The sequence below is a fragment of the Triticum aestivum genome, chromosome 4A (assembly GCF_018294505.1).
Source record: "Triticum aestivum cultivar Chinese Spring chromosome 4A, IWGSC CS RefSeq v2.1, whole genome shotgun sequence".
Taxonomy (NCBI): domain Eukaryota; kingdom Viridiplantae; phylum Streptophyta; class Magnoliopsida; order Poales; family Poaceae; genus Triticum; species Triticum aestivum.
Window position 1 is genome coordinate 550687107 of NC_057803.1, and position 72089 is coordinate 550759195.

Genomic DNA, 72089 nt, shown 5'->3' on the forward strand with positions numbered 1-72089 from the left:
CTAGTAGGAGGCCACGCACGAGTCCCTCACACCTACACAAACAAATAAAATCCTCGCAACCAATGCAATAAAGGGGTTGTCAATCCCTTCACGGTCACTATCGGTGTCAAAACCGGCGGATCTCGGGTAGGGGGTCCCGAACTGTGCGTCTAAGGCGGATGGTAACAGGAGGCAGGGAACACGATGTTTTACCCAGGTTCGGGCCCTCTTGATGGAGGTAAAACCCTACGTCTTGCTTGATTAATATTGATGATATAGGTAGTGCAAGAGTAGATCTACCACCAGATCAGAGAGGCTAAACCCTAGAAGCTAGCCTATGGTATGATTGTCTATTGTCCTACGAACTAAAACCCTCCGGTTTATATAGACACCGGAAAGGGCTAGGGTTACACAAGGTCGGTTACAAAGGAGGAGATATACATATCCGTATTGCCTAGCTTGCCTTCCACGCCAAGTAGAGTCCCATCCGGACACGAGACGAAGTCTTCCATCTAGTATCTTCATAGTCTAACAGTCCGGCCGAAAGATATAGTCCGGCTGTCCGGAGACCCCCAATCCAGTACTCCCTCAGTAGCCCCTGAACCAGGCTTTCAATGACGATGAGTCCGGCGCGCAGTATTGTTTTCGGCATTGCAAGGCGGGTTCCTCCTCCGAATACACCACGGAAGAATTTGAATACAAGGATAGTGTCCGACCCTGCAAAATAAGTTCCACATACCACCGCAGAGAGAATAATATTTTTGCAAATCTAATTTGTTGACTTGTTTTGGCAACACGACATTATGTCATGGCCCGGTGATTATTCGAACCGTTTCCTTAACGCGAGGCAGTTTTTTGACACGTCTCGTCAAAGCAGAGATCGTGTCCCCTTATCACGGGATTCTCATCAATACGGTCGTGGGTAGCCCAACCGTGTCTAGGACTCCTAGATTATAGGCAAGTCCCAAACGGCTACGGAGAGGACGCTTGATATTCACCCTCTTTATAAAGGGACAAGGCTTTTACTTTTTTCCCTCTCGTGCTCAATTGAATCCTTCCCCCGCCTCGAGTTCTAACACCCAAAGCCCAGGTCAGGTGCTCCGGACCTTCAATCATGTCCGGATCTAGCCTTCAAGGCCGGTGGATGCCCTCCTCCGCTACGGAAGAAGACATCAAGAAGTTGAGGGAGGCTAGATACCTGACCGCCGAGGTTTTGCATCGGCTGCCTGCCCGAGGGCAGGTCGTCCCTACTCCTGAACCCAACGAAGATGTCGTGTTCATCTCCCACTTCCTCCGAGGTCTAGGCCTCACTCTGGATCCCTTCATTAGGGGGTTGATGTTTTATTACGGGCTAGATTTCCACGATCTAGCCCCAGACTCCTTTCTCCATATCTCGGCATTTATTGTTGTATGTGAGGCCTTCCTCTGCATTACCCCTCACTTCGGCCTGTGGCTCAAGACCTTTGATGTGAAGCCAAAGATGGTCGAGGGGAAGCATGTAGCGTGCGGAGGCGCATTAATAAGCAAGATCGCTGGAGCTCCATGGCCAAAGGGTTCCATTCCAGAGGTGTCCGGATTATGGCAACGGGAGTGGTTTTACATCATAGCTCCCAGAAGTGCCAAGTGGGCGGCTGCCCCTGCTTTCCGCTCAGGCCCTCCACCACAACTGATGTCATGGATTAGCAGAGGGCTGAGCTGGGGTTCAGCCAAGGACGTGCCTGTACTGCAGAGCCGCATTCGAGATCTCTTCGAAGGAGATTTTAGTTTGATTATGGTAATGCAAGTCATGTTGGTTCGACGAATCCAGCCATGCAAACGCTGGCCCCTCCGCATGTGGGAGTTCAACCAAGAAGGACCGCGCGCTATTCAGAATTTCCTCGGCCTGACGCACGAGGAGATGTATAAATCATTCTTTGGACCCCAGATAGAGTGTCCGGACACTACCGAGGACGTGGGCCTGAGCAGCAACGGCACCGCCGACCAAGTTATCCTCTAGCCGAACACACCATCTTTCATTATCATGACGTCATTCTGAGAAATAGCTCTGTGACCAGGACTGGATAACAAAGGCGAAGATGATCCAGTGTTCGGCCCCCCTTCCGGAAGGCTTGGAGAATCCGGTGCTGGAAAAGATGCTCGAGCTAGCACCTTGCCCGGAGCCCTCACAGGAAGATAAAGGGGGAATAAAGGGGGCGAAAGCGGGCCTCCACTGCTACCCATTCCGACCGAGGGAACGAGCACCTCCGTGAGGGAGGATAACCTAGGGGAGGAATCTGGTATTCTCTCACCCCGGGGAAGGAAGAGGACTACCCCTGAAGATCCGGAAACCACGGTTTCCAAACGGGAGAAGAAGTCTCCACCAGAGGGCCTTGGAGGGTGCTCTTGCTGCACAAAGTCTGCGCGGGGATCTGCCCTCTAACGAGCTGTAAGTAATCAAAAAGTACTTTAATAGTGAAGATATACTACTTCACTTCTTAGGAAAATAACCGAAGCATTTATCTTGCAGTTCAGATCTTAGCCCTTCTCAGCAGAGCTCGTCTTCGGGGGATCTTCTTCCGGAGATGATGGAGAGCGAAACGCCTCCCCCGGACTCCCCCGCTCAAGAAGAGGGCGACCTTGAAGTGTCGTCACAGAGGGCCTCTCCGGATCCGGTGAGGCCAGAAGATAATCCTATAGTCACCCAAAGTCCTCAGCGTCCGGCTCTTGAAGAGAGCAAACAAAAGAGTCCGGCACCATCTGGTATGCGGTCGGACGTACTGAGGGAGCTGTTGGAGCGAGCGGCCATCTTAGAAGAACACCGTACGTTAATGGGTACGGTGATGGAAAGAATTTCATCCGCCGAAAGCGGATTGCATGAAGCCTTTATGAGTCTATTGACAGGCTTTGAGGTACGTGATACTTTTTGATAGTACCGCACATTTTTAGGTGTGCCCTGTGTAGATAGTAGCCCCTGAGACTCTGGTTGTCGTAGAGAACGGCGGCGAATAGAGGATCGTAGTCCCAGGTAGTAACCAAACCGCCTTTATGTGCAGGTGGTGGAAGCTCCGGTAGCTATCCGGACTAATGAGTTTGTCGAACTAAAGTGGCAACTGGATGCGGCAAATGCCGACATCGAGCTCGTTAACAAGCGGCTTGACGAGGCACAGGGTAAGTAATGCTTTTTGGTGAATGTCACATAGTAAGAGCAGCATGATGCCAGTATCTTTAATATATTGTGACTGCAGATGGAGCTGCCACCGTGGAGACCCTTCGGCCGGAACTTGCCCGAGCCAAAGAACATTCAAAGAATAGTAATGCGGCTACTTTGAAGGCGGCCGAAGAGTTGAGAGCCAAGAAGGCCGCGCATTGCGAGAGCAAAGAGAAAATGGACAAGATGGCTGTAAAGTTAAAAGACACTGCCAACCATTGCCAGTTCCTTGAAGAAGAAAACCGAGTGAAGGCGATGGACCTTGAAAAGGCCACAATGACGACCAAAGACACCCGCTCTGCTATGAGAGTGAAGAAGGAGGAGCTGCGTGAAGCCGGGGATATTGCGGCTGGGAAGCCCTTCATGTTGCGGAGGAAGTTCGGAGATCCATGGTATGCCCCTCTGGATCGGCTATGGAGTTCGGCAGACGCATATATGGACTTGGCGGCGAGCGTTGTCGATGCGGCCAAATACTTCCAAGATCAAACAGATCGTGAAGTGGAAAAGTTGTTCTGGTCGCAATTTAACGTTCCAGAGCATCCGCTTCCATTGACTGATCAGCTAGCCGAATGGGCCGAACTCGCCATGAGGCCTGTCGTGGATCAGCTGTGGCCAGAAAAGCCGAAGCCGAACAGCTATTTCAGCTTAGTGCAGCAGTTCCTTGGTGCGGTGTCGCGCATCAATGCGATGAAGAGGTCAGCGTCCATAGAAGGCTCGCGGATGGCCCTTGCCCGTGTTAAAGCATACTGGGCGGAGATGGATGCTACCACTGTTGCGGCGCAGGGTTCGGCCATAGGCCAAGTGGCTGCCGAGCACTATTTCGAAGAGGTTCTCGAGGGTGCTCATTTGATAGAGGTCCAGTGCTCAAAGAATATTATGTTTGAGTGACATGTATTCCCATTGTAAACACAATGTTTTTATGAAATTTATTAAGGCTGTGTTTATACTTTTGCCTGAAAGTAATATGATGCCTCCTGTGCGGCCGTTTATGTATACATGTGTATAACCTGAAAGATTGCAGTCGTCGGCTTCAGCCCCCACGCATATAATGCGGAGGTGTTCGCAGAAGACGCGTGTTCACACTTAACCCAATGTCTTGGCCCTATTAAGGAGGTGATAGCGCAGCAAACGAGGCAACCAGACTATAATGCTTTAACACTTTCACTTAGCCATAGGAGTTTGATGGTGGGGCTACTATATAGCCCCTGGTGGCTCCGCACTCTCTCGGATTTGGGGCGCGTACATGCCTGGCCGGGAAACGACCCTTCGTTAAGGCGGAGGAATTCTAACATTCCGATAGGTCATCGAGTGGTTGACCAGTCTCACGCTATATCATGACAATCAGTTTTCGGCTTTCTCTATTGAGGTGCTCGTCCGGATGACCCGAGGCACAATCGCAGTAGTTCTCCTAGTGCTACCTTAGCCAATAGAGCAGAACGTAAGGTACCAAAACATAGGAGCCGGGAAAACCCAACATTTGACCAAAGACATGATTCGGAGCTGATGCATATAAGGCCAAACTCGCGACACCGAACACTCCCTAAGGTATTCGGTCTTTATGGTATAAACCGGGCCTAAATAGTGCCCTTTGTAAGAAGCCCCTGGTGTCCAGGTACGTGCATTATTCTGACGTGGTCACATGCCAAGACGCCAGCATCCTTCTCAATTGAACTGAGAATCCGAGGGATGTGTATCAACAAGAGACAGTAAAAAAGGTTGACGCAGGGTCTTAATCTAAAAAGAATCCTTGGGACGGGTCCCTGCTGCACGTCTGTGCCTGTGTCTTTGTTGTGCCGTATCCGGATAGGTGTAGCACGGTGGTCATCTATAAAAGAGAGGAACTTAGGTGAAAAGTTGTCGTGCAAAAAGGTAGGTTTTAAAGAAACCATGTAAATTTCAAGATGAGTAAAAATTGCCACTTGTCTGCGCGCGTTGAGCCCCTTGTGTTTGTGATAGGGGTGTGGCCATCAAACCTGTACGAATTTCATATAGCTGCGCCGGACTCGTCTAACTGTGTCCGTGGTCTTGACGACCTATCAAATACTTTAGTTGGTGAGGCCGTTTTAGTGTGCGGCTGCCGAGGCAGCCGCACCCTCCTCGGCGCGCAGGGATCGCTCAATATTTCCATTTACTGTAATGATGCCAGGTGGACCGGACATCTTAAGCGTGAGGGAAGCATAATGTGATATTGCATTAAAGCGAGCGAAGGCTTCACGTCCAAGTAGTGCTTGATGGCCACTTTGGAACGGAGCAATGTGGAAGGTTAAATTTTCGCTACGGAAGTTATCGGGGAAGCCGAATATAACTTCTGGTAGCAGAGAGCCCGTGCAATGAGCCCCTGGGCCTGGCGTTAGTCCTTTAACGGTAGTATTGCTGAGGCAAATTTTCATTGGGTCTATCCCCATTTTGCGGATTGTGTCCTGATATATGAGGTTTAGACTGCTGCCACCGTCCATCAGGACTCGTTTGAAGTGGTATCCGTCAATTATTGGGTCTAATACAAAGGCAGACCATCCTGCACGCCGGATACTTGCTGAGTAATCCCGATGGTCAAAAGTGATCGGTTGAGACGACCAGTGGCGGGACTCCGCGGTGATAGGCCCTTGGGCATATTTATCTGGGAGTGTCGCTTTGTTTCTCCCCTTGATCACGTGTAACACATTTACTGTTTTAACTTCTGGTGGAAATTTCTTTTGTTCCCCAGTGTCTTGCTTGAGAGGCTCATCCTCGTCTTCGCTTGGTGTATCCTCCCCCTTGTGTGCGGCGTTGAGCTTGCCGGACTGCTTGAAGACCCAACATTCTCTGTGGGTATGATTAGCGGGTTTACCAGGGGTGCTATGGATCTGACATATTTGGTCCAGAATTTTGTTGAGGCTGGACAGTTCATCTCTGGCGCCTTTAGAGGGCGGCTTTTGCTGACCTGGCCGAGAGCTTCTGAATCCGGCGTTTACCGCCGTGCTCTTCGGGCTGTCTTCTTTATTCCGACGCCTATTATTTTTGCTGCGTCATGATTTCCCGTTTTCATCTCTAACTTCGGATGTACTTGGGTCACTGGTGCTGCATCTGGCTAGCCAGCTGTCCTCACTCGCGCAAAAGCGGGTCATGAGGCTTGTTAATGCTGCCATTGTTCTCGGCTTTTCTTGGCCGAGGTGTCTGGCAAGCCATTCGTCGCGGACGCTATGCTTAAAAGCTGCCAAGGCTTCGGCGTCCGGACAGTCAACTATTTGGTTCTTTTTAGTAAGGAACATGTTCCAAAGCTTTCGGGCTGACTCTCCGGGCTGTTGAGTTATATGACTCAAATCGTCCGCATCCGGAGGTCGGACATAAGTCCCTTGAAAATTTGCCCGAAAAGCGTCTTCGAGCTCTTCCCAGATTCCAATGGAGTTTTCGGGGAGGCTTTTAAGCAAGTGCCGAGTTGGCCCTTTGAGCTTGAGGGGTAAGTACTTGATGGCGTGGAGATCATCTCCTCAAGCCATATGGATATGGAGGATATAGTCCTCAATCCAGACCCCAGGGTCTATTGTTCTGTCGTATGCCTCTATGTTTACGGGTTTGAATCCCTCTGGAAATTCATGGTCCAGCACCTCATCGGTGAAACATAGGGGGTGTGCGGCACCCCTGTATCTGGGTGTACCGCGTTGTTCGGATGTTTGTTGTGTTGCATCGTATGTTGGAGCGTGCTTGCGTGGTCCATAGATGGATCTGGTTGCGCCGTCCTTTTGATGCGAGCCCTCGTGTGGATCGCGTATTGGCTTATGTGTGGCGTTGTTTGCCGCTCTATGTTGGCCGTGAGGACGTCTATCCGGCCAGGTGGCCGTTTTGATTTTTGGTTGCGGGGGATCTAAGGCCTCCTCATCGAATTCAGGTAGCAACTTCCGCTTCGGGTAGCTCTTGGTGGGGCGATTACCGCCGTACTTCGCTGCTGCGTTAAGTACTTTGCTCCATCTGATTCCGAGTGTGTCTTGTGCAGCCTTGAGTCTTTGCTTCTGCTTTTTTGGACTCCTCGCGGTGGCAACAAGCCTTTGACGGGCATTCTGTTGCTCCGGGTGTCTGTCCGGTGTGAGGTCGTCTGGACCATTATCTTTGACAGAGTCAGGTTGTTCGGTTTGATTCTCCATGTTGCCGTGGTCCGGCGATGGTTCACCCCGCTCTAACGCTGGGTCTATATGATTGTTGTTTCTGTCGAGGTGGGATTTGGAGCGGCGCTTACGCCGCCGCTTTGACTGCTTCTCGAGGGGACAACCCTTCGTTGCGTCCTTCCATTCCTCGTCATCGTTTTCTTTTGGTGTGTTCACCATGTATACGTCATATGATGAAGTGGGCGTCCAGTGCCCTGTGGGCAGTGGTTCCTGTTCGTCTCCTGCATCGTCGCCCATACCGTTGATGTCTTCGGAGTCGAGGTCAAGCATGTCGGTTAAGTCATCGACAGTGGCTACTAAGTGGGTGGTGGGTGGGCGGTGAATTTCCTCATCATCCGCATCCCAATCCTGCCGGACATAGTTCGGCCAGGATCCTCCTGACAAGGAGAGGGACCTTAATGTGTTCAGTATGTCGCCAAGGGGCGAGTGCTGAAAAATATCCACGGAGGTAAACTCCATGATCGGCGCCCAATCGGATTCAATAGGATCGGGCGCAGGCGGTTCGGAGTCCGTGGCCAAAGAAAGATCCGGTAGTTTAACAATACGGCTCTCGTGCAAGGTAAGGTCGATGTTTGGCTCGATCGCCACTGAGGTTAAGGCCTCCGTGGCGGGGTCCATCCACCCATCCATGGGCAGCGCAATTGGCTCCGAATTGAGGGTCGGAGCGGCTGCCGGTGCGATCTCCTGAACAATGTCTGATGGTAGAGCTAAATCGTATTCATCGTGACCGCGTGACGCACAAGGCAGAGGCTCGAATCCGTCGAAGATCAAGTCTCCGCGGACATCGGCCGTGTAGTTTAAGCTTCCAAACCTAACCTGGCGGCCAGGGGCGTAGCTTTCAATCTGCTCCAGATGGCCAAGCGAATTGGCCCGCAGTGCAAAGCCGCCGAACTCAAAGATCTGTCCGGGGAGGAAAGTCTCACCCTGGACTGCATCGCTATCGATGATAGTAGGAGCCATCAAGCCTAACGGCGATGACACAGAGGAACTCTCAATGAAAGCACCAATGTCGGTGTCAAAACTGGCGGATCTCGGGTAGGGGGTCCCGAACTATGCGTCTAAGGCGGATGGTAACAGGAGGCAGGGAACACGATGCTTTACCCAGGTTCGGGCCCTCTTGATGGAGGTAAAACCCTACGTCCTGCTTGATTAATATTTCTGATATAGGTAGTACAAGAGTAGATCTACCACGAGATCAGAGAGGCTAAACCCTAGAAGCTAGCCGATGGTATGATTGTCTGTTGTCCTACGGACTAAAACCCTCCAGTTTATATAGACACCGGAAAGGGCTAGGGTTACACAAGGTCGGTTACAAAGGAGGAGATATACATATCCGTATTGCCTAGCTTGCCTTCCACGCCAAGTAGAGTCCCATCCGGACACGAGACGAAGTCTTCAATCTTGTATCTTCATAGTCTAACAGTCCGGCCGAAAGATATAGTCCAGCTTTCCGGAGACCCCCCAATCCAGGACTCCCTCGGTCACTTACGAAAGTGAAATCTGATAGATATGATAATATAATATTTTGGTATTTTTATGATAAAGATGCAAAGTAAATAAAGTGAAATAAAAACGGTGCAAGAAATAGCTTGTTGACGGGAGATTAATATGATGGAAAATAGACCCGGGGGCCATAGGTTTCACTAGTGACTTCTCTCGAGAGCATAAGTATTACGGTGGATAAACAAATTACTGTTGAGCAATTGACAGAATTGAGCATAGTTATGAGAATATCTAGGTACGATCATGTATATACGCATCACATCCGAGACAAGTAGACCGACTCCTTCCTGCATCTACTACTATTATTCCACACACATCGACCGCTACCCAGCATGCATCTAGAGTATTAAGTTCAATAGAACAGAGTAACGCTTTAAGCAAGATGACATGATGTAGAGGGATAAACTCATGCAATATGATATAAACCCCATCTTGTTATCCTCGATGGCAACAATACAATACGTGCCTTGCTGCCCCTACTGTCACTGGGAAAGGACCCCGCAAGATTGAACCCAAAGCTAAGCACTTCTCCCATTGCAAGAAAGATCAATCTAGTAGGCCAAACCAAACTGATAATTCAAAGAGACTTGCAAAGATAACCAATCATACATAAAATAATTTAGAGAAGATTCAAATATTGTTCATAGATAAACTTGATCATAAACCCACAATTCATCGGTCTCAACAAACACACTGCAAAAGAAGATTACATCGAATAGATCTCCACGAGAAGTGTGGAGAACTTTGTATTGAGATCCAAAAAGAGAGAAGAAGCCATCCAGCTAATAACTATGGACCCGAAGGTCTGAGGTAAACTACTCACACATCATCGGAGAGGCTATGGTGTTGATGTAGAAGCCCTCTATGATCAATGCCCCCTCCGGCGGAGCTCGGGAAAAGGCCCCAAGATGGGATCTCACAGGTACAGAAGGTTGCGGCGGTGGAATTAGGTTTTTCGCTCCGTATCTGGTAGTTTGGGGGTACGTAGGTATATATAGGAGGAAGAAGTACGTCGGTGGAGCAACGTGGGCCCCACGAGGGTGGAGGGCGTGCCTGGGGGGTAGGCGCACCCCCCTACCTCGTGCCTTCATGGTTGCTTTCTTGACGTAGGGTCCAAGTCCTCTGGATCACATTCGTTCCAAAAATCACGTTCCCGAAGGTTTCATTCCGTTTGGACTCCGTTTGATATTCTTTTTCTGTGGAACTCTGAAATAGGCAAAAAACAACAATTCTGGGTTGGGCCTCCGGTTAATAGGTTAATCCCAAAAATAATATAAAAGTGTATAATAAAGCCCAGTAATGTCCAAAACAGAATATAATATAGCATGGAACAATAAAAAATTATAGATACGTTGGAGATGTATCAATTACTCAGACTCATCATGGAGTTATGATTGCTCCTCATTACCAACATTATACTTCCTTTATCTCGATATGTGGGATACCCAAAGAATATGAAGGGATGAAGTACTATTGGATATAAAGGAAGTATAATGTTGGTTATGAGGAGCAATCGTAACTCCATGATGAGTCTGAGTAATTGATACGTCTCCAACGTATCTATAATTTTTTATTGTTCCATGCTATATTATATTCTATTTTGGACATTATTGGGCTTTATTATACACTTTAATATTATTTTTGGGACTAACCTACTAACCGGAGGCCCAGCCCAGAATTGCTGTTTTTTTGCCTATTTCGGAGTTTCGCAGAAAAAGAATATCAAACGGAGTCCAAACAGAATGAAACCTTCGGGAACGTGATTTTCGGAAGAACGTGATCCAGAGGACTTGGACCCTACGTCAAGACATCAACCAGGAAGGCATGAGGTAGGGTGCGCACCTAGCCCCCCCCCCAGGCGCGCCCTCCACCCTCCTGGGGCCCATATTGCTCCACCAACGTACTTCTTCCTCCTATATATACCTATGTACCCCCAAACTACCAGATACAGAGCAAAAGCCCTAATTCCACTGCCGCAACCTTCTATACCCGTGAGATCCCATCTTGGGTACTTTTCCGGAGCTCCGCCGGAGGGGGCATCGATCATGGAGGGCTTCTACATCAACACCATAGCCTCTCCGATGATGTGTGAGTAGTTTACCTCCGACCTTCGGGTCCATAGTTATTAGCTAGATGGGTTCTTCTCTCTTTTTGGATCTCAATACAATGTTCTCCCCCTCTCTTGTGGAGATCTATTCGATGTAATCTTCTTTTGCGGTGTGTTTGTTGAGACCGATGAATTGTGGGTTTATGATCAAGTTTATCTATGAACAATATTTGAATCTTCTCTGAATTCTTTTATGTATGATTCGTTATCTTTGCAAGTCTCTTCGAATTATCAGTTTGGTTTGGCCTACTAGATTGATCTTTCTTGCAATGGGAGAAGTGCTTAGCTTTGGGTTCAATCTTGCGGTGTCCTTTCCAAGTGACCGTAGGGGCAGCAAGGCACGTATTGTATTGTTTCCATCGAGGATAACAAGATGGGGTTTATATCATATTGTGTGAGTTTATCCCTCTACAGCATGTCATCTTGCTTAAAGCGTTACTCTGTTCTTTTGACATTAACACTCTAGATGCATGCTGGATAGTGGTCGATGTGTGGAGTAATGGTAGTAGATGCAGGCAGGAGTCGGTCTACTTGTCTCGGACGTGATGCCTATATACATGATCATACCTAGATATTCTCATAACTATGCTCAATTCTGTCAATTGCTCAACAGTAATTTGTTTACCCACCGTAATACTTATGCCCTTGAGAGAAGCCACTAGTGAAACCTATGGCCCCCGGGTATATTTTCTATCATATTAATCTTCCATCAACAAGCTATTTCTTGCACCGTTTTTATTTTGATTTACTTTGCATCTTTATCATAAAACACCAAAAATATTATCTTATCATATCTATCAGATCTCACTTTCATAAGTGACCCTGAAGGGATTGGCAACCCCTTTATTGCATTGGTTGCGAGGATTTTATTTGTTTGTGTAGGTGCGAGGGACTCGTGCATGGCCTCCTACTGGATTGATACCTTCGTTCTCAAAAACTGAGGGAAATACTTACGCTACTTTGCTGCATCACCCTTTCCTCTTCAAGGGAAAACCAACGCAGTGCTCAAGAGGTAGCAAGAAGGATTTTTGGCTCCGTTGCCGGGGAGTCTACGCAAAAGTAAACATACCAAGTACCCATCACAAACCCTTATCTCACACATTACATTATTTTCCATTTGCCTCTCGTTTTCCTCTCCCCCACTTCACCATTGCCGTTTTATTCGCCCTTCTTCTGTTTGTCTTTCCATTTGCTTTGATGTCTTACTTGGATCGTTTCCTCGTTTGGTTGGATTAGTTGCTTAGTTATTTCTAAACAGAGAATCTAAGATCTATGGATCCTCATCCGCTTGCTAATCTTTTTAAGAGATCCAATTATGATGAACCAATTGCTAGTGAGTTTTGTGCACTAGATTATCTTTATGAAGTTTTGCTTGAAATTCGTGAATCTAAAAATTGTGATGAAGTACTTTATGGAGTGATTCACGATGGATCTTTGAATAGAAAGCATGATTGCAATGATGATAGTATAAATTCTATTAATGTTAATTGTGCTTATAATATGCAAAACCCTAAACTTGGGGATGCTAGTTTTGCTATGTCTACTACTTGTTGCAATGATCATGATTGGGGTGATTCTTCTTTTGATCTTGAAATTTTATTTAAGCCCCATGATGAATATGAGATTGATAATAGTGTTTGCAATATTATTGAAAGTGGGTTTGGAATAGTGTCAAATTTAGATCCCACATATTTGGAGAATGTTCAGTATTATGAAAATTGTGATAAAAGTGGGTTTGGAGAGGTCATGACTTTAGTTAATGTTAATCCCACTATTTTGGAAGAGTGTCAACTTTGCATGCATGTGGATCGTGTTGAAAATATTTTATGTGATAGCTATTTTGTTGAATTTGCTTATAATCCCACATGTAATTATTAAGAGAGAGGAAAATATGGTGGTAGAAATTTTCATGTTACTAAATTACCTCTCATTATGTTGAGATTGCTATTGTTTCTTTCTGCGTCCTTGCATATGCTAGTTTTTGTTGCCTTGATAATTTGTTTACCTATAAGATGCATATGCATAGGAAGTATGTTATACTTATATGCGTTTGTCACGTGTTTTATGATGCTCTCTTTGTGCTTCAATTCTTGTCTTTCATGTGAGCATCGTTGAAATCTTATGCCTGGCTATAAGGCTTTAAAGAAAAGCGCCTGTTGGGAGACAACCCAATATTTTTCCTTGATGCTATTCAATAAATAATATATCTAGCCTCTGTTTTTTTTTGTTTTCTGTGTTTAATTAGTGTTTGTGCCAAGTAGAACCGTTGGGAAGACTTGGGGAAAGTCTTTTTGTTCTTGCTGTAAAAAACAGAAACTTTAGCGCTCACAAGAACTGCTGCCATTTTTATTTGGAAAGTGATATTTAGTTAATTATTTTTGCAGATGATTAATAGATAAATTCCTCACGTCAAGCAATTTATTTTAGAATTTTTGGGGTTCCAGAAGTTTGCGTTAGCTACAGATTACTACAGACTATTCTTTTTTGACAGATTCTGTTTTTCGTGTGTTGTTTGCTTATTTTGATGAATCTATGGCTATAGTTTATAAACCATAGAGAAGTTGGAATACAGTAGGTTTAACACCAATATAAATAAAGAATGAGTTCATTACAGTACCTTGAGTGGTGTTTTGTTTTCTTTCGCTAACGGAGCTCACGAGATTTTCTATTTTGAGTTTTGTGTTGTGAAGTTTTCAAGTTTTGGGTAAAAGATTTGATGGATTATGGAACAAGGAGTGGCAAGAGCCTAAGCTTGGGGATTCCCATGGCACCACAAGATAATCTAAGGACACCTAAAAGCCAAAGCTTGGGGATGCCCCGGAAGGCATCCCCTCTTTCGTCTACTTCCATCGGTAACTTTACTTGGAGCTATATTTTTATTCACCACATGATATGTGTTTTGATTGGAGCGTCTTGTATTATTTGAGTCTTTATTTTTTAGTTTGCCACAATCATCTTTGCTGTACACACCTTTTGAGATAAACACACATGATTTGAAAATTATTAGAATACTCTATGTGCTTCACTTATATCTTTTGAGTTATATAGTTTTTGCTCTAGTACTTCACTTATATCTTTTAGAGCACGGTGGTGGATTTGTTTTATAGAAACTATTATTCTCTCATGCTTCACTTATATTATTTTGAGAGTCTTAAACAGCATGGTAATTTACTTAAACTGGGAAATTAATCCTAATATGGTAGGCATTCAAGATTAGTAAAAAAATCTTATGAGTGTGTTGAATACTATGAGAAGTTTGATACTTGATAATTGTTTTGAGATTTGGAGATGGTGATATTAGAGTCATGCTAGTTGAGTAGTTCTAAATTTGAGAAATACTTGTGTTGAAGTTTGTGATTCCCGTAGCATGCACGTATGGTGAACCGTTATGTGATGAAGTCGGAGCATGATTTATTTGTTGATTGTCTTCCTTATGAGTGGCGGTCGGGGACGAGCGATGGTTTTTTCCTACCAATCTATCCCCCTAGGAGCATGCGCGTAATACTTTGTTTCGATTACTAATAGATTTTTGCAATAAGTATGTGAGTTCTTTATGACTAATGTTGAGTCCATGGATTATACGCACTCTCACCCTTCCACCATTGCTAGCCTCTCTAATACCGCGGACTTTTCGCCGGTACCATACACCCACCATATACCTTCCTCAAAACAGCCATCATACCTACCTATTATGGCATTTCAATAGCCATTTTGAGATATATTGCCATCCAACACTCCACCGTTACGTTTACTATGACATGCTCCATCATTGTCATATTGCTTTGCATGATCATGTAGTTGACATTGTATTTGTGGCAAAGCCACCGTTCATAATTCTTTCATACATGTCACTCATGCATCATTTCACATCCCGGTACACCGCCGGAGGCATCCACATAGAGTCATATTTTGTTCTAAGTATTGAGTTGTAATTGTTGAGTTGTAAGTAAATAGAAGTGTGATGATCATCATTTTTAGAGCATTGTCCCAAGTGAGGAAAGGATGATGGAGACTATGATTCCCCCCACAAGTCGGGATGAGACTCCGGACTAAATAAAAAAGAGGCCATAAAAAGAGAAAATGCACAAATATTAAAAAATGAGAGAAAAAGAGAGAAGGGACAATGCTACTATCCTTTTACCACACTTGCCCTTCAAAGTAGCACCATGATCTTCATGATAGAGAGTCTCCTATGATATCACTTTCATATACTAGTGGGAATTTTTCATTATAGAACTTGGCTTGTATATTCCAATGATGGGCTTCCTCAAAATGCCCTAGGTCTTCATGAGCAAGCGAGTTGGATGCACACCCACTTAGTTCCTTTTGTTGAGCTTTCATATACTTATAGCTCTAGTGCATCTGTTGCATGGCAATCCCTACTCACTCGCATTGATATCTATTAATGGGCATCTCCATAGCCCGTTGATACGCCTTGTTGATGTGAGACTATCTTCTCCTTTTTTGTCTTCTCCACAACCACCATTCTATTCCACATATAGTGCTATGTCCATGGCTCACGCTCATGTATTGCATGAAGATTGAAAAGGTTTGAGAACACCAAAAGTATGAAACAATTGCTTGGCTTGTCATCGGGGTTGTGCATGATTTAAATACTTCGTGTGGTGAAGATAGAGCATAGCCAGACTATATGATTTTGTAGGGATAACTTTCTTTGGTCATGTTATTTTGAGAAGACATAATTGCTTAGTTAGTATGCTTGAAGTATTATTATTTTTATGTCAATATTAAAATTTTGTCTTGAATCTTTCGGATCTGAATATTCATACCACAATTAAGAGAATTACATTGAAATTATGCCAAGTAGCATTCCACATCAAAAATTCTATTTTTATCATTTACCTACTCGAGGACAAGTACGAATTAATCTTGGGGATGCTTGAAACGTCTCCAACGTATCTATAATTTTTGATTGTTCCATGCTATATTATATTCTGTTTGGACATTATTGGGCTTTATTATACACTTTTATATTATTTTTGGGACTAACCTATTAACCGGAGGCCCAGCCCAGAATTGCTGTTTTTTGCCTATTTCAGAGTTTCGCAGAAAAAGAATATCAAACGGAGTCCAAACGGAATGAAACCTTCGGGAACGTGATTTTCGGAACGAACGTGATCCAGAGGACTTGGACCCTACGTCAAGACATCAACCAGGAAGGCATGAGGTAGGGTGCGCGCCTAGCCCCCCCCCCTCACAGGCGTGCCCTCCACCCTCGTGGGGCCCACGTTGCTCCACCGGCGTACTTCTTCCTCCTATATATACCTACGTACCCCCAAACTACCAGATACAGAGCAAAAACCCTAATTCCACCGCCGCAACCTTCTGTACCCGTGAGATCCCATCTTGGGGCCTTTTCTGGAGCTCCGCCGGAGGGGGCATCGATCACGGAGGGCTTCTACATCAAAACCATAGCCTCTCCGATGATGTGTGAGTAGTTTACCTCAGACCTTCGGGTCCATAGTTATTAGCTAGATGGCGTCTTCTCTCTTTTTGGATCTTAATACAATGTTCTCCCCCTCTCTTGTGGAGATCTATTCGATGTAATCTTCTTTTGCGGTGTGTTTGTTGAGACCGATGAATTATGAGTTTATGATCAAGTTTATCTATGAACAATATTTGAATCTTCTGTGAATTCTTTTATGTATGATTGGTTATCTTTGCAAGTCTCTTCGAATTATTAGTTTGGTTTGGGCTACTAGATTGATCTTTCTGAAGGAAATATGCCCTAGAGGCAATAATAAAGTTATTATTTATTTCCTTATATCATGATAAATGTTTATTATTCATGCTAGAATTGTATTAACCAGAAACATAATACATGTGTGAATACATAGACAAACAGAGTGTCACTAGTATGCCTCTACTTGACTAGCTCGTCAATCGAAGATGGGTATGTTTCCTAACCATAAACAAAAGAGTTGTTATTTGATTAACGGGATCACATCATTAGGAGAATGATGTGATTGACATGACCCATTCCATTAGCTTAGCACCCGATCGTTTAGTATGTAGCTATTGCTTTCTTCATGACTTATACATGTTCCTATGACTATGAGATTATGCAACTCCCGTTTGCCGGAGGAACACTTTGTGTGCTACCAAACGTCACAACGTAACTGGGTGATTATAAAGGAGCTCTACAGGTGTCTCCAAAGGTACATGTTGGGTTGGCGTATTTCGAGATTAGGATTTGTCACTCCGATTGTCGGAGAGGTATCTCTGGGCCCTCTCGGTAATGCACATCACATAAGCCTTGCAAGCATTGCAACTAATGAGTTAGTTGTGAGATGATGTATTACGGAATGAGTAAAGAGACTTGCCGGTAACGAGATTGAACTAGGTATTAAGATACCGACGATCGAATGTCGGGCAAGTAACATACCGATGACAAAGGGAACAACGTATGTTGTTATGCGGTCTGACCGATAAAGATCTTCGTAGAATATGTAGGAGCCAATATGAGCATCCAGGTTCCGCTATTGGTTATTGACCGGAGACGTGTCTCGGTCATGTCTACATTGTTCTCGAACCCGTAGGGTCCGCACGCTTAAGGTTTCGATGACAGTTATATTATGAGTTTATGCATTTTGATGTACCGAAGTTTGTTCGGAGTCCCGGATGTGATCACGGACATGACGAGGAGTCTCGAAATGGTCGAGACATAAAGATTGATATATTGGAAGCCTATATTTGGATATCGGAAGTGTTCCGGGTGAAATCGGGATTTTACCGGAGTACCGGGAGGTTACCGGAACCCCCCGGGAGGTATATGGGCCTTAGTGGGGTTTAGTGGAAGAGAGGAAAGGTGGCTAGGGCTGGGCCGCGCGCCCCTCCCCCCCCTAGTCCGAATAGGACAAGGAGAGGGGGCGGCGCCCCCCCCTTCCTTCTCTCTCTCCTCTTTCCCCCTTCCCGAATCCTATTCCAACTAGGAAAGGGGGGAATCCTACTCCCGGTGGGAGTAGGACTCCTCCTGGCGCGCCCTCCTCCTGGCCGGCCGCACCCCCCCCTTGATCCTTTATATACGGGGCAGGGGGCACCCCTAGACACACAAGTTGATCCACGTGATCATATTCTTAGCCGTGTGCGGTGCCCCCTTCCACCATAATCCTCGATAATATTGTAGCGGTGCTTAGGCGAAGCCCTGCGACGGTAGTACATCAAGATCGTCACCACGCCGTCGTGCTGACGGAACTCTTCCCCGACACTTTGCTGGATCGGAGTCCGGGGATCGTCATCGAGCTGAACGTGTGCTAGAACTCGGAGGTGCCGTAGTTTCGGTGCTTGATCGGTCGGGCCGTGAAGACGTACGACTACATCAACCGCGTTGTGCTAACGCTTCCGCTGTCGGTCTACAAGGGTACGTAGATCACACTCTCCCCTCTCGTTGCTATGCATCACCATGATCTTGCGTGTGCGTAGGAAATTTTTGAAATTACTACGTTCCCCAACAGTGGCATCCGAGCCTAGGTTTTATGTGTTGATGTTATATGCACGAGTAGAACACAAGTGAGTTGTGGGCGATATAAGTCATACTGCTTACCAGCATGTCATACTTTGGTTCGGCGGTATTGTTGGACGAAGCGGCCCGGACCGACATTACGCGTACGCTTACGCGAGACCGGTTCTCCCGACGTGCTTTGCACAAAGGTGGCTAGCGGGTGACAGTTTCTCCAACTTTAGTTGAACCGAGTGTGGCTACGCCCGGTCCTTGCGAAGGTTAAAACAGCACCAACTTGACAAACTATCGTTGTGGTTTTGATGCGTAGGTAAGATTGGTTCTTGCTTAAGCCCGTAGCAGCCACGTAAAACTTGCAACAACAAAGTAGAGGACGTCTAACTTGTTTTTGCAGGGCATGTTGTGATGTGATATGGTCAAGACATGATGCTAAATTTTATTGTATGAGATGATCATGTTTTGTAACCGAGTTATCGGCAACTGGCAGGAGCCATATGGTTGTCGCTTTATTGTATGCAATGCAATCGCGCTGTAATGCTTTACTTTATCACTAAGCGGTAGCGATAGTCGTGGAAGCATAAGATTGGCGAGACGACAACGATGCTACGATGGAGATCAAGGTGTCGCGCCGGTGACGATGGTGATCATGACGGTGCTTCGAAGATGGAGATCACAAGCACAAGATGATGGTGGCCATATCATATCACTTATATTGATTGCATGTGATGTTTATCTTTTATGCATCTTATCTTGCTTTGATTGACGGTAGCATTATAAGATGATCTCTCACTAATTATCAAGAAGTGTTCTCCCTGAGTATGCACCGTTGCGAAAGTTCTTCGTGCTGAGACACCACGTGATGATCGGGTGTGATAGGCTCTACGTTCAAATACAACGGGTGCAAAACAGTTGCACACGCAGAATACTCAGGTTATACTTGACGAGCCAAGCATATACAGATATGGCCTCGGAACACGGAGACCGAAAGGTCGAGCGTGAATCATATAGCAGATATGATCAACATAGCGATGTTCACCAATGAAACTACTCCATCTCACGTGATGATCGGACATGGTTTAGTTGATTTGGATCACGTAATCACTTAGAGGATTAGAGGGATGTCTATCTAAGTGGGAGTTCTTAAGTAATATGATTAATTGAACTTAAATTTATCATGAACTTAGTCCTGGTAGTATTTTGCAAATTATGTTGTAGATCAATAGCTCGCGTTGTTGCTTCCCTGTGTTTATTTTGATATGTTCCTAGAGAAAATTGTGTTGAAAGATGTTAGTAGCAATGATGCGGATTGGATCCGTGATCTGAGGTTTATCCTCATTGCTGCACAGAAGAATTATGTCCTTGATGCACCGCTAGGTGACGGACCTATTGCAGGAGCAGATGCAGACGTTATGAACGTTTGGCTAGCTCAATATGATGACTACTTGATAGTTTAGTGCACCATGCTTAATGGCTTAGAATCGGGACTTCAAAGACGTTTTGAACGTCATGGAGCATATGAGATGTTCCAGGAGTTGAAGTTAATATTTCAAGCAAATACCCGAGTTGAGAGATATGAAGTCTCCAACAAGTTCTATAGCTAAAAGATGGAGGAGAATCGCTCAACTAGTGAGCATGTGCTCAGATTGTCTGAGTACTACAATCGCTTGAATCAAGTGGGAGTTAATCTTCCAGATAAGATAGTGATTGACAGAATTCTCTAGTCACCATCACCAAGTTAGTAGAACTTCGTGATGAACTATGATATGCAAGGGATAACGGAAACGATTCCCAAGCTCTTCGTAATGCGGAAATTGACGAAGGTAGAAATCGAGAAAAACATCAAGTGTTGATGGTAGACAAGACCACTAGTTTCAAGAAAAGGGCAGAGGGAAGAAGGGGAACTTCAAGAAGAACAGCAAGCAAGTTGCTGCTCAAGTGAAGAAGCCCAAGTCTGGTCCTAAGCCTGAGACTAAGTGTTTCTACTGCAAAGGGACTGGTCACTGGAAGCGGAACTACCCCAAGTGATTGGCAGATAAGAAGGATGGCAAAGTGAACATAAGTATATTTGATATACATGTTATTGATGTGTACTTTACTAGTGTTTATAGCAACCCCTCAGTATTTGATACTAGTTCAGTTGCTAAGATTAGTAACTCGAAACGGGAGTTGCAGAATAAACAGAGACTAGTTAAGGGTGAAGTGACGATGTGTGTTGGAAGTGGTTCCAAGATTGATATGATCATCATCGCACACTCCCTATACTTTCGGGATTAGTGTTGAACCTGAATAAGTGTTATTTGGTGTTTGCGTTGAGCATGAATATGATTTGATCATGTTTATTGTAATACGGTTATTCATTTAAGTAAGAGAATAAATTGTTGTTCTGTTTACATGAATAAAACCTTATATGGTTACACACCCAATGAAAATAGTTCGTTGGATCTCGATCGTAGTGATACACATAATCATAATATTGAAACCAAAAGATGCAAAGTTAATAATGATAGTGCAACTTATTTGTGGCACTGCCGTTTAGGTCATATTGGTGTAAAGCGCATGAAGAAACTCCATGCTAATGGGTTTTTGGAATCACTTGATTATGAATCAGTTGATGCTTGCGAACCATGCCTCATGGGCAAGATGACTAAAACGCCGTTCTCCGGAACTATGGAGCGAGCAACTGACTTATTGGAAATAATACATACTGATGTATGAGATCCGATGAGTGTTAAGGCTCGTGGCGGGTATCATTATTTTCTGACCTTCACAGATGATTTGAGCAGATATGGGTATATCTACTTAATGAAACACAAGTCTGAAATATTTGAAAAGTTCAAAGAATTTCAGAGTGAAGTGGAGAATCATCGTAACAAGAAAATAAAAGTTTCTACGATATGATCGCAGAGGTAAAATATTTGAGTTACGAGTCTGGCCTTCAGTTAAAACAATGTGAAATAGTTTCACTACTCACGCCACCTGGAACACCACAGCATAATGGTGTGTCCGAACATCATAACCGTACTTTATTAGATATGGTGCGATCTATGATGTCTCTTACCGATCTACCACTATCGTTTTGGGGTTATGCATTAAAGACAGCTGCATTCACGTTTAAAAGGGCACCATCTAAGTCCGTTGAGACGACACAATCTGAACTGTGGTTTGGCAAGAAACCAAAGTTGTCGTTTCTTAAAGTTTGGGATTGTGATGCTTATATGAAAAAGTTTCATCCTGATAAGCTCAAACCCAAATCGGAGAAATATGTCTTCATAGGATACCCAAAGGAGACTATTGGGTACACCTTCTATCACAGATCCGAAGGCAAGACATTCGTTGCTAAGAATGGATCCTTTCTAGAGAAGGAGTTTCTCTTGAAAGAAGTGAGTGGGAGGAAAGTAGAACTTGATAAGGTAATTGTACCTTCTCCCTTATTGAAAAGTAGTTCATCACAAGAAATCTGTTCCTGTGACTACTACACCAATTAGTGAGGAAGACTAATGATGATGATCATGTAACTTCAGATCAAGTTAATACCGAATCTCGTAGGTAAACCAGAGTGAGATCCGCACCAAAGTGGTACGGTAATCCTGTTCTGGAAGTCATGTTACTAGACCATGACGAACTTGCGAACTATGAGGAAGCGATGATGAGCCTAGATTCCGCGAAATGGCTTGAGGCCATGAAATCTGAGATGAGATCCATGTATGAGAACAAAGTATGGACTTTGATTGACTTGCCCAATGATCGGCGAGCCATTGAGATTAAATGGATCTTCAAGAGGAAGACGGACGCTGATAGTAGTGTTACTATCTACAAAGCTAGAATTGTCGCAAAAAGGTTTTCGACAAGTTCAAGGTGTTGACTATGATGAGAGTTTCTCACTCGTATCTATGCTTAAGTCTGTCCGAATCATGTTAGCAATTGCCGCATTTTATGAAATCCAGCAAATGGATGTCAAAACTGCATTCCTGAATGGATTTCTGGAAGAAGAGTTGTATATGATGCAGCCGGAAGGTTTTGTCGATCCAAAAGGAGCTAACAAAGTGTGCAAGCTCCAGCGATCCATTTATGGACTGGTGCAAGCCTCTCGGAGTTGGAATAAACGCTTTGATAGTATGATCAAAGCATATAGTTTTATACAGACTTGCGGTGAAGCCTGTATTTACAAGAAAGTGAGTGGGAGCACTACAGCATTTCTGATAAGTATATGTGAATGACATATTGTTGATCGGAAATAATGTAGAATTATTCTGCAAAGCATAAAGGAGTGTTTTTAAAGAAGTTTTCAAAGAAAGACCTCGGTGAAGCTGCTTACATATTAAGCATCAAAATCTATAGAGATAGATCAAGACGCTTGATAAGTTTTTTCAATGAGTACATACCTTGACAATATTTTGAAGTAGTTCAAAAAGGAACAGTCAAAGAAGAGTTCTTGGCTGTGTTACAAGGTATGAAATTGAGTAAGACTCAAAGCCCGACCACGGCAGAAGATAGAAAGAGAATGAAAGTCATTCCCTATGCCTCAGCCATAGGTTCTATAAAGTATGACATGATGTGTACCAGATCTATTGTATACCCTACATTGTGTTAAGCAAGGGAGTACAATAGTGATCTAAGAGTAGATCACTGGAAAAGGTTCGTCGTAAAAAGTTACGTTGATGCAAGTTTTGACACAGATCTGGATGACTCTAAGTCTCGATCTAGATACATATTGAAAGAGGGGGCAATTAGCTAGAGTAGCTCCATGCAGAGCATTGTAGACATAGAATTCGCAAAATACTTACGGATCTGTATGTGACAGACCCGTTGACTAAAATTATCTCACAAGCAAAACATGATCACACCTTAGTACTCTTTGGGTGTTAATCACATAAATGATGTGAACTAGATTATTGACTCTAGTAAACCCTTTGGGTATAGGTCACATGACGATGTGAACTATGGGTGTTAATCACATGGTGATGTGAACTCTTAGTGTTGAATCACATGGCGATGTGAACTAGATTATTGACTCTAGTGCAAGTGGGAGACTGAAGGAAATATGCCCTAGAGGCAATAATAAAGTTATTATTTATTTCCTTATATCATGATAAATGTTTATTATTCATGCTAGAATTGTATTAACCGGAAACATAATACATGTGTGAATACATAGACAAACAGAGTGTCACTAGTATGCCTCTACTTGACTAGCTCGTTAATCGAAGATGGTTATGTTTCCTAACCATAAACAAAAGAGTTGTTATTTGATTAACGGGATCACATCATTAGGAGAATGATGTGATTGACATGACCCATTCCATTAGCTTAGCACCCGATCGTTTAGTATGTTGCTATTGCTTTCTTCATGACTTATACATGTTCCTATGACTATGAGATTATGCAACTCCCGTTTGCCGGAGGAACACTTTGTGTGCTACCAAACGTCACAACGTAACTGGGTGATTATAAAGGAGCTCTACAGGTGTCTCCAAAGGTACATGTTGGGTTGGCGTATTTCGAGATTAGGATTTGTCACTCCGATTGTCGGAGAGGTATCTCTGGGCCCTCTCGGTAATGCACATCACATAAGCCTTGCAAGCATTGCAACTAATGAGTTAGTTGTGAGATGATGTATTACGGAATGAGTAAAGAGACTTGCCGGTAACGAGATTGAACTAGGTATTAAGATACCGACGATCGAATCTCGGGCAAGTAACATACCGATGACAAAGGGAACAACGTATGTTGTTATGCGGTCTGACCGATAAAGATCTTCGTAGAATATGTGGGAGCCAATATGAGCATCCAGGTTCCGCTATTGGTTATTGACCGGAGACGTGTCTCGGTCATGTCTACATTGTTCTCGAACCCGTAGGGTCCGCACGCTTAAGGTTTCGATGATAGTTATATTATGAGTTTATGCTTTTTGATGTACTGAAGTTTGTTCGGAGTCCCGGATGTGATCACGGACATGACGAGGAGTCTCGAAATGGTCGAGACATAAAGATTGATATATTGGAAGCCTATATTTGGATATCGGAAGTGTTCCGGGTGAAATCGGGATTTTACCGGAGTACCGGGAGGTTACCGGAACCCCCCGGGAGGTATATGGGCCTTAGTGGGCTTTAGTGGAAGAGAGGAGAGGTGGCCAGGGCTGGGCCGCGCGCCCCTCCCCCCCTAGTCCGAATAGGACAAGGAGAGGGGGCGGCGCCCCCCCCCCTTCCTTCTCTCTCTCCTCTTTCCCCCTTCCCGAATCCTATTCCAACTAGGAAAGGGGGGAATCCTACTCCCGGTGGGAGTAGGACTCCTCCTGGCGCGCCCTCCTCCTGGCCGGCCGCACCCCCCCCCCCTTGTTCCTTTATATACGGAGGCAGGGGCACCCCATAGACACACAAGTTGATCCACGTGATCATATTCTTAGCCGTGTGCGGTGCCCCCTTCCACCATAATCCTCGATAATATTGTAGCGGTGCTTAGGCGAAGCCCTGCAACGGTAGTACATCAAGATCGTCACCACGCCGTAGTGCTGGCAGAACTCTTCCCCGACACTTTGCTGGATCGGAGTCCGGGGATCGTCATCGAGCTGAACGTGTGCTAGAACTCGGAGGTGTCGTAGTTTCGGTGCTTGATCGGTCGGGCCGTGAAGACGTACGACTACATCAACCGCGTTGTGCTAACGCTTCTGCTGTCGGTCTACAAGGGTACGTAGATCACACTCTCCCCTCTCGTTGCTATGCATCACCATGATCTTGCGTGTGCGTAGGAAAATTTTGAAATTACTACGTTACCCAACACTTTCTTGCAATGGGAGAAGTGCTTAGCTTTGGGTTCAATCTTGTGGTGTCCTTTCCCAGTGACCGTAGGGGCAACAAGGCACGTATTGTATTTTTGCCATCGAGGATAACAAGATGGGGTTTATATCATATTGCATAAGTTTATCCCTCTACAGCATGTCATCTTGCTTAAAGCGTTACTCTATTCTTTTGAACTTAATACTCTAAATGCATGCTGGATAGCGGTCGATGTGTGGAGTAATAGTAGTAGATGCAGGCAGGAGTCGGTCTACTTGTCTCGGACGTGATGCCTATATACATGATCGTACCTAGATATTCTCATAACTATGCTCAATTCTGTCAATTGCTCAACAGTAATTTGTTTACCCACCGTAATACTTATGCTCTCGAGAGAAGCCACTAGTGAACCCTATGGCCCCCGGGTCTATTTTCTATCATATTAATCTTCCATCAACAAGCTATTTCTACCATCGTTTTTATTTTGATTTACTTTGCATCTTTATCATAAAAACACCAAAAATATTATCTTATCATATCTATCAGATCTCACTTTCGTAAGTGACCCTGAAGGGATTGACAACCCCTTTATTGTGTTGGTTGCGAGGATTTTATTTGTTTGTGTAGGTGCGAGGGACTCGTGCATGGCCTCCTACTGGATTGATACCTTGGTTCTCAAAAACTGAGGGAAATACTTATGCTACTTTGTTGCATCACCCTTTCCTCTTCAAGGGAAAACCAACGCAGTGCTCAATAGGTAGCAAGAAGGATTTCTGGCGCCGTTGCCGGGGAGTCTATGCAAAAGTCAACATACCAAGTACCCATCACAAACCCTTATCTCCCGCATTACATTATTTGACATTTGCCTCTCGTTTTCCTCTCCCCCACTTCACCATTGCCATTTTATTCACCCTTCTTCTGTTCGTCTTTCCATTTGCTTTGATGTCTTACTTGGCTCGTTTGCTCGTTTGGTTGGATTAGTTGTTTATTTATTTCTAAACAGAGAACCTAAGATCTATGGATCCTCATCCGCTTGCTAATCTTTTTAAGAGATCCAATTATGATGAACCAATTGCTAGTGAGTTTTGTGCACTAGATTATCTTTATAAAGTTTTGCTTGAAATTCATGAATCTAAAAATTGTGATGAAGTACTTTATGGAGTGATTCACGATGGATCTTTGAATAGAAAGCATGATTGCAATGATGATAGTATAAATTCTATTAATGTCAATTGTGCTTATAATATGCAAAACCCTAAGCTTGGGATGCTAGTTTTGCTATGTCTACTACTTGTTGCAATGATCATGATTGGGGTGATTCTTCTTTTGATCTTGAAAATTTATTTAAGCCCCATGATGAATATGAGATTGATAATAGTGTTTTCAATATTATTGAAAGTGGGTTTGGAAGAGTGTCAACTTTAGATCCCACATATTTGGAGAACGTTCAATCTTATGAAAATTTTGATTAAAGTGGGTTTGGAGAGGTCATGACTTTAGTTAATGTTAGTCCCACTATTTTGGAAGAGTGTCAACTTTGCATGCATGTGGATCGTGTTGAAAATATTTTATGTGATAGCTATTTTGTTGAATTTGCTTATTGTTGAATTTTCTTATAATCCCACATGTAATTATTAAGAGAGAGGAAAATATGGTGGTAGAAATTTTCATGTTACTAAATTACCTCTCAATATGTTGAGATTGCTATTGTTTCTTTCTGCGTCCTTGCATATGCTAGTTTTTGCTTGCCTTGATAATGTGTTTACCTATAAGATGCCTATGCATAGGAAGTATGTTAGACTTAGATGCGTTTGTCACGTGTATTATGATGCTCTCTTTGTGCTTCAATTCTTGTCTTTCATGTGAGCGTCGTTGAAATCTTATGCCTAGCTATAAGGCTTTAAAAAAAGCACTTGTTGGGAGACAATCCAATATTTTTCCTTGCTGTTATTCAATAAATAATTTATCTAGCCTCTGTTTTGTTTGTGTTTTTTGTGTTTAATTAGTGTTTGTGCCTAGTAGAACCATTGGGAAGACTTGGGGAAAGTCTTTTTGATCTTGCTGTAAAAAACAGAAACTTTAGCGCTCACGAGAACTGCTGCCATTTTTATTTGAAAAGTGATATTTAGTTAATTAGTTTTGCAGATGATTAATAGATAAATTCCTCACGTCAAGCAATTTATTTTAGAATTTTTGGAGTTCCAGAAGTTTGCGTTAGCTACAGATTACTACAGACTGATCTGTTTTTGACAGATTCTGTTTTTCGTGTGTTGTTTGCTTATTTTGATGAATCTATGGCTAGTAAAATAGTTTATAAACCATAGATAAGTTGGAATACAGTAGGTTTAACACCAATATAAATAAAGAATGAGTTCATTACAGTACCTTGAAGTGGTGTTTTCTTTTCTTTCGCTAACGGAGCTCATGAGATTTTTCTATTTTGAGTTTTGTGTTGTGAAGTTTTCAAGTTTTGGGTAAAAGATTTGATGGATTATGGAACAAGGAGTAGCAAGAGCCTAAGCTTGGGGATGCCCATGGCACCCCAAGATAATCTAAGGACACCTAAAAGCCAAAGATTGGGGATGCCCCGGAAGGCATCCCCTCTTTCGTCTACTTCCATCGGTAACTTTACTTGGAGCTATATTTTTATTCACCACATGATATGTGTTTTGCTTGGAGCGTCTTGTATTATTTGAGTCTTTATTTGTTAGTTTGCCACAATCATCTTTGCTGTACACACTTTTTTAGAGAAACACACATGATTTGAAAATTATTAGAATACTCTATGTGCTTCACTTCTATCTTTGGAGTTATATAGTTTTTGCTCTAGTACTTCTATATCGTTTAGAGCATGGTGGTGGATTTGTTTTATAGAAACTATTATTCTCCCATGCTTCACTTATATTATTTTGAGAGTATCAAACAGCATGGTAATTTACTTAAACTGGGAAATTAATCCTAATATGCTAGGCATTCAAGATTAGTAAAAAAATCTTATGAGTGTGTTGAATACTATGAGAAGTTTGATACTTGATAATTGTTTTGAGATATGGAGATGGTGATATTAGAGTCATGCTAGTTGAGTAGTTGTGAATTTGAGAAATACTTGTGTTGAAGTTTGTGATTCCCGTAGCATGCACGTATGGTGAGCCGTTATGTGATGAAGTCGGAGCATGATTTATTTATTGATTGTCTTCCTTATGAGTGGCCGTCGGGGATGAGCGATGGTCTTTTCCTACCAATCTATCCCCCTAGGAGCATGCGTGTAATACTTTGTTTCGATAACTAATAGATTTTTGCAATAAGTATGTGAGTTCTTTATGACTAATGTTGAGTCCATGGATTATACGCACTCTCACCCTTCCACCATTGCTACCGAATCCTAACTAAAGAACGTTCACTACATGACTAAACTAAATAATAAACCAGTTTTAAATTAAAAACTGGAACCCTAATGAGAGAATCAAGGAATCGGGGACGGTTTATTACCAGTCCGGAAGAACCGGTGGTTCAACGGCGGCGGCTCCGGCGACGAGATGCGGCAGCGGCGGCGGGCGGAGGTGCGGCGGCGGCACGAGGCGAGAGGCGGCGGGGCTGCGGTGCGGCGGCGGCGGCGCGAGGCGAGAGGCGGCGGGGCTACGATGCGGCAGCGGCAGCGCGGGGAAAGTGCGGCGCGACAGCGCAGACGAAGAGCGGCGTGGTGCGGTGATACGTCTCCAACGTATCTATAATTTTTTATTGTTCCATGCTATATTATATTCTATTTTGGACATTATTGGGCTTTAATATACACTTTTATATTATTTTTGGGACTAACCTATTAACCGGAGGCCCAGCCCAGAATTGCTGTTTTTACCTATTTCAGAGTTTCGCAGAAAAAGAATATCAAACGGAGTCCAAACGGAACGAAACCTTCGGGAATGTGATTTTCGGAATGAACGTGATCCAGAGGACTTGGACCCTACGTCAAGACAACAATCAGGAAGGCATGAGGTAGGGGGCGCGCCTACCCCCCCCCCCCCAGGCGTGCCCTCCACCCTCGTGGGGCCCATGTTGCTCCACCGACGTACTTCTTCCTCCTATATATACCTACGTAACCCAAACTACCAGATACGGAGCAAAAAACCTAATTCCACCGCCGCAACCTTCTATACCCGTGAGATCCCATCTTGGGGCCTTTTCCGGAGCTCCGCCAGAGGGGGCATCGGTCACGGAGGGCTTCTACATCAACACCATAGCCTCTCCGATGATGTGTGAGTAGTTTACCTCACACCTTCGGGTCCATAGTTATTAGCTAGATGGCTTCTTCTCTCTTTTTGGATCTCAATACAATGTTCTCCCCCTCTCTTGTGGAGATCTATTCGATGTAATCTTCTTTTGCAGTGTGTTTGTTGAGACCGATGAATTGTGGGTTTATGATCAAGTTTATCTATGAACAATATTTGAATCTTCTCTGAATTCTTTTATGTATGATTGGTTATCTTTGCAAGTCTCTTCGAATTATCAGTTTGGTTTGGCCTACTAGATTGATCTTTCTTGCAATGGGAGAAGTGCTTAGCTTTGGGTTCAATGTTGCGATGTCCTTTCCCAGCAGTGACAGTAGGGGCAGCAAGGCACGTATTGTATTGTTGCCATCGAGGATAACAAGATGGGGTTTATATCATATTGCATGAGTTTATCCCTCTACATCATGTCATCTTGCTTAAAGCGTTACTCTGTTTTTTTGAACTTAATACTCTAGATGCATGCTGGATAGCGGTCGATGTGTGGAGTAATAGTAGTAGATGCAGGCAGGAGTCGGTCTACTTGTCTCGGACGTGATGCCTATATACATGACCATACCTAGATATTCTCATAACTATGCTCAATTCTGTCAATTGCTCAACAGTAATTTGTTTACCCACCGTAATACTTATGCTCTCGAGAGAAGCCACTAGTGAAACCTATGGCCCTCGGGTCTATTTTCTATCATATTAATCTTCCATCAACAAGCTATTTCTTGCACCGTTTTTATTTTGCTTTATTTACTTTGCATCTTTATCATAAAAAGACCAAAAATATTATCTTATCATATCTATCAGATCTCACTTTCGTAAATGACCCTGAAGGGATTTACAACCCCTTTATTGTGTTGGTTGCGAGGATTTTATTTGTTTGTGTAGGTGCGAGGGACTCGTGCGTGACCTCCTACTGGATTGATACCTTGGTTCTCAAAAATTGAGGGAAATACTTACGCTACTTTGCTGCATCACCCTTTCCTCTTCAAGGGAAAACCTACGCAGTGCTCAAGAGGTAGCAGGCGGCGAGAGAGCAGAGAGAGAGGTCCGGGGGGAGTATATAAAGGCTGGGGCGGCCGGTGGCTTGCGAAAGGGGCCAGAGGAGTCCGGTCTCGGCATGGACGTCGAGGTCGGCGCGGCGGTGATGGCGTACGGGCAGCGGAGACCGATGCCCGGTCGGGGGCGCGCGCGGTCGCTGGGCTGGCCCGCGACCTCACGATAACGGGCCGGCCCAGTCGGCAGAGGAAGAATAGTATTTTTAACATTTTCCAGGCAAACAAAAATAATAAAAACAAAATAAATAAAAATATTATATAGGCATATAATATATCAAAATTTTCAGAAAAAGATTTTCTACAACCTGAACATTTTTATAACATCAAATAAAATCCACAAAATTTAAATAAATCAAACAGTGTTACTGCTCTAATAAAATCCAATAAAAATCATTTTAAAAATACCAAAATAAATTCAAATTTATTTCTCTCCAATTTTCTATTGTAGGGAATCATTTTACCCTAATTTTCATATATTTTATTTTTGGAGAAAAATAATTTGAATAAAACCTAAATAACTCCAAATTGAAAATAATCCCCAAAGGGACTTTAAATTTGATTCTTTGAAACTCCCAACTGATATTTCATATGTTTTGAAGAAGTCATTTTATCTTCTCTCATGAAAATCATTGAGTTGCATAAAGTTTCTGAATTTTGAAATATTTCCAAATGGAATTCAAATCTTTTCAAAACCCTTTTCATTTATTTAAAATGGAAGAAGTCATATTATCTTCACTCCAGGGTTTTGTATTTGGAAAGCATTTGAATTCTTGGAGATTAGAAATGCAAAAAAATGAAAGTTTGGGAAATTCCTTTTAGTCCCTCTCATTCAACTTTCAAAAGTTTCAAATTTCACTCAAGCAATCAAACAATCAATCAAAACTATATATTTAATATAACATTCCAAAATTTAGAATTTTGGGATGTTACATTTATCTTGTGAGAGAAAAGGATGAACGAGCGAAGGCCTTATTTGCAAATGTCGAGAGGGGTGTGGGTATCTCTTTGCAAAATTGCCATAGTTTCCTTCCTATTCATCAGATATAAATCGGACAACCTATATTGAAGGATGGCAGGCACACCATCATCATCAACTCTGTTTTTATAAGATCTAACTTTCTATGTGTTATAAAACCATTAACTTGTGACGTATCTATCTCATAGCATAACATCAATTTGAGTTGATTCAACACAAGTGTTCTTCTAACATTGTGTCCTCAAAATTGTCAGCATAGTCATGCCCATGATCAGGAAAACATGACCATCATGCAACACTTAAGCTAGTCTTAGAAGCACGACTAGGAATACATTTTACCGTTTATTATTCCACACGTGCATATGGGTTTCCCTCCGGGGCTTTATGGATATACGAACTCAAAGACCAAAGCGGTTATAACACAGAATATAAAATTTAATCATGAACTTGAAGATTTAATAATAGTTGTTATTATTGCCTCTAGGGCATGTTTCCTACAGGAATCATCCTTGTCCACACCCTCTCCTTCCCCATGTCTTCTTCTCTTCACAATTGGTTGCTTGCTTGGTGTACCAGCCGCACTGCCATCTTTAGATGTCGAAGGAGCACTTTGAATCTGCAATACCTTCCCCACGACCATACCTTGCTGAATCGGCACCATTGGCTGCCCATGGACATTAACAGTGCCATCTTGACTGACCAAATGTTTCCTGGGACCCCTCTGAATGATCGTGCTAGTAGCTCTAGCATCCTAGACCGAATACTGATCCATATCAACATGCTCACTATTTTCTTTATGAGGTTGTTGTACTTGACCACCTCCTCCACGGACCCAACCTTCTTGACCACCAGCATCAAATCCTCCCCTCTCACTACCCCTTCCTCCTCCCCTTGCAAAATTCTGCCTTGGTATTGATGCATGGAATTTCCACATGAGCTAGTCCTCCCACTAACAATCTACTAGATCGTGTACCCCATCTCCACACTCCTCAACATTATGTCCCATAAGTCCACAGAAGTAGCAGAATTCGGGTAGCTTCTCATAATAAACTGAGTATTTTTTCCTCTCCTTCAAAGTTATCGACACAAACCTGACAAGAGGAATGTTTACATCTAGATAGACTCGAGCCCTAAGGAATTTTGAAGTATTGATAATTCCTTCGTTCACACAATTACTGTAGTGGGTGGTCCCCCCCCCCCCACTTTCCTAGCCACCCTCTCTGCCAGCTCTTTTTTCCTGATCAAACCATCCGGTACCCCCTCTATTATGGTCCAGACATGTATTTTATCAAGCTTGTAACTATTGACATTACTAAATCCATAGTATTCCTGCATGACGACGGTTGCGTTGTGGAACAACCATGGAGCATCATCCATTACTCTTCTCCAATTCCCCAAATAGTTGAACTAAGCAATGAAGAGGTTTGTACCCTTCAATTTGAAAGTTAACTTTTGGGTCGCCGACCAAGCCATTCTCATTGCGTTAAACAACGCTGAGTGACTAAATTGATGGGTAGTATGAACTTTGAAGATAGCCAACCATCTAACCTCCTTAATCGAATCCTCTAGTTCCACAGAGAATTCGAGATCGACCTCCTCCTCTCCACAAAAATTTAGCCCTTTGAAACGATCCTCAAGGCTTGGAACATGACCCCATGTATGATCTCCCCTCTCTTCTTCACCACGACCACCGCTTCCACTTCCTCCCTCTCCTTCCTTTACTTCCTTCGTCTGAGCTATGAGATGTTTTCCCCCGCCGGTCCCTTCTCTCCAAGCCCCGCCTATGCATCCTCTACACTGGCCTGCTCTCCGCCCCCGCTCATCACAGGGGGTGATTCCACCATGCTAGCACCTCGAGAAGCTCTCGCGCACTCCTGGACTCTCGTCTCACCGGGGGAGCCCTGCCAGAACTTGAGGAATTGTGGACTCCGACTCGGTCGCCGGAGGATAGGGTAAAGCTTGCGTGTCGGTGCCGCTGCTGCTGGGGACGAACCCTCCATGAATAAGGTTTTTTTAAAATCCCCTCCATGAATAAGTTTTTTTGGGGGTCCCTCCATGAATAAGTGACGGAGGGAAATAACGGTTCGCGTGTTATTAGGCCTTGGGCTGCAGAAAAATCACACGGCTGAAGAGAACCCACGCACGGGCTGACCTTGGCCTGAAAGAAAAAAAACATTGACCCACGCACGCCACGCGCTGCCTTCGCTCCAGCGCCGCCACCCCCGCCGCCGTCCTGTTCTCCTTCCCCTCCCCACCCAATCTTCCCCGGCGCCACCACCAGCCTCCTCCACGTCCAACCTCCTTCTGGCGGCCGTGTCCGTTTTGGATCGGATCCGCGTAGGAGAACTGCTCCAATGCGGAGCATGAAGAAGGCCTCGACCGGAAATCCAGCTAAATTGCATCCCATGTTCGGAACCGTCCAATGTCGCCTCCGCTCGATTCGCCGGAAGACCGCCCAGTGTCGCCTCCGCCGACTTCGCCAGAAGACAATCCGTCGTCCGCGAAGATTCAAAGTTCTGTTTCTTTGTTGCCTTCCATGCATCGCTTCATGGTTTTGAGCATGGATGCAGGTCACTCCTTTTCCTTGATGCAGTATCTCCAAAACCGAATTAAGAAGTGGAAGTTACTGACTGCTACTTCAGTTGACGGAGAAGGCGATGTGTTCGCAGTTGTATTCACTGTAGTGCACGACAAGAACCGTGAAAATTGGCACTGGTTTCTTCAGCAACTAAAATCTTCACGGTCAGCCTCTTGTGCTATAACATTCATATCTAAATCTAATGGAGAAAATGGACTGTGGGATGAAGTACCTTTGGTTTTCCCTCATGGTCCTCATGGATACTGCGTGGACTTTCTTATTGAATTTCAGATGCAATTGGACGATTCGTGGGCTGAAGAAGTAAGAGATGCCAAGGTTGTATTTTGGGAACAGTCAGTGAATCAGCTGGTCAGGCTGATGATGGCTGATGCGCCGGAGCAGATCGGCAAGGCTGTGGAGAGGACGAACTACAGTCCTGCCAACACTATGCAGGCAAGTAAGCCTTCATCCTTATATTTCCTGCTCTGTGTTATACTGTTATAGGTCGTCGAATTCATCAAGAAAGCCCCAAAAATTGGCTTATGTCTGATGTGTATAACAAAAAATAACTATGCAGTTCTGTAAGTCTACCATCAATAATATTCTTGGCCGGAACAGTTCGTTGAATCCAGCAAGAAAGCTCCACAAAGCATCTTATGTCTGATGTATAACAAAAAATGGCTAATTAGTTTTTTAGGTCTATCAGCAATAACATTCTTGGCCGGATTATGGGCTGAAGGAAGGGAAGGAGATATGATCTGCATCGCCTTAGGCGATAACACAAAATCCCTGCAATAGGCTACCATCCCTGCATCATCAACTCAAGCACCGGATGAGTACACTTTCATGCCTGCATGTTTACATGAGGCTGTACATATTTTTTTTTCATGTTACCTTATCTAATAGTAGTAATTGCAGTATTACACAATGAGATTAGTTGATTTTTCTCATAGAGTGGATTTGGATGTGGTGTGTTGTTTCTTCAAAATACATGCTAAATCTCATATTATCTTCAACGTATATCTAACCTTCTGCCTCTGAGCATTAGGCAAAGGCATGATGCGTAGCTTCTGAATATTCTATACGCTTGAAATTTTAGCATACACAATCTTCCTAGATCTCTTGACTCAATGTCAGTACCCTGTATAATGGTTCCTCAGTAAATCCTTTGGTCAGAAGTTACAACTGTAGAATCAGTGTAGGTCGATTTTGCACACATAATAAGTACACACATAATCAAATAAGTGTAGGTCGATTTTGCAATGTATAGCACTAGGATTTTGTCTACGAGCACGATATCTGCGTAAATAATCCAATTGTTAAAAGAAAATACAATATTCAGTCATGCATTATTGTTGTTGAGAATGCTGAAAAACATAGTTTCACGGGATTTTGTACCTCCAAGTAAAGTGACCTGTCTCCCCGTGTTCCTAAGCCAGCCAATGCAATACACTGAAGGCTTAACCTGTAAATGGAGGTCTCGAACAGTTAACCATCTGCGAGACAGCAAAGTAATTCAATGTTGGAAGACTCTATTACATACATAATACATGTAGTTGTGTGGATACAGAAACATTTTGGCACCACCCACAAAGTCTAGTTCCACGGACGGGAAAGCAGAGTCAATACTGCAATATGCACAAACAATGAAGGTGTAAGTTATTTTGATAGATGTTGCTTTGTTTCCATAATGAAAGGAAAATACCTGGTGGAAGTGGCAAAACAAATTTCGCCATTTTCCCCGGTGAACGGAAGTTCAGACGGAGGGGTTGCAACCCTTATCTGTGAACAGAAATCATAAGACTTTTTTTCTTGCATCTAAAGTAAATTAGGTAGATCACGTGTTGCTTGTTGTAGCTAACAAAAAGATGAATATATCATGTGATCTTACTGCACTAATAAACGGCTCATATGCTCCATCTGCTAGATACGCGAGCGTGGTTCCCGAATCGACGAAGGTAAAATTACTCGGTGAGGGTCCAAACACTGAGCTTTCAATGGGGAGTGTCTGCCCATTTACAGCTATGCTCTGTAGATTCACTTGGTAATATTGCCTGCATTTCATCAAGATAGTTAGGATGGTGCACTTGAGACAGAGTATAGTAGTTTCCATGGAAATTTAGATAAATTAACATTATCTACGAGTTAATTTAAATATGCAAGATGTCTTAGCTGGGACAGGAAAGCGTTGATAGTAAGACGACATTCTTGATACCCCAAACTCTCTAAAGGGGGTGTGAGCCTACTGCTATGACTGCTATACACTCCGCCTCACCATTTTCTGGGCAGCTTTAGTTAGTGCTCTACGAAATTGCAAATATACGAGTTTAAGGATGTAGTTGCACTAGAAAATCAACATTAAGCTGATAACTTTGACAACACACTAGACATAAGCACTCATATACTACATCTCTGAAGCATATGATGAACAGAAATACTAATCAATTCTAACTAGAACCAAAATAGCACGACAAAAATTACATGTTGAGTTTTTGTGCAGAAGGTAATGAAGCGTGGAAAATAGTAGCAGCATCTAAAGTTGAATGGACTGGAGTGGTAGACCATCTTTCATTTGGGTCATTTGAATCTTTCCATATAGAATGTGTTATCTGTTTTGTTTTGTACCTGCCTAACAAACCAGACAACAATAACTCTCTGCAAAAAACAAACAAAAAAACAATAACAACAGATCATATTCCATTTAGTTGTTTGACAATGCAAATTACTTCTACTTGCTTATTATTATAATGCTTAAGCATCCTTCTTTGTTTCTTTGCTAGCTCTAATGTTCCAAGTCTGCCTTTTGGGCTTCCACCTTAAAGTTGCCAGCTATTGAACCGTGAGGGAAGCTGGACATTCTAGTGCTTTTGGCAGTTTTAAGGGTGTTAATATTCTTCAAGGTTGGTGGTGTCGTCTATCTAGATATAATGCTAATTATGTCCGCCAGATTTCCCGGGCAAAGTCTTCCAGCGTAAATTAGATTGACTCCTTCGTGCTCAACCCTTCTTGCATTCTGCTTTTTGTTTTCAGCCAGTGATTCTCTAATTAGCACGCTACAGAAGGACTGCTGAATGCGCTTATGAATGATGCAGAGAAAACTAAACTCTGAGAATCGAGGGCTTGGACAGACTTGAAGCCTTCTACTATTCCAGTTGGCACTGTCTATCATTAAGCAGTTAACTTCTGCTTTATTTTACACCTATATATTGTCAATTTATCCGGAAACCTGGGATCAAACAATGAAATTGGCTTTGCAACGAAGGACAAATCTGTCATTGTGGGTTTCTACATCGACCAAGTCCAAGCACAGGAAAAAAAATCTGAAAAGTGCGGCATTCCATGAATAGTAGGTTATGTTCATAGCATTCGCTTCACGGTCTCCACATGTATGCCTTGCTACCTGGGATCGAGCCTGGGTGTGTGTGTGCCATGGCAGGGTACTCTATAGCTATACAATTGGTGCTTGCGATGAAATATAGCTGCAGGTGTACACACAAACTGCGAATAATACTGCGATAAATGGCAACGAGGAGACTGAAGTTACGGTGATGTCTGTTCTTACATTTGTTCAAACACAATACTTAATGTTTGCTCAGTCAATGATTTGTTATGTGTTGTACAATGTGGCGAAGCATGCATGTTCGTTCTACAGTAGTTCCCTTCGGGTTCTACGGGTTCAGCCCTTTTATGACTTGGTTCCTGAGTGTCGGTGCAAAACCTTGTGTTTACCATTTGTACCACCACGGAAAAAATCAATCGGGATCTCGATAAGCTAAGGTGTTTTGCACCACCAATCAGGGCAAGTTTGGCGGTTGATAAATGATGGGAAAAGTACAAAATAAAATGATAGTAGAAGACTTACGGCGATGGCAAGAGGGGTGTGTAGGTCAAGCCAGGCTCGAGGGCTTCACCGAATGCAAGAATTCCGCCACCAGTTGGACTATGCATGCACAGCGTGAATACCTTGCCAGAGATTCCAAGGGAATATAGCTGTGAAATAAACGACATCCCAAAAGGCGACAAGCCAAAAATTCCGTCGAATCCGCCACGTGTCAGTTGCCCCGACCACGAAGTAGTACACCTATTGTGGGGAGGTTAATAAATGCCTTAATAAATTGATGGTATAGAATAGAGCAGGTGGTAATGATATTAGAGGCTCCCGCAATAATAATAATAAAAATAAATAATGGCATTAGAGGATAAGAAAGCATACCCGAAGACAATGCGTGCAGGAGTAGAAAGGCCGTTCAGGTGCACTAAATCAGATATATAATAGCCGACGGCGTTCGAAGCTGTGCCATTATCCCCGTTGCCATACCCGAGATCATAAGCGCACCTATTATTGGAGGTGTTGCACTTTGCAGCCCTCGCACTCTCCAGAGCCTGGCACGAGTGATCCGAGCAACCGAGTACTGATGTTGATGATGCGGGGTAAAAGAGGCGGGTCTGGCAAAAAATGAAAAAATGTTAGTTATTTGATTGATTGGATAGAAAAGAATAATTTCTCCAGAAAGAAATGTTCTGCGTGGGAGAGAATGGGCATACAGGAATTCGCGCTGTCTCACAACCAATCCACAGTAGGATACTTCCCGTGTCGATGAGAACGTCGAAGCTCTGTGATGGGTTCCCAAGAATCACGCGAGTCAAATATGGCCTGCAAATCCAAACATAAGTTGCAGAGTTTGTTTATTTTGCAGAGTTTATTAATTTAAGTACATGCTGATATATTGTCAATTTCATTGCAAATGAAGTTGGGAGCCTAAGTTCCTTTCAGTCAATAATAATAGTAATTGCAACTCAAAATAATAATTATTTAGTACAGACATTTTTTTATTTAGTACAGACATTTTTGAGGCAATAGTATAGATATACTATTATGATATTATCGCACACCAGGGTGAGGAAAAAGAAATTCTGCACCCAGGTCAGTCCTCGTTCGCACCGGCGCGCCCCCAACAACATAACTAGCCCATAACTACCTTTCGTTTAAGGGTTAGCCCATAACTACTAGACTCGCAGCCTCGTTCCGCCCCGCCCCAGCGACTTAACAAGCCCAGTTCTCTCAAGAAGAAAAACAAACTTAACCAGCCCACATCCGACTTCGCCTCGCTTCCAGCCACTGACCCACGTCGCTCCGTCGGTGGGCCATTTTTCTCGCTCGTCGTTGCTCAGAGAAACAGGCTGTGTTTTTTCCTGATTTTTCACAACAGTCTGTTTTTCAAATCTGGTAGGTTTCTGATTCTATAAAATGTTCTCGGAAATTGTTCATGAAATCAAAAGGTGTTCACAAATTCAAAAGAGGTTCATGAAATTCAAAAATTGTTAGCGAATTCTAAAAATATTCAAGAGATAAAAAAATTCACAATTCAAAAAATATTCATGAATTTAGAAAATGTTCATGCAGAACTATTATTTTCAGAGAATTCAGAAAATGTTCATGTATTCAAAAACTGACGAAGAATTCAAAAATTGATTGTAAATTTGAATTTTTTTTGCAAAATTCAAAACATAAGCGAATTAAAAACTAAACTACTTACGAAAAAGTGAACAATTTTAGAAATCCCGACAGAAGCAGAAACGAAAAAATAAATAAACAGAAAATAAAACCGAGAAAACCTGTAAAGAAAACAATCGAAAAAGGAAGAAAGAAAAACCGGCCTGGAAGTTTCCAAAACCGGCTGGCTTGCGAGAGCCCGTAGCGCGACTAATGGACCAGGGGGCGATACACAGAATTTGCGCCCCAGCCTATCCATCCAACGAAATATTTTTGGTCCATTTAATCTTTTTGTTAGATTATTATACGCCGACGGTTCCTATGGTGCTGCCCCCTTTCCCGCATCTCACCCCCAACCTCAAGAGCTGGCTGAGTGCAGAAACAGACTAACGGGCTAGCCCAATCCCCGTGAGGTGGGTGCGTGTTTGTTGCTAACCCGCGGTGAAAAATAAATGTTGTGAATCCAATAAATGCTCACGAATTCAAAAATATCCACGAACTGAAAAAATATCAACGATTTCAGCACAATGTTCTTGAATTCAAAAAAGTTCAGAATTTTAAAAAATGTTCATGATTTTTTAAAACATAATGGTCAGGAATTAAAAAAAGCTCACAAATTTGATAAAATGTGCATGCATCAGAAAAAAGTTTGTGCATTCGACTCAACAAATGTTCACAAATGTAAAAAATCGTGTTTTGAAAAAATGCTCATCAAATTCGAAAAAATTCACAAATTTGAAAATAGGTTGCGGTTTCAAAAATAATTATGAATTGATTTTTTTCGTGATTTTATAAAAGTTTTCGAATTGTAAAAATAAAATAGAAAGGGAAATGGAAAGAAAAATTGAAAAAGGAATAAAAATAAGACAGACTGAAAAATGCAGAAACAGACTAACGAGCCGGCCCAATCCCAATGGGGTGGGTGCGTGTTTTGTTGCTATCCCCCGAAAAAAAGACCTACCAGGACTGATTGAGGTCAATGAGATATGGTTACGGACATATGACTAGCTCAGCACACATTGTACGTTTTGAGGGATGAGATATTAGATGTAGTAAACCAGAAATATGTTCAACTCCAATTTAATTTTGTGATGTCGTGGTTCTAAAATGAGCAATCATGTTCTTCAACTTTCAGTTTGGGCATATGGGGCTAAAATTTATTTCTTTGGCTAGTTCTTCTACTGTTTCCAGATTCAAATATCTAATTCCAAAAGAAAGGTACATGTCTCCAATACTGTTGTTTCTTGATGCGGTGCAAACATAAGGATTCTGCCCTAAATAGCGTTCTTTTTTTTTTTGGAGTTTTTCAGAATTTCTTTAGAATAGTTGCACATCATCGTTCACTTGCTAAACCTTTCGGCCTTTCGGGAAAGGGAAACTAGGGACTAGGTAGTTCTGTTGCAAGGTTCCTAGTCTTATGAACGTCCTGAATTTTGTAAACCAAAAAGGAGTATGAAAACCTTTTTTTTTGCGGGGAAGGAGTATGAAAACTTACCCGTGGAACATGTACTTTCCAGTACCGTTCACAGGGAGCTCAACAACTCCTCCTCCTGGCAGTGCGTTGGGACGCTCCAGCTTCAGAACTGTGGGCTGCGCCTCACTGGCAAGCAACAACGAGGTAATAGCCACCAAGACCAACTTCATGGTGCTCATTCGTCCAAACTTGAGAAACCTTAAAATAATTAAACACGGACAAAAATTAGAAACACCACATTTCACTAAGGTTAAAATTCTTGAATGCATTTTTATTTCTCAGACAACAGTAACATGCGTGAAAATTTATTGGAACAAGTCGCGTAGGAATGATATAAAATACAAAAAATAAAGTTGAGTTTGGGTCAGACTTAGTGCGATGAAGCAACAGATTTGTCCATTCTAGATTGGCTCCACTATTACTGTTTGTCAAATTGTTCAGAGATGTTTTGAATTTATTTACTCCCACATCATTATACACTTTTTTGGCGACGTCCGACATCCACTAAAGAAACAAGGGTTTGGCTTCCTTAGGGTGGGGGTTGGCGACCATGGGTGATCATGTGCCGCTGCCTTATCCACGTGACGCGAGCACATCAGGTCTGTGGGAAGTTCCCTCCCTTAACTTTTGTTGTTAGGTAGGTGCAGTGAATCGAACACAAGTGACTTGGAAATATGACGCACTTGCATTGCGCTAAGCGGCTCTCCCCAAGTTGAGTGGAAATAAAACTGAGGAGGCTTGAGTCATAAGTTTTTTTTGAACCAAGCACCTGTTGTAGAAATGAAAAATCACCCACTAGCAGAGGCTGGAACAACCCATAGAAGTGTAGGGGCTGTTTCAACCAGCTGATGTACCTCCATTGATTTACCTCCTCTAGAGAGTATTGAACTTTGTGACAAATAGGTTATAGTTACACTCCTTAACTCCCTATTGGATACAGACACGACGAGGCCAAATCATAACTTTTTTTTAATTTATTGGATACAGAAATTTAAAATCAGATCGGGAGGTGGTGGCATCGTCTATTAATACTCGTGAAAAGGAACACCCCATGCGTCAAACCTTTATGTACGCAAGGCAAAACAGACCATTTGCTACTCAAACAGAGGAAAACGGCCTCAGGATCCTGGACAGAAGCTACCATGGGCGAAATTTCCTGAAAGTTTGACAATTTCAAGGCTGGGCAAACCTTTTGCCTTTCACTAAAAAAAATAGGTTGGTTTGAATTTGTATCGAACAAAGAACATGGATCAGTTACTATTAACATGGGTTTCAGTAAACGTCAAAAAAAACATGGGTTTCAGTACAGCCGCACTAGGAAAGTTTTGTTCCGATATGCAGGTCCAGGTTCAAATCATATGGCACAAACATTTTGATTAGATTTACACCCAATAAATATTTTTTTGGCAAAATTATGACCTAGCCAAGATTGGAACCTCGGTCAGCTGCTTGTTTACCAAAACGGACTAACCGTCAAGTTTGATATGTACTGCTGGGTTCAATATGTGCTACATTTCTTTTTATCTAGCTGTTCAAATTTTAAAATTATTCAAATTAAAAAAAAGATGTAGTTGAGTTGTCCGAAACAAATTTCAAAGTTTTGGAATTTTTGATCTTTTGAGGGTGAGCAGAATTTTTGCCTTTTCGAAAATTTAGACCTTGGTCAAGATTAGCCGATCGCAAAATTGTGCGAGGCCTGGCATGGCGACTGTAGGTAGCTGGTGGCCAACAAAGAACTGCTTGTTGGCTGGGGAATTTTCCTTTGGAAGTGAGTGATGTAATTCAAAATGATTCTAAGTCTGATCAATTAATGGCATCCCTTCTTCCCCGCAAAAAAAGTACTAATATGTTTCCACACATGATGACGTCTGGATCTCACCTAGGCATGTCGGCGACCGCGGCGGCGTGGTGGTCTTTGACAGAGTTGAGCTCGGCCTTCTCCGCATCTGGAACACCCTTCCCCATCTTGCGGCTCCGGAGCTTGGCGACCGCGGCGGCGTGGTGGTCTTTGACAGAGTTGAGCTCGGCCTTCTCCGCATCTGGAACACCCTTCCCCATCTTGCGGCTCCGGAGCTTGGCGACCTCCGAGTCCTTGCCGGCCTGAGCCTGCGCGATCTGCGCCTGATTGAAGCTCGTCGGTGGCGAGGGCCTGGGCATGCGCGATCTGCGCCTGATTGAAGCTCGTCGGTGGTGTGGGGCGTGGGGTGGCGCGCGGCCGGCCAGAGGTCGTTGTGCTCAGCTCAGGCGACCCGGCCGGCGCGTGTGATGGTGGTGGTATGGAGGCGTGGGGCTGGCTGATGTCTAGATACTGGGTGTGGTGGCTGCGAGTGCGCTCAGGCCAGGCTCTGTGCTAGCTACACGCGCTGGTGATTTATCCTTTCCTAGTTCCCGTAGTGCTAATTCCTGATTTTGTACTGCAGTGCAGTCCAACTCCTTTGATTTTCTTTAGTATATTGATTCTTGTAGCTTAACTGGTTGAGGGGAGTTCTAATTAGGTCATGGATTTTGCACTAAATGAAAGTTGTTGTTTACATTTTTTCTTTCTTTTAGTAAGTAGAGAGAGCTCTCGAGTGCACAATTTCAAGCGTACCACGGAGTTTCTTTCGAATGGGTTTTGTTTATGTTATTCTGTTATAGTTGCTGCCTGTGTAGGCTTACTTCCGACAGTATAAGAGAGCTGCATGGGTGCACGTACCCCAGGACGTGACCTGCATGCATGCACGTGAAGTTCAAGCGGGCCGTCCCTAGGCCATGGCAAAAGGTACGGCGAAATGGGCCTCCAGTAGTCAGGCCTCAAATCGACCGCTAGATTTCTCCACTTATCCTGAACAACAAAAGAAAAACATAAATTTCCCCGCCACACACGAAGTGAGGTCCTTCTCGTCAAGAAAAAGACCGAGTGGGTCCACATTTTAGACCGGGGGTGGACACTACAGCTTTGAGGGGAGTTCACATGTTTTCCGAAAAAGGGCTTCCCCGCTTTATATTACAAAGCAACCAACCGATACAACCAATGATAGGTGTTGGGACGGAAGCAGTACAGACACGCCCAAAAGAAATGAAAGAGAAAAAACAAAAGGAACACCGGCGGATAAAAAAAAACCCGAAGAAGTCTCACGACCACTGCGCCCACCGTAGATCTCCCATCAAGCTCCTAAACTCCAAAGCTCCGGTACCAATCAATACCTCCAAGAAGGGACGCGACGATGACGACGCTGCTGCCAAGGGTTTCCCCCTATACGCGACAAGGAGAGAAGAAGGGTAGCCCCCGACGCCCTCCAGGAAGGTCCGGCGGCACCTTCAAGCGCCACCGCGTCGGTGTCGGCCACACCGACAAGGATTTCTCCTGATCCCAACCTTCACCTCGGGCACTTCGGAGCCCGCCACCAAACCGACCACCACCCCGCGCTAACACGGTCTTGAAGCTTCTCGCGCCGTCTCATCACGACACCACGAAGTGAGGTCTGCACATCGAAGAAGAGGAGCCGGGACTAGAGGCAAGAACACCGTCGGCACGTGGGATGGCTCAACCTCCACCGTCAACGACGGTAGCCGACCGGACGCAGTAGCAGGAGCATACCAGGCCCGTAGGCCCACAGGCCCGGTCGGGCCCTCATAGGCCCGTAACCGCCTTCGCGCTGTAGCAGGCACGCCGTCGACGTCGCCTCCCCCGATCCGAGCTCCTCCTCCTCACCATGCAAAAGTCAACAAAGCCACATTGGAGGCCGACCCACTAAGACCTAGATGGGACCCACAGGGCTCAAATCTGAGTCGGGGGCGCGCCGCCGGCCACCTCGCGCCACCAAGCCACCCCGCCGCCAAGGAGCAACACCGCCACAATGTCCTCCGCCGGCCACCCCGCCGGGTCGCCGGACCGCCACCTAGCCGAGCGACACCGCCACCGCCCCCCGCCCCGGGAAGGGAGGACGCGCGTGTGGGAAGAGGAGATCCCGCGGCCGCCGCTGCCGACACCACCCGGGCCAGAGCCGGGGGCGCCCGCCGGTGGCGACGGGGAGTAGGAGAGAAGGGAGGCCGAAGGCGGAGGCGCGCGCGCCGCCTCCCGGGGAGGAGGCGCGAGGGCGGATTAGGGGGAGGGAAAGGAAGAGCGGGGGGAGGGGAGCCCGGATCCGGTCCGCGTGCCGGCGAGAGCCGCCGGAAGCGAGCGGGGGAGAGACGGCGGCGAGGGTTTCAGGGGAGGGAGAGTCACAAAAGCCGCGGAGCCAGCTTTGACATGTGGGGCCATAATAATTTGTCCGGACAAAATTCCAACGGCCGCCTTGGGTCGCCTCACGAGTCACGAGTACGCATTTCCGTTTTCGGTTCGACGATAAAGTAGCGCTCATTGCCGTTCTTGGTTAAAAGGTAATAAAGCAGTGTTTTGGGGAAAAAAAAAGGAAGGTAAAACAGTGCTCCAAGCTCTTTCCGTCCGTCCGTCCGTTTTAGAGCCGTGCAAGCCACGTAGAGTATGTGATTCAGACAGACATCAAGGTACTACGATGGTACTTTAAGAATGCCATCTTTTTACCGTCAAGTACATGACCATAACTAGTGTCCTGGCTTGGCCTAGACATGCAAAAAAGGTTGCTCAACCAATCTTCCCATGGGTTCATTGATTTTATTTTAGTTTGAATCAAACTAATTTATTAGGCTAAAAATCAAAACTCTTTAATATGAAATTTGAGAACGAGGCTTTCCGTTTGTCTTGGGTCTGAGTCCTAGGAGGCAACGGAGAATGAGCGAAGGTGCAAGTCCTAGCTGACACCACACACAAACACAATGTGGTGTCAGTGTCCGGCGAGTGTGGCTAAAGGCAGAGAAGTTCTGGATCTTGTGACATTTTGACCACTATGTTTATAAAATTTTAAACCCAATAACAACTCAAAAATCTAGGGCCACGTTTAACAAATTTAGGTGGTGTAAGGCCCAAATTAAAAATAAGCTCCCTGATTAAAACCCAAAACCAGTTCAATCCTGGTGTAGCCATGCAGCCTTTCCTGTAAGGTAAGACAAGTGAACCTCAAATAAATAAATGATAACCCAAAGTTATAAAAAAAAATTGACCTCATACAAGCAAGAGACGACACCCTCTAAACCACTCATATATAGACGAAACAACAAAGAACAAAAAAAAAAGTCTCAGGAAACATTACCGTTGAAAAATCTCAGGAAAAATTACCATTGGAGAAAACACTAGTAAAGACAAAATGGCCCAAAAAGGCACGCAGACAGTACTAGTTCTTACGGTGAAGAGTAGAAAGGAGCTGTGTGTTTTGCCTGTTTTAATTTTCATCAAGAAATTAAATGGGGAATATGTTAGGTATAGTCGATCCTTAAAATCAGTTTGTAGTGCCAAATTCATGAAGTATATCTTCAGCCAATAATATTCCATAAACTAGTACTATAAATTAGGGCTTCATACACTATCATTATTCTTTTTTACGGAAAGGATCAAATCTATTATAAAAGCTCATTGGAAGTACAAAGTATCTCAAACATTATAAAATTACATTGAGATTCCGCGACCACCGAACGACAAGTACTAGTACCGCCAGAACGAGCGACCGACGCGACGTTGTCGCTGCTCCCCTAGGAACCGTCTTGACCTTGTCAATGACAACTAGAAATCTTCGTGCACATGCCCCTAAGTACCAGCGTCCTATAACCGCAATCGTCGTCGTTGAATCTTGCATAGATCTGAAGCATATGACATGAAATCTCGCGACACTATGAGGAACCTTAAACTCACTGTCACAAGGAGACAACAGGAATCTACGCCCGAGATCTATCGATTACGTCCAAATGGATGAACTCAAGGAGGATCGAAGCCCTAAAGACAAATTCGAAGAGGAAGCGCCTCCATCCGTCTGAGCGTCGGACCTATGAGGACTAAAAAACCTACCTAAACTACTAACTGGAGCGGAGGCACCGAAATTCTCCTCCCGCCACAGGCTGCTGAAGCGACAAGAAAAGGGGAGGCGAATCCACGAACTCACCGGTGGTCTGGAAGATTTTGTTTGCCCTAATCACATAGGGTTAGGAGAGGAAATGAGATATTCTGTAATATGGGAGCACACTCCTATCAATATACACTATCATTATTCATAAATGTATCTGTTGTTGCCAAGACACATTTCACTTCATCTCTCCAATTTTTTGGTGAACGTAATGTAAATGTACTGTGCGTGTGCACATATACGTCTATGATACTTGGTGTTTTATGAAAACCTTTGCAGAGGAAACAACCAAAGCTCCCACAAGAAATTTGTTGGTTTTCCATTCCTTCGTATAAGCAACATGGACATTTATCTTTTTCTTATTTTTCCTAGAAAAAGACTTCACTTTCCTCTACATAGCCAAAATGGCAACGGGACACTCATAAAAGTAGCTGATATGGACTAATAGTTAGAGCATCTCCATCTCATCCCCATTGTCGCTTTTGGCAGGCAGAGTCTATAGTCCATCCTCCCCTAGGCTCTTTTACCCCCCACACCCCTAAAATGTTTTGGGAGCTCAAAACCCAGCCCTTTCCTAGTGGGCAAATTTCGTTCGCTTCCAATCTCGATATTTCTTCTTTCTTTTTTTGGTGGGAGACGGCGTCTGCATCCTAACCCATTCCAGTTGTGTCTCCACTTATCTCGGCCTCTTGCCACCAAGTTCGAGTTTCATGGTCACCAATGCTTCACCCGGCCATTGCCACCTCTCTAGCCTCCTCCTGCGTCCGATTTTTTGTCAAAAAAGACCTCCTTCTCAACAGAATTGCCAAAAAAGATCCCCTCTGAATAAAATTGACAAAAAAGACCCCTGAACCGTGGCGGCAGGCGCAGCGGCCGGCACGCGGCACCTGCCGCCACCGGGAAAGACCGCAGCCCCTGCCGCCAGCCAGCCAGGCGGCAGGCTGCCCATAACAGCGAGCGGCTAATCGCTACGGAACGGAGGCCGGTGGTGGGCACTGCCGCCTCGTCCGGTGGCGGCAGGACTGCTGCTAGCTGCAGCAAGACCTGATGCATGCATGTGCTAGTACGTCGTGGCCTCTGGACAGCTAGCTTTGCCATGCATGCATCGCACTAGTGTATGCACAATACAAGCCCTTGTATTTTTAAAATACGTGCGGGTATAACCTGCACTTAAAACCATCGAAGATCCAAAATATGCAATGTGAGGTGAATAAATAAATAAATGAGAGCATCGAGACGGTTGCGGGAGGTTTGAGTTCTGTGAGATGCCCTAAGTTTTTTTTTAAGGGGAAAGAGATGCCCTAAGTTGAGAAGGGTAGATATCCAATTGTCCGTGGATCAGATAATTAAGAGAGTGACGGGATGAAAATACCCTAAAAGAATATGAGAAAAGCTTACCTTCTGCCGGCTGATCGCGCGCGCCTGTCCGCCGGCTTTGTGGCCGTCTGATCTGTGTTTTATCAGACGGCCGAGAGCACTCCCGCGTCCGCTGGAGGCACGTCTGTTTCCTGCAACTCACCTCTTGTTTCAAGACAACCGTTCCTACAACTGAATAATAGAAGGGTGTTTCATCCCGCAGCAGCGTGGGCTTGTGTGGCTGGGAGTGTGAGCGGCTGGATTTGCGAGGGCGGGACGCGGCGGCGCAAGGAGTTGGGCGATTGGGGCTTATCCAACGCGGTGGCATCAACGACAGGCTCGGGATCGGCGGTGGCCGGCGACGACTCAAGCAGATACGGATCAGAGATCCGTTCCCCAATTTTCTGGCCGATGTGACGATGGTAATGCTCCCTACTATTTCTCCTCTGCGCCTTCCGGCCTCTACACCGGTGTGTACACGGCGTTTTTTTGCAGTGGCGCTCCCTATTTGCGGTGATGATTCGGCAGTATCATATGAGAGAGGAAGTTTTGTTTTAGAGAAGTAGTAGAGCTTATTTTGGATCTTCATTGATTTTAAATGCAGGTTATACGCGCACGTGTTTTAGAAATACAAAGGCTCATTCAATAAAAGAAGAGAAATACACAGGCTCATATTGTGCGTACACAAGTTGATCGGTTAGTTGACTTTTCATTTTCAGGGGTAGCAAGCTAACTGCCACGATGTACTAGCACATGCAACGATCATTAGCCCTGCTACCACATGCATGCATGCGTTTTGGTTCCGTAGCCCGTGAGCAGCAGAAACAGTCCACCACCGGACGAGGTGGCAGGGCCAACCACCAGCCTCCGTTCCGTAGCGATTTGCCGCTCACTGTTATGGGCAGCCTGTCGCCTGACCGGCTGGCCGCAGGGGCTGCCGCCTCGCGCCGTGGCGGCAGGTGCCACGTGTCAGCTGGCGCACCTGCCGCCACGGCTCAGGGGGTCTTTTCTGTCAAATTTATTCAAAAGGGGTCTTTTTTGTCTATTCCATTGAGAAGGTGATCCTTTTCGACAAAAAATCCCTGCGTCCAAGCTCACCTTCCCTGAGGCTCCCGGTCGCCTCCAACGCCTGCAACGTGTCAGCCCCGCACCTCGTCCCAAACCGACCACAGTGAACACCCGTGTCACACCTCAAGCGTTCGAGAGGCCGGGAGTCGGACCGCGACACCTCTCGCCTCCCTAGTGCCCCCTCCAGCCACGATATGCGCTCTCTATATGGCAACACGTGCATGTTGTTCAACAAAAGGACCAAAATGTTTTTTTCCTTTTCGTTTTTCTGCAATAGTGTCAAAATTATATTTGAAATGTGTGTTTTTAGTGTGTGTAAAGGGCATGAGAATTAGCAAAAGAACAATTTTAGGAGTTAAGCTTAAAGATAAGCTAGTTCACCGAGAATTAGCAAAAGAACTTTTATAGATGCCTTTAAGACCTGAGTCGGTGAGTCATTTTGCCATTGTTCGTTGCTTCTAGATTTCTCACCGATGTGCGTGTCTTGTGCTGTGCTGTGCTGTGTGGCTCATCGTTGTTGCTTGTCGGATTGCTATATGTGTTTTCCATCGCTATCCTATTAGCTGGCGCCCTCATCCTCTTCGCCGTGTGCTTTCCGTGCCCGTGACTGGGGCGATTGTGCTTGCTGCGCTGCGTTGTTTGTCATGGCAAAACCGCTGCCTTTGGTCGTTCGGGCGTGGATTGCCGACTGTGCATGGTTCAAACTTTTTTTGCTTCTATCAAGTCTTGGTTGATGGGTTCTGACCACCTTTACCACGTGGTGCCTATATGGTTCAAGCTGTGTTCCTTTTTCTCTTTTCCTTCGATGGTTTCGTTTCTTCTGTTTTTTCACATTTTATTGGGGTCCTGCGACTTCTGGTTACATCTTTGGGTTCTCCCATTTGCAAGAAGAACGATAGGTGATACTCGTGGCGTCGACAGGCAAGAAGGCCTTTTCTTCCAATGATGTGCGTGCCGTGGTTGGCCTTTCCTTCTGTGCTAAGTAAGTACTACTATTTTTTTCCAAGTTAAGGGCATCTCCAACCTGACTCCTAAGACGGACATGTGTACGCGGACAGCGGCCGGAGCCGACAATTCAATCATGCCAGTATACATTTCAAATCGTATTTCAACAAATAGGATAAATATCATGCAAACAGACCAGAGTTCACTTAAGTTCGGATATAATATACATAAAATAGATGATATTTCGCTCGTTCAACTAAATATACTATAAAAAATAGACTAACTTGTAGCGGACGATGACCTTGTAGGTGTGGCCGCACCGTCGTCATCCTCGTCGGAGTAGGGCGCGGGGCTGCGGCAGCCCTGCCCGGTCACCGCCTGACGCTTGTGGAAAATCTACTCCGCTTCCTCCTGCATCGTACAGAGTGCCGCCGCGGCCAATACCAACCCCGGCTGCGGTGCCCTGGTGGCGGCCTTTCTCCTGCCGGCGGCAGAGAGGTGTCACTGAGTCACCGCTCCCTGCCAATCTTGGCGAGCTCCTCGTCGAGGCAGCGGTGACACCACGCCACCGTCTCCATGTTGGTAAGCGATCGATCGCGGGCCCAGGTTGGTGCCTTGTCAAACTTGGGAACGTGTCGTGTAGCGCCGCTTCCACCGGGGCACCTCCCTAGCCGCCCACTCCACGGCCGACATGATCGCCCACGACGACGAGGAGTCGCGGCCGCGGCCACCGAAGTGGTGGAGGAGGCGGCCAGAGTAGGCTTCAATGCGGCACAACGGTCGTAATGGGCTTCTCGGTCGCCACATCTGCATTGAAGCGGCGTCGACTGCTCGTCTGGTGCATCGCTTTGACCGCTATCAAACCCGGGGAGTCACGTCTGCTCTGGAGCGGTGCTGACCAACATGAATGCATGGCAACCGCTTCACACCGAGATGATTTATTAGGCGGGAGGGTTTTTGGGTGGGAACGAGGTGTCGGGCGCATGCGTGGCAACGGTCCAAACGCCCGCAAAGCCTCCTTGGGTTGTCTTCGATTTGCGAGAAAATGAACATGCGGACCGACCCGCAAACAATGTGTTATTGCATAATAATCTCTCCCTAATAATAAAGCACATATTGACTTTGTTGGGTTCTAATTCGGGGAACACGTCGCAAAATTCGTTCGTCAATTTTTGGAACGCACATGCGCGCTTGTGGGCTCGTCCGCCACCCTTTTCCCCCTTGGGCCTGAGCCCGCTGCAGCGTGGCCCAAGAAAATCAGGAGAGAAAAAGAAAGGCTGCACTTGGGGATCGAACACTAAACCTGCTTGCCTTCACAACTCATACGATCCACCAAGCTAGGACGCACTTGTATGTACAAATGTGGATTCTTTCTTCTGTTAAATAATCCCAGCTTGCTTATAGCAAAAGCCTCTAAAAATGGAAGGAAATAAAAGAAGAAAAGTCGGTCTTCACTCAGGAAAGGAAAGAAATTAAAAAGGGGAATAAATATAGCCTTGCCTCAAGAAGTAAAATAATTAAATGAAGGAATAAAGTTCTCTTTATCTCCGAAAGGAAAGAAATAAAAAGAGGGAAAATTCCCCTTGTGCATGACGAAGGAAAAGGTATTAAAAGAATGGAGTAATAAATTTAGCCTTGCCTCAAGAAAAAAGATTAGTTCGTCTTGCCTCTGAAAAGAAAGGAATAAAAAAATGTCCCTCATGCCTGATAAGGAGAAAAGCTTGGGCGTGCATACCTCCTGATTCAGTTGCACTCCAAATCCAATTACTCATAAAAAGTGTTCAACTTTAATTGTTTTTGTGTCATTTATGCATCTTAAAATATTTGTGTAGTGCTAACAAAAGTGTTCATTTATCAAAATAATGTTTTTATAATTTACAAAATAGTAACTCTTTTCTCAAAATGAAAAAACATGTAACTCTAAAAAGTGTTCACATGCTTAAAAATATATTCGCAATTTAAAAAATATTCACTCTCTTTAAAATATTATGTGATTTAAAAAGTGTTTGTGTTTAAAAAAGAATGTTGATGCATTTTCAAAAAAAATACCATTTTAAACCGAGAGGGCGTAAGAGGGATGGTGTATGAACTAGGCATAGGCCATAGCTCGGGAAGGACAACTGCCATGCCTAGCTCGACGATATTAGTTTTGAATCTATTAGACATTGACTTGCGATGGCGTGGTTTAGTGACATGTATGAGTGCGGTGGCCGAGATTATCACCTTGGGGTTGACCATGTTAGGACGCACTGCGATCACTTGGACACCGTGACATGATCGGTGAAGGTTGGAAGAAGAATAAGCGACAACACGGATGAGACGCTACGTTCAAATAAATAACATGGACATGTGAAGGGGTTTTGAGTCGTGCTTATTTTGACATGAGTGTGATTTTTACTTCCGTTGCAATGCACGGGCATGTTTTACTAGTAGAGAATAAAACAAGTATGTGCCATTGAGCGATGCCCGCCGGTGTTCGCAATAATTATACTTGAACATTGTAAGAGCAGCTCTAGCAGACCCTGCAAAACGCCCGGCCCGCAAAAATTCCGGCGAGTATGCGGGCTCGGCCCAATTTTCTGGCCAGAACAAAGCCCGCATTCTCGCCCGGCCCGCAAAATGTTTTGCGGCAGCCCGCAAACCGCACGCCCCGAGCAGTATAACTGAGGTTCCGCGACCCTTTTGCGGGTCCAAACCCTATCCCTCCGCCGCCGCGAGCCACCCGATTCCCCTTTCCTCTCTCCCAGTTTCTCGCCGCCGGCGACCACCCGCCCCGCCTCCAACCGCCATGTGGGGGCGCATGTGGAGCTCCGGACGCGGCTCCGGCAGCAGATCCGGCCGTGAGCGTGACCCGAAGCGCAAGAGGTGCGTCCGGTCGGACGGCGCGAGGAAGCGCGGCGCCCGGAGATGGACTAACCACGGGATGTCGCCACTGGCGAGCTTCAACCGCTGCGAGACGGAGGAGTACGACCGGTGCGTGTCCTTCTCCTCCGCGAGGTCCTACGCCGGATCCTCCTCGTCCTCTGGCGGGGCTTCCTCGTCGTGAAGAGGGAGTGGTCGGACGAGGACGAGGAGCCGGAGCCGCCGGCGCCGTTCGCCTTCGTCCCGGTGAAGGAGGAGCCCGAGGAGCCCGCTCTGCTCGGCCGCCGCGGAGTCGTCGGCCCCGAGGACTACGTCGCGGACTTCGACGTCGTCGCCGCCGCCATCGCCGAGCGGAGCGTGCGTGAGGAGGAGGAGCGCCGACGCCACGCCGAGGAGCTCGAGGCCCTCGAGTGGCGGCAGGCGGTTGCCGACAACCGCGCCACCAACGAGAAGGCTGAGGAGTGGCGTCGCATCCACACGGAGCAGGCGGCGAAGTACGTCGACCTGTGCAGCCGTCAGATCCAACCCCTATGCTAGTAGTTTAACGTAGTTTGTAGTATAAACTATGCTTGTAGTTTGTTGATCATGTGATGAACTATGTAGTATGTGATGAACTATTAGTGCAATTTCTCCCGCGAAAATGTTTTTTCAAATTATGCAGGTTTTGATACGGGTTTTGTTCTGCCGCGCATGTTTTCGATCCACAAACGCGATCTTCGTGAAACCGCAAACATGTTCTGCGGGTCGAATTTTGCGGGGTCTGCTAGAGTTGCTCTAATAATCCCCTACTCCTTTAAGTATGTACTATTGACTGTTGGATATTATCTTCACGCTATCAAATTCTGCCACATGTATCATCTAGAATATGCTTAATCACAATGCATAAATTTCAAGACACAAACACTTCTTTCTTTTAGAATCTTCCATGCTTTGATTATCCAAACTTTTTCTCATAAATAATTTTACATTCTCTTTTACTTTATAAACTAGATGATACCCTGTACGTTGCTGCGGGTACACTTGTACATTTTTTTGCGGATATACATGTATAATTCTAAAGAATTGTAAAATAAATGCATGAACATATATTGAGTAACAGAGGATGAGGGTTGAAAAGACAATCTCTTGTTGAGTACCTACTGCTTTGCGGCAACGAATCTAATGTATAAAATAGAGAGTTTGAAGTACAAATGCAATGATACTGTACCATTTTTTAACCGGGATCCAAGGCCAATACCAGTACAATAGGTAGGTTAGAGAATCTTTTACACACGTTAGCCTAAGCTAATCGTCAACCCGTGCATCCGCACATGCTAGCAATTAAAAAACATGAATTGTAAAATAAAGGTAATAATATTCATTACTGCGTGAGATGTTATATAAATAAATAATAAGAAACTATATTCTTCTTAATTGATCATTTTTCCATAGCCAAGAAAATTAATCATGGAGGTGAGCATTGAAAATCATAGTTCCTTGAATTGGAACAGGATGATGGGCAGCATACTGGAATCTACTCCGACGTCTACATCGTACTGCAAAATATTGACAACGACCAAAATTATATTAATGAAGGCATTGTACAATTGATTCAAGTATTTTTTTATCTAAAAATTGGCAGCTGTCTTAAACAGAAAATATACATATGCGCACTCTACAGTTTTTTTCAATATTTTGGAACATATAGTACGGAACCAATAGATATACTAAACACCAATGAACCAAACTTACTTAATTGCCCGTTAGAAAGAAAGGTAGCTTACAAAGGATAATTTTATGGCTTTACCATCTGAAATCCTATATATTTAGAGCCTCTAATAATTTAGTCTACAGTTCGGTATCATGGAAGAATCTAGACGCAACCATATTACGGAGGACAATATTTCGCTCGAAACATGTGGAGACCACATCTAAACAATGCAACTGCATTGGTTTAATTCATATGAGAAGTGTTTTGGCACCTTACACTATAAGCTCGACATAATGAAATTCCTAGGCACCTTTTACAGAGAAAAAAAGGAGAGCTAGCTAGTATGAAAGAACATAGAATTAATAAATCATGTTATTTATGAATTCAGATCGAACTTTATGTTTTTTTTGCAGAACAGACACCTTAAAATTTGCATTTGGAATAAGTGTAAAGCTTAAATGTAATTAGTAATTAATGATATGTATTTGCTTAGTAGCATCTATTATAATATTGAATGCTACATATCATGCATGATAAAACACAATAGAAGGTGTTTGATTGTGGATAAATTATCCAATGACAATGGGTTGATTGATAATAGGATAAAAATACATCATCAGGATTTGCCGAAAAAGAGGTGACTTTTTTGAAAAATAAAGAGTAAATAGCATAAAACTACTACTTTACAGGCTAGGGTTTCAAAAAACTACCGAATATTTTTTTTCTCAAATAACTACCAACTCAGGGGCCAGCTGTTTCAAAAAATTCAAATTCCTCGTTGCTAACATTTTAAACCGGTTTATGACAGGTCATGCCCGCTCTTAAACAATCCGTTTGTTGACCGTTTTGTTTGACCGTTAACTTATTATGGGACCCACATGTAAGATGTTTCTTCTTCCTCCATTCTCTCCTCTCTCTCTTTCTTCTCTCCTCCTTGCCCAAGCTCCAGCACCTCCACCACTCACCGACGACCACCTCCACCACGCGCCGCGCCCAGGAGCAAGGGCCGCCGCGAGCCGCGCCCAGGAGCAAGGCGAGCAAGGGCCGCCGCAAGCCGCGAGCGCCGGGATCCGCGCAGGAGCAAGGAGAGGGCCGCCGCGCGCCATGGCCATGGTTCAGACCGACGCGCCCAGGAGCAAGGAGAGGGCCACCGCGCCATGGCCAGGGTTCAGGCCGACGCGCCCAGGAGCACGCGCTGTCGCGAGCTGAGCGTCATGGCCAGGGGCTCGGGCTCGGGCCGCCGCGCCCAGGAAGAGGGAGGAGAGAGAGAGGTCGCTCGGCTGGGACTTCACGACGGCTCCAGCCGCGAGCGCCGAGAGCCGCGCAGGCTCCGACCGCGCGCCATGGCCACGGGCAGCGGCAGCGGTCGGCCGCCTCCTTTCGCCTGGCCAGCGACCTGGCGGCCGGCGAGCCGCCGGCGTCGTTTCCTCTGGGCGCACGAGTTACCAGGGGCCTGATTGCTTTTTCGAAAAACATTCAGGGACCCGATTGCTTTTTTTAGAAAACTTACATAGGTTTTCTCTAAATGCATAAAGGAACAGATTTTTTTAATTAGAATAACAAAGGGACACTGACATATGGGCTCCACATGTAAGGTAATAGTCAAACGGACGGTCACACAAATGGTTTTCTTACATGCGGGTCCCAATTGTCATAATCGCGATCAATAGTAAAGCACTGGACGATTAGAGTTTTTTGAAACAGCCAACCTCTGACTTGGTAGTTATCAGAGAAAAAAAATATTCGGTACTTTTTTGGAACCCTAGCCTGTAAAGTAGTAGTTTTATGTTATTTACTCAAAAATAAAGCTAGCTCAATATTAGCCTTATGATAGATGTATCCCAAGTTGGCTGACAACTTTAAGAAAATTGGTCAAATCCCATGTTTCCATTCATCTCTATTATTTGGAACATGGACAATAGAGATACCGTACACAGTGACCCAGTATGAAAGTACTAATCAAATGAAAAAATGAGGACACCTAAATTTTGCTAACTACGTACGGATAATGAAATGAGCAAATGTACCATCATCTAATGCACGAACCACTGGAGAGAGATAATTCAGCATTAATTCTTTTTTCTGCCAAACAATATTTAACCTTGATAGTTCAGCATTAATTATTTATATGTCCCCGTAGCTAATCCAAAAACAAAATATATTTACGCACATAGTGAACCTTAGTATGTCTCTAAATGTACGGACTACATATAAGATGAAGATTAGCTGAAAAACACTGGTCAAACAACAGCTAATAGAAGAAAGTACTCTAAATCTAGAAACATGCCATTGAGAGACAGAGAGAAGTGAATGTTCAAATATGAAAGTATAACGATGCTTTTTTTTCATTCTTTTCATTTTGCGCCAATGGACAAACTCTTGGTCGCTTCTTCTGATTGATTCCTTTCTAATTAATACTGTAGAAAGAAAAATAGGCATCTACTATTGTTGTCTTATCATATAGAAGTATCAAAGAAAATCGTCTCCAAACCTAATAACTAAGATCTTTGTATTTCTCAAAAATAGTTTTACTGTGCAAGCAATCATATCAGTCCTTAATTTCTGCTCATTGCCTTACCTCAATATACATGAAGAAATAACACCATCAGTACCTTGATCAAATAACTACATAAGTCTGTAATGTCAAAAGCATGTGCAAATAGAAACTTAAGAAACTGGCTATGATTATTAGAATTCATATATTTTTCGTAACCATGCTGGAAGAGATTATGTTCCACTAACTAAGGAAGCAACGTTACCTGATCTTCGAATCTTTTGGACCATGTTTTGCTTGATCCATTATTCAGAAAAACCATAGTATGAAGGGAATGCATAAATCAACACTTGAATAGTGCTATTGTTCTTGCTAATATGGTACAAATAGAAGGGAAATATGAAGCTAGAAATACTATTTTCGTCACTCCTTGTGTGTTTGAGCATAACATCACTGATGAGATATATATTTGGATATCCAAAGAAGTAATACGTACACCATGCAAACATTGAGATATATCTGTAGAAGTTGCTTTCATCTTCTTGCATCAACCATGATCGGTCAAGCACATAGATCAATCTCCTCGTCCTGCTCAAATATATGACCAATGTTAGACACCATGGCCAGTCGCCAGATGCTGCCAGCTAGAGAAAGCCACCCACTGAAATAAAAACTGCAGCTTCCTTGTCCCTAATGTCTTACATGAAAAATACTACAATCACTGGAGATATTATGAACTAAGAGAATACTGGCTCATTATGATCTGTTGTGTAATTAAGAACTTCTTGTGGCTAAAAAAAGAGAGGTTGGGATGAGGAAAAGCTGAACTAAAAAACTGTACGTGAGTTGATAGATAGCTGTACATACCTTGATGGATAGATTAGATGTCAATTCTTTACTGTTGATCATGCCAAGGATCAGCTTCAGGGCCACCGGTGCTATGTATTCCACTGTAGCCTTGAAGAGCAGACCTCCAAAGGTGCTCGATGCTCTCTGCAGCGTGCTGCATGTGCATCGCTAAGTTCAGTTACCGCCAACAACGGCGTCGACAGATGGTGGCGAAAGGAGATCAGCACTTCAATAATCCAGTTCTTCTCTAGGGTTCGCTTTGAGACATAGTGGATCAAGCGGAGGTGGGAGATGGTCCAGATAAAACGGAATAGGGTGGACGCTGGGTCGCTGGCCGTGAAGGGCTTGGTGGTTGACTGTACATGAAAGACTTAGTTCCACATTAGTAACAAACATACTATGTACTGAAGAAGATTACATGGAATATCCACAAAGTACGTACATCATATTGCTTAATGTTCCGAGGAGAACTCTTCTATTGGAATTCAAGTCTTGGAAAAGAACAATTCATCGAACACTTTTAATGCATTGCCAAATAGAAAGAATTAGATTGGATTTAGACTGGTAGAGGAAGGGACCTGGGGAATAAAAGTACTGTATGTTGTTGGCTGGACCTGGACTTAGTATCGCATCACCAGGTCGATCTCCCCATAGTAGAAATCGGCTGGACATGCCCAAGTCCAGCCACGTGCAAGACACGTGTGTCGTGCTGGTGCATGTCTCACCATGTAGCTGGTCTGATGCTTGCACCAGACGTATCATCTTCCTCTGCGCCTCCATGGTTCGGCCCCGACCAGACGACCACATCTCCTTCCTCTTCCTAAAAGTGTCAGATTTCACGATGGTGGGAAGACAAAACAAGGCTGCCTCACATCTATCAAATGGCGGCCGTGCATCTTGCAAAGGGTGATCCTGGGCTGCCGTGAGGAATTCATGGTGGCGAGAAGCAAACTACAGCAGTCTCGCATCAAGAGAAAGAAGATGCAACAGCCACGCGACAGAGAAGTAATGATCTGGGAGAGGCGGCCATAGTTTTCTTGTGGAATATATTCATGGTCGTCGGCTAGATGAGGCTGCCTTCGATCTTGTATATGATGCGGCCACAGATCACCAGGGAATTCAGAAGATCGGGGGAGGTCAGGCTCTGCCTGAGAGTTCCAGCCAAACACGCTTGACCTTTTTTTTCGAGGGACAAACACGCTTGACCAGATCACCAGGGAATTCAGAAGATCGGGGGAGGTCGGGCTCTGCCTGAGAGTTCCAACCAAACATGCTTGACCTTGTTTTTGAGGGACATTAGATGTTTTTTTCTAGATCAAACGCAGAGGCCATGTGCCTGAGAGTTCCAACCAAACATGCTTGACCTTGTTTTTGAGGGACCTTAGATGTTTTTTTTCTAGATCAAACGCAGAGGCCATGGCGCGTTTAATCCAGACCATAATAACTTGTTCCACCGAGATTAACGGCTTCTATTTACTAATTAACATGGTAATTTTTTGGGAGTCTGTAATTAGTATAGGTATATATAGATATAGATATAGATAGATATAGATATAGATAGATAGATATAGATATAGATTGCCGGTGGAAGCACTGGGCTGCAGAGGCGTTGAAGCGCTTGGGCTGTGTATGATTGGGATGCAATTTTTTTTATTAGAATGAAATATTGTATTCTATATAGCTGAACAAATCCGGAAGAATTGATCAATAGAGGACATACCTGAGCAAAGTACAAAACCATTAAATCTAACCGTACTCAGATAATTACCGTCATTGCCGCAAACCCATCAGGATACAAAGGAGCAGGACTTCCTCCCCAGATGTAGGATCCTAACTTGCCAAAAAAAAGTGGATAACATTGCGGCAGTAGAAGCTCCTCTCAGAATCCGTCGGGGCCGCACCCGTCGAAGGAATTGGATCCATCACTCCTACAAGCTGTCACCGTGAACAGAAGCCATGGCCTGAGTCGCCAACAGATCGGCTCTTCCAGGCCAGCAAGAATCCATGTCAGCGTCACCACCAGATCATCCTCCCAGGCCGGGAATAACCCTCGCGATTGGTCTGATCCAGCGAACTAAAGAGGGCCGGCCTCCCAGGGACGCTGGAGCTACCTTCGCCCGTACAAACACATATATGGCGGGTGAACAGGAGAAGTTGGGGAGATGAGGGGATGAAAGGGGAGGAGACGCCGGTGGGATTTCAGGAAATTGGAGAAGGTGAAGAGGGCAAGTTAGGAAGAAATTAAGAGGCACCACGATGGGGAACACCACGAACGGTTTCTATGGAAAAAAATGATGACATGTTACAACTTACAGCCGGAGGCAAATGGGCTGTACATGTGGACTCCTATAGAGAGAATGATTGGTTGGTGTTTTGCAAAGTAAAAACTGAAAGTTGATGTGGCATTATGCTGATGTGGATAGTGTGCATGTAGAGAGAATAGCTAGAAGTGGGGATCAACTTCTTAAGAATGTAAGATGCACAATATTCAAAAACTTCATAACACAAGTACTTCTCGTTTGTTCTAAATTCTTTCATAAATTGTATTAAAGAAATCTTAACGAATCACCATTGCTATATTACTCTATAATTTACAGTGCACAATATCCACAAACCTTGCATCACAAGCACCTCTTGTTTGTTGTAGACTCTTCCGTAATTTAACTCCTTCAAGTTTGCTTCTTTTAAAAGAATTGTTATTCAGCTTTACTTTATGACATGTTTTTGTTCAAGGCTATAATAATACTTTTATAAATTGTAGTTGCCTTTGAAAATGCAATATAGCTACTCAAACTGCAATACTAGACTTTTTTTCTTCGAACGACATTACTCCGGCTTCTGCATCAAGAGATGCACACAACCATTTTACTAAATAAAGTAGTAACAACGTACGAAGTTCATCTCAAGTTCGCAAGCAAACTCAAATCAAAATAATAAAATGCCACAACTGTTAGAAATAGAACAGGACGACTAAACACATATCCTATTATTGGACCGTCATTCAAATAGGTTGTACGTAGCCGTGCTACCATCACCCAATGGTTGCACCCAAAGTCCATATGCTCCCTGATGTCTGCACTTTTGAGTAATGATCACGTATGGATGCATCCATACACCCGGAAAATAACCTACAAAAAGTTTGTGATATTGGTTCGGTTAAAGATAACATCATTCCGAATGTATTGGTTCCAAATAGCCCAAAGTAATGCGACGAACTCCCACTCGAATTTGTGTCGATGTATTAGGCTCTACCTCATTTAACTAGGCACTAAATAAGTTGGAAATGATATTAGGTGGACAGACATTAAGGGAGACATGTATTGTACACCATAACAGCCTGACTAATGGGTATTTTAGAAAAAAATGTTAGATTGTATTCTCTTGATCAGAAAAAACACCGTTTACTACCTTCCTGTGGACGTTTCGCCAAGTTGTACTTAGTCAAAATCACCCCCTTGCGCATAAATCACATAAATACCTTTATTTTTAAAGGTGCCTTAATTTTCCAAATATGAAGCGACCATTGGATTGGTCTAATGTTAATCAAGTTTACATACATAGATTTTACAGAGATCACATCTGCCGAAAGTTTGCAATGTAAGGTGGGGGGGGGATGGTATCTGCCACATTAGATATAGGTCGACCTCCATCAACCTACACACTAAACGTAGTCATCTATCCAAACGTTCCCCCACTACTACCCGTGTAAACTGAACGTTTAAGGAAACATAACCTAGTATTTATACTTGCGAAAGCATCTATACACTGTGCAATATTATATAGCATTGGATACTACAAGGCTAGAGGCGTCTTCCTCAGCCAAGTGTCTTTCTAGAATCTAGTAGTGTGATCATTCTCGAATATGAATTTACTCCTATTAAAGAAGGCAACCTTTGTCCTCATCAAGCCCTTCCAAAAAGTAGAGTCATTCAGTTGCGCCATAACTTGAGCTAGAGTTTTGGAGTGCAGATAATTATTACACAATAACTGTATCCACACACCCTCCTCCTTTACAGATAGCCGATATAACCATTTGCTAAGTAGGCATTCGTTCTTTACTTCAAAGTTATCGACACCCAAACCCCTTTGTCTTTCAACCTACAAAGTATGTGTCACTTAGCTAGTATGTACTCGGATTTTTTTCTCATCACTTTGCCAAAAAAAATCATGATAGATAAAAGTCCAACCTTTTCCGTACCCGTACGGGTATTCCAAAGATGGATAACAGGAACATCGGAATGCTTTGTAAGAACATAGTTTATAAGAACTAATCGAGCCTCATAAGACATAAGCTTGCCCTTCCAACAACTTAGCTTTTTTCCTTGCGTTATCTACATTTATCTAAGTTATAATCTTGTGTATATTTCAATCATTCAATAAATTTGATTTTTCTGAATAGGGATACATTTCTATAGCACCGTACAAAAATGATTTGCGTGGTTTTGAGTTTCCTTGTGAGGCTTTTGAAGGAAATATACCCTAGAGGCAATAATAAAGTTATTATTTATTTCCTTATTTCATGATAAATGTTTATTGTTCATGCTAGAATTGTATTAATTGGAAACATAATAAATGTGTGAATACATAGACAAACAGAGTGTCACTAGTATGCCTCTACTTGACTAGCTCATTAATCAAAGATGGTTATGTTTCCTAACCATAGACAAAGAGTTGTTATTTGATTAACGGGATCACATCATTAGGACTTGACCCATTCCGTTAGCTTAGCACTCGATCGTTTAGTATGTTGCTATTGCTTTTTTCATGACTTATACATGTTCCTATGACTATGAGATTATGCAACTCCCGTTTGCCGGAGGAACACTTTGTGTGCTACCAAACGTCACAACGTAACTGGGTGATTATAAAGGAGCTCTACAGGTGTCTCCAAAGGTACATGTTGGGTTGGCGTATTTCGAGATTAGGATTTGTCACTCCGATTGTCGGAGAGGTATCTCTGGGCCCTCTCGGTAATGCACATCACATAAGCCTTGCAAGCATTACAACTAATGAGTTAGTTGCAAGATGATGTATTACGAAACGAGTAAAGAGACTTGCCGGTAATGAGATTGAACTAGGTATTGAGATACCGACGATCAAATCTTGGGCAAGTAACATACCGATGACAAAGGGAACAACGTATGTTGTTATGCGGTCTGACCGATAAAGATCTTCGTAGAATATGTGGGAGCCAATATGAGCATCCAGGTTCTGCTATTGGTTATTGACCGGAGACGTGTCTCGGTCATGTCTACATTGTTCTCGAACCCGTAGGGTCCGCATGCTTAAGGTTTTGATGACAATTATATTATGAGTTTATGCATTTTGATGTACCGAAGTTTGTTCGGAGTCCCGGATGTGATCACGGACATGACGAGGAGTCTCTAAATGGTCGAGACATAAAGATTGATAAATTGGAAGCCTATATTTGGATATGGGAAGTGTTCCGGGTGAAATAGGGATTTTACCGGAGTACCGGGAGGTTACCGGAACCCCCCGGGAGGTATATGGGCCTTAGTGGGCTTTAGTGGAAGAGAGGAGAGGTGGCCAGGGCTGGGCCGCGCGCCCCTCCCCCCTAGTCCGAATAGGACAAGGAGAGGGGGGCGGCGCCCCCCCTTCCTTCTCTCTCTCCTCTTTCCCCCTCCCGAATCCTATTCCAACTAGGAAAGGGGGGGGGGGAATCCTACTCCCGGTGGGAGTAGGACTCCTCCGGGCGCGCCCTCCTCCTGGCCGGCCGCACCTTCCCCTGCTCCTTTATATACGGGGGCAGGGGCACCCCTAGACACACAAGTTGATCCATGTGATCATATTCTTAGCCGTGTGCGGTGCCCCCTTCCACCATAATCCTCGATAATGTTGTAGCGGTGCTTAGGTGAAGCCCTGCGACGGTAGTACATCAAGATCATCACCACGCCGTCGTGTTGACGGAACTCTTCCCCGACACTTTGCTGGATCGGAGTCCGGGGATCGTCATCGAGCTGAACGTGTGCTAGAACTCGGATGTGCCGTAGTTTCGGTGCTTGATCCGTCGGGCCGTGAAGACGTACGACTACATCAACCGCGTTGTGCTAACGCTTCCGCTGTCGGTCTACAAGGGTACGTAGATCACACTCTCCCCTCTCGTTGCTATGCATCACCATGATCTTGCGTGTGCGTAGGAATTTTTTTGAAATTACTACGTTCCCCAACAACTTTACTTCATGAACGGGAACATATCCTTCCTAAAGGGGTGACATTCCCCTAAAAAGGGGAGTCGTTCCACTTGAAGACAAACTCCCAAGGACATGAAGGAAGTTTCCGTGCCTGGAGAGAATCGTAGAACACAACCCTATTTTGGACATGTTGCATTAGCCCTCACAGATTATCTCTTAAAGAGGCATATTGTCAACGATGATCATCGAGATAAGGGATTAAGGCTAATCCCCTTTTAGTTGTTTAGTCAGGGGCTAAAGCACTTCAATCCACTTCAGAAAGGGACACTTTGTTTACCAAAGTTTAGGCTAACACAAGGTGTAATACCCTACGTCCTACTCTTGGTCTTGATCTCCGAGTCCTTACCGACCTGGGCCTCTGCGACCTGCGCTTGATTGACATGCAATAACATGTCGCCGGCCAACAGCTCTTGATGCTCCTCTAGCATGCCGGCTGATACGTCTCCAACGTATCTATTATTTTTGATTGTTCCAAGCTATTATATTATCGATTTTGGATGTTAATGGGCTTTATTTTACACTTTTATATTATTTTTGGGGCTAACCTATTAACCAGAGGCCAACCCAAATTGCTGTTTTTTTTGCCTATTTCAGTGTTTCGAAGAAAAGGAATATCAAATGGAGTCCAAACGGAATGAAACCTTCGGGAACGTGATTATTGTAACAAACGTGATCCAGAAGACTTGGAGTGGACGTCAAGCAATCAACGAGGCGGCCACGAGGCAGGGGGTGCGCCCTGCCCCCTCGTGGGCCCGTCGTTGCTCCACCGACCTACTTCTTCCTCATATATATGTTCACATACCTTGCAAACATGCAGGAGCACAAAGAAACCCTATTTCCACCGCCGCAACCTTCTGTACCCAAGAGATCCCATCTTGGAGCCTTTTCCGGAGCTCCGCCGGAGGGGGCATCAATCACGGAAGGCCTCTACATCAACTCCATGGCCTCTCCGATGATGTGTGAGTAGTTTACTTCAGACCTTCGGGTCCATAGTTATTAGCTAGACGAATTCTTCTCTCTCTTTGGATCTCAATACAAAGTTCTCCTCGATTCTATTGGAGATCTATTGGATGTAACTCTTCTTTTTGCGGTGTGTTTGTCGAGATCCAATGAATTGTGGGTTTATGATCCAGATTATCTATGCACAATATTTGAATCTTCTCTGAATTCTTTTATGTATGATTGGTTTATCTTTGCAAGTCTCTTCGAATTATCAGTTTGGTTTGGCCTACTAGATTGATCTTTCTTGCAATGGGAGAAGTGCTTAGCTTTGGGTTCAATCTTGCGGCGCTCGATCCCAATGACAGAAAGGGAAACGACACGTATTGTATTGTTGCCATCGAGGATAAAAAGATGGGGTTTATATCGTATTGCATGAGTTTATCCCTCTACATCATGTCATCTTGCTTAAGGCGTTACTCTGTTCTTATGAACTTAATACTCTAGATGCATGCTGGATAGCGGTCGATGTGTGGAGTAATAGTAGTAGATGCAGGCAGGAGTCAGTCTACTTGTCACGGACGTGATGCCTATATACATGATCATACCTAGATATTCTCATAATTATTCGCTTTTCTATCAATTGCTCGACAGTAATTTGTTCACCCACCGTAATACTTACGCTATCTTGAGAGAAGCCACTAGTGAAACCTATGGCCCCCGGGTCTATTTTCCATCATACAAGTTTCCAATCTATTTTATTTTGCAATCTTTACTTTCAATATCATAAAAATACCAAAAATAATTATCCTATTATTATTATCATCTCTATCAGATCTCACTCTTGCAAGTGGCCTGAACGGATTGACAACCCCTTTATCGCGTTGGTTGCGAGGTTCTTATTTGTTTGTGTAGGTACGAGGTGACTCGCGCGTGGTCTCCTACTGGATTGATACCTTGGTTCTCAAAAACTGAGGGAAATACTTACGCTGCTTTACTGCACCACCCTTTCCTCTTCAAGGGAAAACCAACACAGTGCTCAAGAGGTAGCAAGAAGGATTTCTGGCGCCGTTGCCGGGAGATCTACGCCAAGTCAAGACATACCAAGTACCCATCACAACTCTTATCCTTCGCATTATATTATTTGCCATTTGCCTCTCGTTTTCTTCTCCCCCACTTCACCCTTGCCGTTTTATCATTTTTGGGACTAACCTACTAACCGGAGGCCCAACCCAAATTGCTATTTTTTTTGCCTATTTTAGGGTTTCAAAGAAAAGGATTATCAAATGGAGTCCAAACGGAATGAAACCTTCGGGAACGTGATTTTCTCAACAAACGTGATCCAGGAGACTTGGAGTGGCCATCAAGAAACAAGGCAGGAAGGCACGAGGCAGGGGGCGCGCCTACCCCCCTGTGCGTGCCCTCCACCCTCGTGGGCCCTCTGTTGCTCCACTGACGTACTTTTTCCTCCTATATATATCCATGTACCCCCAAACATCCAGGAGCACCACAAAAACCTAATTCCACTACCACAACCTTCTGTACTCGAGAGATCCCATCTCGGGGCCTTTTCCCGAGCTCCGCCGGAGGGGACATTGATCACGGATGGCCTCTACATCAACTCCATGGCCTCTCCGGTGATGTGTGAGTAGTTTACTTTAGACCTACGGGTCCATAGTTATTAGCTAGATGGCTTCTTCTCTCTCTTTGGATCTCAATACAAAGTTCTCCTCGATTTTCTTGGAGATCTATTCGATGTAATCTTATTTTGCGGTGTGTTTGTCGAGATCCGATGAATTGTTGGTTTATGATCCAGATTATCTATGAACAATATTTGATTCTCCTCTAAATTCTTTTATGTATGATTGGTTTATCTTTGCAAGTCTCTTCGAATTATCAGTTTGGTTTGGCCGACTAGATTGATCTTTCTCGCAATGGGAGAAGTGCTTAGCTTTGGGTTCAATCTTGCGGTGTTCGATCCCAGTGATAGAAAGGGAACTGATATGTATTGTATTGTTGCCATTGAGGATAAAAAGATGGGGTTGATATCATATTGCATGAGTTTATCCCTCTACATCATGTCATCTTCCTTAAAACATTACTCTGTTCTCTTGAACTTAATACTCTAGATGCATGCTGGATAGCGGTCGATGTGTGGAGAAATAGTAGTAGATGCAGAATCGTTTCGGTCTACTTGTCTCGGACATGATGCCTATATACATGATCATACCTAGATATTCTCATAACTATGCTCAATTCTATCAATTGCTCAATAGTAATTCGTTTACCCACCGTAATACTTATGCTCTTGAGAGAAGCCACTAGTGAAACCTATGACCGCCGGGTCTATCTTTTATCATATTAATCTTCCAATACTTAGTTATTTCCTCTGCCGTTTATTTTACTTTGTATCTTTATTTCTCTTTATCATACAAATACCAAAAATATTATCTTATCATATCTATCACATCTCACTCTCGTAAGTGACCGAGAAGGGCTTGACAACCCCTTTATTGCGTTGGTTGTGAGGTTCTTATTTGTTTGTGTAGGTGTGTGGGACTTGAGCATGATCTCTTACTGGATTGATACCTTGGTTCTCAAAAACTGATGGAAATACTTACGCTGCTTTACTACATCACCCTTTCCTCTTCAAGGGAAAACCAACGCAGTGCTCAAGAGGTAGCAAGAAGGATTTCTGGCGCCGTTGCCGGGGAGATTTACGCCAAGTCAAGTCAAGATTTGACTCCCACAACAAGTCATTTTTGGCGCCATTATTACCAAGTCAAAATATACCAAGTGCCCATCACACACTCTTATCCCTCGCATTACATTATTTGCCATTTGTCTCTTGTCTTCCTCTCCCCCACTTCACCCTTGCCGTTTTATTCGCCATCTTTTCCTCTCTCCCTCTCTCTCGGTTCCCCTTCTCTTTTTCTATTTGCCCTTTTGCCCGTTTCTTGTTTGCTTGTGTGTTGGATTGCTTGCTTGTCACGATGGCTCAAGATAATACTAAATTGTGTGACTTTGCCAATACCAACAATAATGATTTTATTAGCAGTCCGAGTGCTCCTCTTACTAATGTTGAATCTTGTGAAATTAATACTGCTTTGCTGAATCTTGTCATGAAAGATCCATTTTCTGGCCTTCCTAGTGAGGATGCCGCTACCCATCTAAACAACTTTGTTGATTTGTGTGATATGCAAAAGAATAAAGATGTGGATAATGATATTTTTAAATTGAAGCTATTTCCGTTTTCGCTTAGAGATCGTGCTAAAGCTTGGTTTTCATCTTTGCCTAAAAATAGTATTGATTCATGGAATAAGTGAAAAGATGCTTTTATCTCTAAGTATTTTCCTCCCGCTAAGATCATCTCTCTTAGAAACGATATTATGAATTTTAAGCAACTTGATCATGAACATGTTGCACAATCTTGGGAGAGGATAAAATCAATGATACGTAATTGCCCATCACATGGTTTGAATCTTTGGATGATTATACAAAACTTTTATGCCGGATTGAATTTTGCTTCTAGTAATCTTTTAGATCGGCCGTGGGAGGCACTTTTATGGAAATCACTTTAGGAGAAGCTACCAAACTCCTAGATAATATTATGGTTAATTATTCTCAATGGCACACCGAAAGATCTACTAGTAAAAAAGTGCATGCAATTGAAGAGATTAATGTTTTGAGTGGAAAGATGGATGAACTTATGAAATTGTTTGCTAATAAGAGTGCTCCCATTGATCCTAATGATATGCCTTTGTCTACTTTGATTGAGAATAATAATGAATCTATGGATGTGAATTTTGTTGGTAGGAACAATTTTGGTAGTAACGCGTATAGAGGTAATTTTAATTCTAGGCCGTTTCCTAGTAATTCCTCTAATAATTATGGTAATTCCTACAAAAATTCCAATGGAAACTATAATAAGATGCCCTCTGATTTTCAATCTAATATTAAAGAATTTATGACTTCGCAAAAGAGTTTCAATGCTTTGATTGAGGAAAAATTGCTTAAGATTGATGAGTTGGCTAGGAACGTTGATAGAATTTCTCTTGATGTTGATTCTTTGAAACTTAGATCTATTCCACCTAAGCATGATATCAATGAGTCTCTCAAAGCCATGAGAATTTCCATTGATGAGTGCAAAGAAAGAACCGCTAGGATGCGTGCTAAGAAAGATTGCTTTATAAAAGCGTGTTCTTCTAGTTTTCATGATAATAAGGATGAAGATCTATTGATGTGTCTCCTATTAAATCTTTGTTTTGCAATATGAATCTTGATAATGATGGGGCTGAAGATGAGCCACCTTTACCTAGATGGCGTTCCAAAAATTCAGAGTCTTTAGATCTTGATGCTAAAATTGTTAAAACTGCGATTGAAGAGGTCAAAACTTTAAATATGAATGAACCCACTATTTTGGATTTCAAGGAATTTAATTATGATAATTGCTCTTTTATAGATTGTATTTACTTGTTGCAATCCGTGCTAAATTCTCCTCATGCTTATAGTCAAAATAAAGCTTTTACTAAACATATCGTTGATGCTTTGATGCAATCTTATGAAGAAAAACTTGAGTTGGAAGTTTCTATCCCTAGAAAACTTTATGATGAGTGGGAACCTACAATTAAAATTAAAATTAAAGATCATGAGTGTTATGCTTTGTGTGATTTGGGTGCCAGTGTTTCCACGATTCCAAAAACTTTGTGTGATTTGTTAGGTTTCCGTGATTTTGATGATTATTCTTTAAACTTGCACCTTGCGGATTCCACTATTAAGAAACCTATGGGAAGAATTAATTATGTTCTTATTGTTGCAAATAGGAACTATGTGCCTATATATTTCATTGTTCTTGATATAGATTGCAATCCTTCACGTCCTATTATTCTTGCTAGACCTTTCCTTAGAACGATTGGTGCAATTATTAATATGAAGGAAGTGAATATTAAATTCCAATTTCCCTTAAGGAAAGGCATGGAACACTTCCCTAGAAAGAAAGTTAAATTACCATATGAATCTATTATGAGAGCCACTTATGGATTGCTTTCCAAAGATGGCAATACCTAGATCTATCTTCGCTTTTATGCCTAGCTAGGGTCGTTAAACGATAGCGCTTGTTGGGAGGCAACCCAATTTTATTTTTATTATTTGATTTTTGCTCCTGTTTAGTAATAAATAATTTACCTATCCTCTGTTTTGGTTGTGTTTTTTGTGTTTAATTAGTGTTTGTGCCAAGTAGAACCGTTGGGAAGACTTGGGGAAAGTCTTTTTGATCTTGCTGTAAAAAACAGAAACTTTAGCGCTCATGAGAATTGCTACCATTTTTATTTGAAAGATGATATTTAGTTAATTCTTTTTGAAGATTATTAATAGATAAATTCCTCACATCAAGCAATTTATTTTAGAATTTTTGGGGTTCCATAACTTGCGTTATATACAGATTACTACAGACTGTTCTATTTTTGGCAGATTCTGTTTTTCTTGTGTTGTTTGCTTATTTTGATGAATCTACGGCTAGTAAAAGAGTTTATAAACCATAGATAAGTTGGAATACAGTAGGTTTAACACAAATATAAATAGATAATGAGTTCATTACAGTACCTTGAAGTGGTGTTTTGTTTTCTTTCGCTAACGGAGCTCGCGATATTTTCTATTTTGAGTTTTGTGTTGTGAAGTTTTCAAGTTTTGGGTAAAGATTTGATGGATTATGGAACAAGGAGTGGCAAGAGCCTAAGCTTGGGGATGCCCATGGCACCCCAAGGTAAAACTCAAGGACACCAAAAAGCCTAAGCTTGGGGATACCCCGGAAGGCATCCCCTCTTTCGTCTTCGTCTACCGGTAACTTTACTGGGAGCTATATTTTTATTGACCACATCATATGTGTTTTGCTTGGAGCATATTGTATTATTTGAGTCTTTGATTTTTAGTTTACCACAATCATCCTTGCTGTACACACCTTTTGAGAGAGACTCACATGATTTGAAATTTATTAGAATACTCTATGTGCTTCACTTATATCTTTTGAGCTATATAGTTTTTGCTCTAGTGCTTCACTTATATCTTTTAGAGCACGACGGTGGATTTGTTTTATAGAAACTATTGTTGTCTCATGCTTAACTTAGATTATTTTGAGAGTCCTTTAGAACAACATGGCAATAATAAAAAAAATTCATATAAGTGCATTGAATACTATGAGAAGTTTGATACTTGATAATCGTTTTGAGATATGGAGATGGTGATATTAGAGTCATGCTAGTTGAGTAGTTGTGAATTTGAGAAATACTTGTGTTGAAGTTTGTGATTCCCATAGCATGCACGTATGGTGAACTGTTATGTGATGAAGTCGGAGCATGATTTATTTATTGATTGTCTTCCTTATGAGTGGCGGTCGGGGACGAACGATGGTCTTTTCCTACCAATCTATCCCCCTAGGAGCATGCACGTAATACTTTGTTTCGATAACTAATAGATTTTTGCAATAAGTATGTGAGTTATTTATGACTAATGTTGAGTCCATGGATTATACGCACTCTCACCCTTCCACCATTGCCAGCCTCTATAGTATCGCACAACTTTCGCCGGTACCATAAACCCACCATATACCTTCCTCAAAACTGCCACCATACCTACCTATTATGGCATTTCCATAGCCATTCCGAGATATATTGCCATGTAACTTTCCATCGTTCCGTTATTAT

General features: G+C 43.6%; 1 protein-coding gene and 1 long non-coding RNA gene across 2 annotated transcripts; one reads left to right on the plus strand and one right to left on the minus strand.

Moving 5' to 3' along the window:
* Window positions 1-33990: 33990 nt before the first annotated feature.
* Window positions 33991-37344, plus strand: LOC123086890 (uncharacterized). The gene is made up of 3 exons (XR_006441154.1): window positions 33991-34218; window positions 34346-36954; window positions 37085-37344. It is a non-coding gene; the product is annotated as an uncharacterized lncRNA (long non-coding RNA).
* LOC123086889 (aspartic proteinase 39-like) lies at window positions 35125-43391 on the minus strand. The gene is made up of 10 exons (XM_044508712.1): window positions 42902-43391; window positions 41044-41220; window positions 38600-38708; window positions 38268-38500; window positions 37917-38135; window positions 35946-36108; window positions 35760-35836; window positions 35598-35682; window positions 35453-35519; window positions 35125-35353 (listed from the first exon to the last, which is right to left on the minus strand). The coding sequence occupies exons 1-10, from the start codon at window positions 43177-43179 to the stop codon at window positions 35211-35213; spliced, it is 1551 nt and encodes a 516-aa protein (XP_044364647.1). The 5' UTR covers window positions 43180-43391; the 3' UTR covers window positions 35125-35210.
* Between the last annotated feature and the right edge of the window lie 28698 nt (window positions 43392-72089).

What these genes read in the sequence shown, in the direction of transcription:
- LOC123086889 (XM_044508712.1), bottom strand. Translation starts at nt 43,179, where the DNA reads ATGCCCAGGCCCTCGCCACCGACGAGCTTCAATCAGGCGCAGATCGCG. An exon ending in GGAAAGTACATGTTCCACGG is followed by an intron (nt 38,709 to 41,043) that starts GTAAGTTTTCAT and finishes TTGGATTTGCAG; the next exon opens with GCCATATTTGACTCGCGTGA. An exon ending in ACAGGTCACTTTACTTGGAG is followed by an intron (nt 35,354 to 35,452) that starts GTACAAAATCCC and finishes TTATTTACGCAG; the next exon opens with ATATCGTGCTCGTAGACAAA.